The sequence below is a fragment of the Protomyctophum parallelum genome (genome assembly GCF_964188405.1).
Source record: "Protomyctophum parallelum genome assembly, chromosome: 1".
NCBI classification, from domain to species: domain Eukaryota; kingdom Metazoa; phylum Chordata; class Actinopteri; order Myctophiformes; family Myctophidae; genus Protomyctophum; species Protomyctophum parallelum.
Genome location: NC_139697.1, coordinates 77,334,840 through 77,406,928, shown reverse-complemented (window position 1 = coordinate 77,406,928; position 72,089 = coordinate 77,334,840). Strand labels below are relative to the sequence as shown.

At 42.5% G+C, this 72,089-nt stretch overlaps 3 protein-coding genes across 3 annotated transcripts in view; 2 read left to right on the top strand and 1 right to left on the bottom strand.

Annotated features, from left to right (window-relative positions):
* The window catches only part of apbb3 (amyloid beta (A4) precursor protein-binding, family B, member 3), a gene marked incomplete at both ends in the record, with an annotated part of 44,655 nt that extends 35,227 nt beyond the window's left edge, over nucleotides 1-9,428 (bottom strand). Inside the window, 3 exons of the mRNA XM_083759920.1 lie at nucleotides 907-980; nucleotides 1,200-1,369; nucleotides 9,380-9,428. Of these exons, the coding sequence (XP_083616046.1) occupies nucleotides 907-980; nucleotides 1,200-1,369; nucleotides 9,380-9,428 (293 nt within the window). The remainder of the gene's footprint in view (nucleotides 1-906; nucleotides 981-1,199; nucleotides 1,370-9,379) is intronic.
* Nucleotides 9,429-23,000: 13,572 nt separating this feature from the next.
* Nucleotides 23,001-34,447, top strand: sra1 (steroid receptor RNA activator 1). Its single transcript, XM_083783956.1, has 6 exons — nucleotides 23,001-23,142; nucleotides 24,870-24,989; nucleotides 25,795-25,881; nucleotides 29,962-30,116; nucleotides 31,164-31,272; nucleotides 32,763-34,447. Exons 1-6 carry the CDS (start codon nucleotides 23,115-23,117, stop codon nucleotides 33,008-33,010), a joined length of 747 nt encoding a protein of 248 aa, XP_083640082.1. The 5' UTR covers nucleotides 23,001-23,114; the 3' UTR covers nucleotides 33,011-34,447.
* A 10,386-nt stretch (nucleotides 34,448-44,833) lies between these two features.
* On the top strand, nucleotides 44,834-45,912 carry LOC310862563 (eukaryotic translation initiation factor 2 subunit 2-like). Its single transcript, XM_083770517.1, has one exon. The coding sequence runs from the start codon at nucleotides 44,859-44,861 to the stop codon at nucleotides 45,852-45,854; it is 996 nt and encodes a 331-aa protein (XP_083626643.1). The 5' UTR covers nucleotides 44,834-44,858; the 3' UTR covers nucleotides 45,855-45,912.
* The last annotated feature ends 26,177 nt before the right edge of the window (nucleotides 45,913-72,089 follow it).

Sequence of the window (72,089 nt, the reverse complement as noted above, 5' to 3'; positions counted from 1 at the left end):
CGCTACAGGTTTAATAGAAAGAAAAACGCTGCATTGCATGGATGAGTGCCAGACGCCTCCTTACTCTTCTTAATTGGAACAACACGGATGCCATTTCAGCAGAACTGTGTCCTAAAACATACTTAAATGCTAGGAAGAAATGGGGTGATGCGAAACGGGAGGGTATTAAAATAAAGCAGGCGCGTTCGATAAAACTAAATGCCAGCTTTTATTAATCCCATAATGCTCTAGACCAGGGAAGAGCCGCATGTGCCCTCTAACTGTGTGTGTGTGTGTGTGTGTGTGTGTGTGTGTGTGTGTGTGTGTGTGTGTGTGTGTGTGTGTGTGTGTGTGTGTGTGTGTGCGTGCGCGTGTGGATCGATGTTGTGGTTGATGAAGAGTCCAGGGAAATGTTTGTATTAGAGATTAGCCTAGAGGACGCCTATGGGCTATAGGTGCAGACTATTTGTTTAATTGTTTTTATATGTGACAGCCTGGCGCTTCAACAACTTGGGGTTCCAAAAAAGGCTGGAAAAGTATTGTGCTGTCTCTGCTATAATTGGCAGCCGTCACATATGACAGAGGCGCTGTTGCCTGTTACTTACTCTATATCCATACAGTACAGAGTGACATGCTTATTGTATCATGAAGACATATGCCATGATTTTGTGAATGTAATCTTACTGCACCTATATAATATTTGTGTCCCTTTTATGTTTCTTCTTTATGTGGTCATCATAAATAAGAAAGTTTTAATTTGCTCTATCTGTCCTGTCAATGCTGATGACACTCGACTGTTTCTCAAATCTCAATCTGGATTTTTCGTCACATCAAGCTCAAGGTAGCCTGCTGTGTGTGTGACTGTGTGTGTGTGTGTGTGTGTGTGTGTGTGTGTGTGTGTGTGTGTGTGTGTGTGTGTGTGGACACCTGTCTTCCGCAGATGACGGCGACCTCTCAGTTGGTCTCTCGGTCAGTCCGTTGGACCCCGCCTTCTCCTGGCTCTGACCGGAAAACACAGGAAAACATACATATAAAGGTTTAGGTTTAACACTAGTCATCAACTCTCTCCAGGTACAGTGTCCCAGTGGCATCTGCATTGCATTGTGCGTTGCAGAAATATTTACATTCAACATGTTTTTGGACGGGCTCAACTGCCTGGGTGAGGTTCCAAACGGGCTAGGTTTCCACCCGGCAGTGATGAGTGCCACTGTGTATCTCACCTCTGCATTGTGCTGCGTGTCCCGCTGCTCGGCCTGGATGCTGGGGTGCTGCCACTGGGTGGCGCCTGTGGGGATGTGCCAGTAGTAGGTGCCAGTAGCGTCTCTGATGGTCCGCCAGCCGGACGGCAGATCAGGGTCTACCGCTAAGTCCTGGTCGGCCCAAATATTATCTGGAAAGATATAGGGAGACAGACCAGTGTTAAAGATGGAGTGCCGTGATTTTTGTACTTTTTCTGTCTTGTGTCACAAGCATCATTGCATAACAATATGAATTATGATGTTTCTTACACTTTGAGACACAAGATGACAAGAGGAGTTAACATTACCCTAAAGGCCCAAATGAAGTGACATAGTGACATCACAGTATAATCCCTCCCCTAACCCCTCCCCTTTATCATACAACAACAGCTGTGGGTGCGGCTTCAGTTCAGGTGGATCACCACGTACAGTACCCACCTGAAACACCAGGCATACTTTAATGAACTGGTGGGTGTGGCCACATAAAAACATAATTTTAACACTTTCTGTACACTTAAAAAAAAATCTTTCTCCTAGTATAATCATAGTACCTGATGATCATGTTTTAGGGGGGAGAAAAATCACGGCAGTCCATCTTTAAACTTGTCGACTAAAACTATGACGAAAAAAGGTCGTCAACTACTTTTGTTCACTGACGAACTAAACTAAGTTATGATGACTAAGACTGAGACTAATTATATTTACAATTTCGTAAACAAATAAAAACTAAACTAAAATGTTAGGGATGATACTAGTGGAGAAGAGATCCAGTAGAACTAAAAGACTCAGGGTCGTGCTTTGAAAATAGCAGATCTACTGTACACCAAGCTCACAATGTTGTGACATCTGCCATTACAACGCCATCAAAGCAATACATTTATGCAGCCAAAATCAACTGTAGATTTAGTCGACTAAAATCGTATGATATTTTGACGACTAAAATCATATGATATTTAGTCGACTAAAATGTATGACTTAAACTAAATTTAATTTAATTCAAAAGACGTATGGGACTAAAACTAAATCAAAATGAGCAGTCAAACTTACGGTAACACTGAGACAGACAATAATGGTGTGAGATTTAAACAAAAGGCAGGGAAGAAGCAAACACATGTGCCTTATTGCAGAATTCTGGGTTTTACTGTAGCTGGGGACAGTTGGGGGACATTGAATATATATAAATATGAATATGAATATAATATATATATATATATATATATATAATATATATATAATATCTTTTTATTTTTAGCATCCCCATTAGCGAACACGGTAACATTAGCTGCTCTTTCTCGTGTCCAAAGACGTCTTCCAGAGTTCTAAATATCCTTGATATCTTAGATGCAGTCATGCTGTAAAACACAAATCACTAAGGTCATTGACCAGGAGGTTAGCATGAGTGTCATCTGCATTCAGTCAATAATCAGTTGAACACCTCGTGTATCATAGTTCTGGTGGATACAGCATTTTAGTTTAGTTAAAGGTATATTCAGTGATTTCACTTAATTCAAATATCACTTATTTTTTTGTTTTGTTGTGATAATCCTCCCTACTATAGAGTGTGCTGGCCATATAAGGAGTTCCTCCCTGTCCCCAGTTAACACCTGGGGGTCAAAAAACCTTAGGTTTCGTTTTTGACTCTCTATCCTGATTGGACGAAAGGCTGGGTCCCACAGCCAAAAACGAAACCTAAGGTTTTTTGAGTGAAATCACTGAATATACCTTTAAATTTGAAATTAGAAAATATTTTGAAAATGATTAGACATTTCTTTAAAATATTATGTTTTTGATCAGTTTTGAACATTTTAGCCTCACATACCCAAAATAGGCACACTATTAGGTTTAACCCATTAACACCGGGAAAGCATCTGTTTCATATTTTAGATTTTAGCTTAAAAGCTTTATTTTGGCTATTAAAAAATATTATTTTGGAAAAATCTTAAAAATGTGTGCATTTGCGTCTGTCTTTGAACAGATAGATATTTTTAAAGCGAACATTTTGAGTGAACTCAAGGTGGTTCCTGGAAAAAAATATTTTGAAATGGCAGTCAGCGACCAGCCGGCCAAATATCTAATTTTGGGGGTCCTTGACATGATAAAGTTTCTCTTTCAGAAAACTGTTTAGAAGACATTTGTTGTAGAATCGGCCTCAAGTGGTTAATTAAGGCCTGCTGCATCCCAGTTTGTTCTTGCCTCTACATGATCCTTATCTCTGGTGTGATTTCATCATCTTCTGCCCCATCCATTCCTCTCATGCCCTTGTTTTGCCTCCTCTCCTATTTCAGTCACGTGCGCGGGACAAACCATATATGAAGGTCAATGTGTGTGTGTGTGTGTGTGGGTGTGTGTGTGAAGGTCAATGTGTGTGTGTGTGTGTGTGTGTGTGTGTGTGTGTGGGTGGGTGGTTGGGTGTGTGCATGCGTGCGACAGCCATTTTAACATTCCACTGACCCGGGTGGATGTAGACAGATGGAGAAAGAGGGCGGGAGGGAGGAAGTGACAAGGCAGGGATCAAGGGATAGGATAGAGGATGTGAACTGAAACTATATGACGTTAGATGAGAGGGTCAGCTGGAAGAGGGAGGCAGAGACGAGAGAGGGAGAGAGAGAGAGAGAGAGAGAGAGAGAGAGAGAGAGAGAGAGAGAGAGAGAGAGAGAGAGAGAGAGAGAGAAACAGAAACAGGTCAATAGTGACGCGGGCTGCAGATGATGCACATGTATGCGTAGACTAGTGAGAGAGGGAGAGGAGAGAGAGAGAGGGAGTTAGCCGGCCAGCTCTTTTCTGTTCTATTCTACACAGCAAACACTGAATATTTTCATGTCTATTCAATTCTATTCTATTGTATTACTCATCCGCTCCTCTCCTCTCTATAACAGTCATACTGATCAGGTTTCAGATAGCACAGACCTTATAGTGTCTGACTGTCTGCTTAGAATGCTGTCCCTGATGTTATTTCAAACTAAAGTCAGGGGTAAACCTGTGTGAGCATCTCTAATCCTAGCTGTTCAGACTGAAAGCTTTTATTGCACACTTGCACAGCTTTCTCAAAGACTCTCGGGGTGAGACTTCGCCAACGATGTAAATGTGATTCGGATCCCCAAACGATATGAGGTACTGACGTGTTTTAATGAGCCTGCTGCTGCATCCAAGAATTATATCATTGCATTTATTCAGGTGCCCGGAAAACACGATACTGGCATGGTCTCGGATCGGAGAGGAGAGGAGAGGAGAGGAGAGGAGAGGAGAGGAGAGGAGAGGAGAGGAGAGGAGAGGAGAGGAGAGGAGAGGAGAGGAGAGGAGAGGAGAGGAGAGGAGAGGAGAGGAGAGGAGAGGAGAGGAGAGGAGAGGAGAGGGATCACATTGCATAATTTATTAAGCTGATTCAGCTGACACAATCGACACTGTATAGAGTCACGCTCTGTGGTCATGCTGTAGAAGACAGCATGACCACAGAGCGTGTGAAAGAGAAAGTACAGTATGTGTGTGTGTGTGAGTGTGTGTCATACTAACTCTAAGGTTACAATCCCCGTTGATGGATCTGTTCTGTCCGACACCCAGGCCCCTAGTCACAGCCAGACATACACACAATGCATTATGATGTGTTAGTATAGTGAATATCACAATGCACTGCGCAGTGTTTAGGAATAGTGGAGATTGTTTTATAATAGAAATGCTTTTGTTTTAGTCTGTTTACACCAGATATTAGCCTGTGGTTAATCAGACTAATGGATTTAGTCAATTATAAAATAAATCATTAACATTTCCGATTTGTTGTTGATAAATGTAAATGTATTATTAGGCCTATATATAATTTTTTGTTACAGTTTTTCGATTAGTTGCTTAGCCTACAGTATACCTGAGCAAGTTGGTTATGGTTCTAATTAATATCAGATATATAATTTTATTTTAATTGCCTAAGCTTGTTCTTAGAACAGTGAATTGAGCATTGTCAAAGACATTAAAAGAAACTATGTGTGTGCGAACATCCACGTTTGTGCGTACATGCGTGTGTGCGCACGCATGTGCTCTAGCTGTGCCATGAGGTTTCATCTGATTCCATTCAATAAACCCTGTGTGGTCATTAAGGCTCACTAACTGGTTGGTTGACTGTTCTTATCTCTTCAAGCTATGCTTTTGTCTTTTCTTCTCTAGCTCTATTGCTCCTTATCTTTTTTACACAAATGTTACTTTACTTTACTTGGCAAGATATCTGTTGATGGCTTTTATAGAATAAACTGTATTTTAAACTTCTGCTCCTCCACATTTTTTGAGTGCTTGGATCTCTTTTTCTTTTCTTTTTTCATGTCTCTTGATGTATTTAGTTTTTAAAGGTGGAGTGCCGTGATTTTTGTAAATTTTCTGTTTTCTATTTGTCTATGGAGTTAATATAATAGACCCCCATGCAGGTCAGCACTCCATCGCTAAAGTTTTAATGTATTGTAGATTAGATTGGTTTTGGTTTTGGGGCAGAGAAATCCAAAGTGCTATTGACCTATATATACGTTTGTTCTTGCTGATGGGAGTAGCAGCTCCAGCTCCTCTAGTGCTGTATGTTTGGCTGTAACTGGTGAGCCAAACTGCACAGGTTATTAGTGTAGGCCTACTGCTTCTGTTCAACCATCAGCGATGACAGATGTATATTTTTGAGCAACTGATTTTTCAAATCAGATTTTGTAGCTGGTGACCAGATTACAGGGCTGTGTGTTGTAAATGTCATCTGTGTATCAATATCTTTGTTTCTTTATCTCTCTCTGTCTCTGTCTTTTGCTATTTGTTACTTTCTGTGTACTTTGTTTAGGGCTGGGCAGTTAACCGAAAATACCTTGAAACCAACATTTAGAAGGTACCGCAATGACTGACTCTTGCTCATGTACTGTAGGTTAATTGAATAATCAAGATACAGGTTTTTATATAGATTATTATCTATATAAAAACCTGCATCTCAATGGTATACTAGATGGTCTACATACATGCTACGAGCTGGAATATTTTCAACATTAAAAAACAAATTTGTTCATGAATCGTAAATTAATTGAGGCAAACGTTTGAAATAATCGTGATATTATTGATTTGAGGTCATATTACCCAGCACTAAAGTTGTTGTCTTTGTCTCGGTAGATGCGTTTGTCTCTGAGGACAGTGTCATTTATAGACCAGTGATATGTCCATACTGTATATCAGCCCAATGCTCACGAGAGGATAAGGTTACATTTACAATATTTCTATTCTGTTCTAGCTCATATAATCACACGTTACTACTACTAGAAAGCACTATTGGAGCACAAACCTCTGCGAACAATGCAGCACCGGTTCTGATGGCTGATAGGCTTTGCCTATTAGCGTTCAAAAGTACAGTAATATAGATAAACAGTGATCAATAATATTCTAATATGAATTGCAAGAAACTACCGAAGACAGTGGTCAAAAGATTAACAGTGACTGCCACTTTCTCTGGGAGCTCAGAATACTGTGTTCATTTCAATGACAAATCCATCCAGGCTATCTATTTGTATCATGACTTTTTAGAAATGTACAGGAGAGGAATACACATTCATTTGAAATCTGAGATGAAGTCTGTGGAAAAAGTCTGATTTCTGAGAAGTGCATGGGAAAGAATCGTGATAATATTTCCCTGCCTGAAGTTTTAACACCTACAGGTGGCCTGCCTTGCCTGCCTGCCTGCCTGCCTGCCTGCCTGCCTGCCTGCCTGCCTGCCTGCCTGCATGCCTGCCTGCCTGCCTGCCTGCCTGCCTGCTTGCTTGCTTGCTTGCTTGTGTCCCTCACTGAAGGAGAACAAACGCAATTGCTACCATGACAACACAGTATGTTCTATGGCAATCCCCCACGTCAACAAAAACATCACTTCCTGCACAAGAACATGTTAGGTCAGCATGGGCCTTGAGATGCTGAAGGACAAAATGCTTAGACAGTTCCCTTTTCCTCATAATTATCTGTCATTCAAGTAAAAGTCTGGAATTCAAAATGTACTTGAGTAAAAGTACAAACGAATTAGCAACAAAATGTACTTAAAGTAGCTATACCAATTAAGTAAAAGTACTTGTTATGCAGAATGTCTCATTTTAAGATTTCAAATGTAAAAAAATAATTTGAATCTACAAACTCTGAGTGTACAATGAGCAATATACCGGTATATTTATTATGGTTTGGCGATGAATTGGATCTGCTTTTTAGGTACTCTGATCACTACTCACTAGCAACATCAGTCCCCACCATAGGGACTCCGAACCGCCCGTACCTAAACAGCAGATCCAAAAAGGTGGTAGCTGGGGTGGAGGAGGGTGAGCAGCAAAGGTTTAAGCAGACAGCAGCGCATGCAGCAGTATCAGTGTGCAGCAGCAAGCAAGCAGGATAAGCAGTGCAAACTACCAGTTTAAATAGCCGGTATGAAGATGGAAGGAATGTGTGATTGGATGTGTGAATCATGTGAACGAGAACGTGATGCTGAGGTGGCCCAATGGATGATATGCACACGACTGCCATCTTGCCAGCAAGGTGAAGCTTGAAGCTTGAATTATCGTCTTGAACTGAGATGGGGCCTGCTTGTTCAGTCCTATACTTATGGGAACAAACGATCTTGAAGCCCTAGCCTGCAGAGAAGGTACCATGTACCGTCGCCCTGATGGTAAAAGATGCTATTGGCTGTGTAACGTCTAACATTGCAGATAGAAAGAGGATAATTCAAGCTTTCCGTACAGCTGCAATGTTGGTAAGTTTGATGTTCTTTAATACAATTAGATAGATGTTCTGTTTGGATGAATGGGCTGTCTATGGGAAGTTGCACCTAGGTAGCAACCTTGCTGGCAAGATGGCAGCCATGTGCATATCAATGAACGGCCGCTGGCAACTGCACTGAGTTTCCTGACTGAACTTGCTCTGTGCATGTCTGTGACAGGCGTGACACTCATTCGTGTAAAAAGTAACACTTGTGATCTATTGTGAGCTCATAGATCTGCTATTCTGCGGTGATAAATGATAAAGCTTTAGCTTTGTCAGTCCACTTGTTGTCCACTTACATGTCTGTCTGTCTGTCTTGTCTTGTCTTGTCTTGTCTTGTCTTGTCTTGTCTTGTCTTGTCAGTCAGTCAGTCAGTCAGTCAGTCATCTAAGTTAGATCAGTGTCATTGGATCGGTAGGTCAAGGACAAAGACCTTTCCATTGTCCTTCATTGTCAGTCTAACCACCTCACCACACATTCTGTCTCGACAAACCTCAGATTTTTCACTATAACAAAGGCGGCAGACACAATAGTTTAATTTTATTTTCTGCTCTCTATCTATTCTGCGCAAAATCATAGTTAACTATTCTGGCCAGCAGTGGCCACTCCCACATTCCAACCACCTGACCTAGCTCAGTTCCATCTACAAACCTGTTCCCTCTTCCTCATCACCAACACTGTTCCCACTCCCTGTTTCTTGCTCTTCCCTGCTAATCTACACACCTGTTTCCATGCACTCCCTCATGATCACCTGTTCCCTCCCCTGCCTCATCAGCCCTGCTCTTCCCTGCTCCTCTACACACCTGTTCCCCCTCCCTCATGATCACCCGTTCCCTCCCCTGCCTCATCAGCCCTGCTCTTCCCTGCTTCTCTACACATCTGTTCCCCCTCCCTCATCATCACCTGTTCATCAGCCCTGCTATTCCCCGCTTGTATTATACTCCCTCATCACATCAGCTTGCTACCTATAAAGACATGGACCCATATGACTCACTCTCTGCCAGATTGTCAAGTGTTTGTTGTTACTGTGTGCTACAGTCTTGGCTCTTTACTCTCAGTCTCTTGTAAGTAATTTCTATCGTTTATGAGTCGTGTCCGTCTCCAGATGTTGATTTATGTTTTTGACCTTCTGCCCATCTTTGGATTTCTGGATTATTGCCTGCTCCTGCCTCCCTTTGGTATTTGTTTGCCTGTATGGACTGCCTACATGTGTTTGACCACTGTCTGATTCACCACATCATAAGCCTTGACACTTAATTCAGCTGTTGATTTAATGAATCCATATAGTTTGACTTTGAACTTGCTCTGCCTCCGGTGATGTTCTGCTCTTGGGTTCGACTCGACTGTATAGTTTCATAGTGCAAGTCGTATCTATAATCGACCATCATAGTTAACTATAATATGATAATGTTAGAAGTCATACTCACCATCATAGTTGACTATAATAATGGCCAGCATATAATCCTTCCCCAGCATGACTCTGTCCAGCCGTGCGTGTGCACGTGTGTGCGTGCGTGTGTTCCGATCCTCTGTCCTCTGCTAGCTCTTACACATCACTCACACTGTCTCCCCACACTACTCTATCTCTCTCTCTCTCTCTCTGTTGCTCTCGCTCTCACACACAAACTCTGTCTGTCACAGCAGCAAATGGCTAGAGGCCTGTTCACATGCCGAAAGGTTTAGATGTTCTTAATTCCACTCTGTCTATATTAATCTACTGTAAGTGTGTCTCTATCTATCCATCTTGAAACCTGTCCCTACATCCCTCCCTCGGTTCTCTTCTCTCTGTCTCTCTGTTACAGAGGATGAACAATGCAACAATCACCAGCAAACCTCTGCTGCCAATACCGGCGCTTTCTTTCTCTCCCTTTCTCTTCCCCAGGCTGTTCCCCTCCTCTCTCTCTCTCTCTCCCTCTCTCCGTCCCGTTCACCCTGTGTTGCGTGCAGCACCACTCCCTCCCTCCCTCACTCTCTGCTCCTTCCCTTCTCTCCTCCTCCCTGTGACGTAGTTCCCCAGCACCCCAACCCCCACCTCGGTGACACACAGCAACACAACACAATCTTTAACCTTTAATATTCCTAATTCATTTTCAAGCTATTTATGATTGTGATGAAAGACCAATGTCGCCAGAGATCTAGTAGTAGGCTAGATTGTTTTATAAGGGGCACAATATATTTTTTACAGTTGCTTTACTGATGGGATGTTAGTCATTAGCAAGCAAAACTAGTTTTATCTATGTTAAAGACATATGTTATGATCCCTCGCCCAACTGTGGGGGGTGGCGGGCTATTTAGATGAGGAAAAAACTGACTATATAGACAATGATACGGATATTATTGTTATCACCATCATATATTAATTACAGTATAATAACACTGAGGATTAATAAGAGGATAGAGATATTTCAGTGCTGGGGTGGGCCAGTGAGGGGCGCTGTGTACCGGTTGCCAGGCAACAGAGTGGAGGAGAGGAGAGAGTAGAGGTGATGAGGAGTGATGATGCATGAATCCATCGTCATGGTAACATGTGTACTTAAAGGGAAGGTTGTGGAACAGCCCTTGTAGGTGTTACAGGTCCCAGGTTTGGGTACCCGAGGTGCAGTTTATAGATTATCCTGGAATACAGGACACAAGAATGAACAACAGAAACGTGTCGTCTCTTTGGCAAGATCATCAGATAATTTATTTACTCAAACTGTTTTCTGTCTTTCTTTCATTTATTTTTTTCCATTGTATATTCAATGTTCATATTTTGTCTTTAACAATAATCATACAATATAACATTCATGTTGTCATTACAATAAATTCACATTCCATAACACCATTCTTATTCTACAGCATAACCCATGTTTTCTCTTCACATCTCTTTTTACTTTACAGTATAATACCATATATCCTTTCAACATGTCTTCTTACTTTACAGTAATAGGCTACTATACTCTTAAATACCATTCCGTATAAACATCATTGCAGTCACTGCATTGTTTTGGCAAGGCACATATGTGTGGCTAGCTGCACTGCTAAAGTGCTAGCAGAAAGTAGACAGTACTAGGCTTAGAGCTCATACACTACTGGACCATATCTGAACACATATTCATAGTAGCTAATTCAAATACAAAAACGAGATCATTGAACACACATTCTGACTCTTTTCTGTTGACAAAACTTACAAAGCTGTTTCGAAAATAATAATAATAATAATAATAATAAACTGTGCAGGAACCCACATTGCATTACTTCACAAAGTCATTAAATCAACACCAAACGTCATCATCTTTACATCAAACTGAAGCTAAGTGAATTCTCTTCCTCACGGCATTATTTGTGTTGCATATACAGTGGTTTTGAGGTCATAACTAACCTGGAATACAGGACACAATAATGAACAACAGAAGTGTCGTCTCTTTGGCAAGATCATCAGATAATGACGTCTTGCAGGAAATCACGTCAGTACACTGTGGTTCCCCCAGCATGTAACAGACGGACACTGCCCCCTACTGTCCATAGTGGCTGTTTGCGAACGCAGTGAGCCACTTACTATGACAGCAGGGGCTGAGTGTCTGTGTGTGTGTGTGTGTGTCACGCTGTGTGGTGTCACGCTGTTACACCACCGGCCCGCCACCAGAGGGCGCAGCTGTGGCACGCACGCACGCACACACACACACACACACACACACAGGGCGCAGCTGTAGCACACACACACACAACCACACACACACGAGCTGCGTTCGCTTCACGCGTTTGCGCGTCTTACTTGTATCCAAAACATGTATGTCACAGTATCTTGTTCACATGAATCATTGCGAACGCAGTGAGCCACTTACTATGACAGCCTGCAGATCGTGTCTGTGTGTGTGTGTGTCACGCTGTGAGTGTGTGTCACGCTGTGACACCACCCGCCCGCCACCAGAGGGCGCAGCTGTAGCACACACACACACACACACAGGGCGCAGCTGTAGCACACACACACACACACACACACACACACACACGCACACGCACACGCACACGCACACGCGCACACGCACACGCGCACACACACACACGCACACACAACCACACACACACAAGCTGCGTTCGCTTCACGCGTTTGCGTGTCTTACTTGTCAATACAGGTGTATATATATAAAATATATTTACAAATAGAAAAATAATTACACATATAAACAATAGCTTTTTGTGGGTGCCACATGTTCCCAGACAAATCAAAATGGCTCCTGACATTTAAAGACCTTTTATTTTCCAAACGTCTCAAAACAAAACTTCAAAACTCAGTAGAATGTTGGTGTGATGTATGGGTAGGGTGTATGGGGGTAAGGAAAGAAAGGTGGGAACAGGAATGGTGGTGGAATATGGTAAGGTGTGTATGGTGTGGTGTATGGTGTGGGGTATGTATGGACTGTGTTGACTGTTGGCTGGCCAAGTGTATCATATGTAAACATCTGTTTTGGTCTCCTCTCTCTAGCCGATCGTCTGACATCAGTGTTCTGTGGTAAGTCTTCATTGTCATGTGTTGCTTCTGTGTGTCTTTGTTCTTCTCTTGCAGGTGATGGAACTCGATCAGGTAAGTATCTTTCTTCATCATTTTGTTCTTGTGGTTGTCCTTGATTTTTCCTTGCAGGTACTCTTACTGGATAAGGTAAGTATTCTTCTTCCACTGCAGATTCTTGGACTCTTTCAGGTAAGGATTCTTCTTCACTTTGTATTTCCTCCCTTCTAGGTGCTTTAGCTGGTTCTCTCTGACTTGAAGTCGGTTCTTGGACTGAACCTCTCCGTTCTGTCCTGTTCAAGGGCATTCTTAGCCAATAGCCTCCAGTGCTCTGTTCATCATCTGAATCCTCCGAGTTGTCACTCTTATCCGTCTGTTGCTCTGAGTCACGAGCTCTTGAATCCGTTTTCCTCTGTCGTTTCCTAGGCGCTGAGCTGACTGGATCAGGAGGAGTTTCGACAGGTAAGTCGCTCACAGGTAACAACAGATTACGATGCAGGGTTCTTGTTTTCAGCTTATCTCCACTTTCTTGATAGACAATGTACACAGGGTTGTCTGACACTTGTTCTTTGACTAGGTATATTGCCTATTGCCCAGTACGATCTTAGCTTGCCAGGCCCTCCTCGCTCATTGAGGTTCCTCACAAGCACTCGGTCTCCAAGCTGCAAGATAGCTCCTTTCATCTTTTGGTCATAATATGACTTGTCTCTGGCACTTGACTGCTTGCTGTTCTCACTTGCAATGTGATAAGCCTCGGACATTCTCTTTGCCCACTTCTGTGCATACCCTTTGGGTGTGACTGGATCTGTTTCTTCCATCAACCCAAATAACAGATCGATTGGCAGGTGTGGATGATGGCCATAAAGTAGATAGTACGGCGAGTAGCCAGTGGCCTCATGCCGGGTACAGTTGTATGCATGAATCAATTGTGGTAGATGGTCCTTCCAACGCTCTTTCTCTCGGTCTGCCAGCGTTCTCAACATTTGCAGTAAGGTATGCTTAAACCTTTCAGCTGGGTTGCCTTGCGGGTGATATGGCGTTGTTCTGGAATGGCCAACCCCTGAGAGCTGCCGTAATGTCCGAAACAGTTCATTCTCGAACTCACCACCCCTGTCGTGGTGTAATTTCGCCGGATAACCGAATCTTGGGATGAAGTCGTTATATATGCGCTCTGCTGCGGTCTGTCCTGATTTGTTCTTCGTAGCGTATGCTTGCGCAAATCGTGTGAAGTGGTCAATTACCACCAGGATGTATTGGTAACCTCCTTTGCTGGTCTCAAGGTGTAAGTAGTCAATACAGACGAGTTCTAGAGGAAAGCTGGTTGTTATACTGCCCATAAGAGCACGCATGTGGGCGACAGGTTTCTTCTGTTTGATGCATGGGCACTTCCTGGTGACATAGTCCTCGATCTCTCTCTTCATATAGGGCCAGTAAAACCGCTCTCTAGCCAGGTTGAGCACCCTCTCTGTGCCAACATGTCCCATTTCATCATGAAGATGTTTCAACGCCACAGGTCTGTATTTTGCTGGTAGTACAAGCTGCCCCCTACTGTCCATAGTGGCTGTTATCCAAAACATGTATGTCACAGTATCTTGTTCACATGAATCATTGCGAACGCAGTGAGCCACTTACTATGACAGCCTGCAGATCGTGTCTGTGTGTGTGTGTGTCACGCTGTGAGTGTGTGTCACGCTGTGACACCACCCGCCCGCCACCAGAGGGCGCAGCTGTAGCACACACACACACACACACAGGGCGCAGCTGTAGCACACACACACACACACACACACACACACACACGCACACGCACACGCACACGCACACGCGCACACGCACACGCGCACACACACACACGCACACACAACCACACACACACAAGCTGCGTTCGCTTCACGCGTTTGCGTGTCTTACTTGTCAATACAGGTGTATATATATAAAATATATTTACAAATAGAAAAATAATTACACATATAAACAATAGCTTTTTGTGGGTGCCACATGTTCCCAGACAAATCAAAATGGCTCCTGACATTTAAAGACCTTTTATTTTCCAAACGTCTCAAAACAAAACTTCAAAACTCAGTAGAATGTTGGTGTGATGTATGGGTAGGGTGTATGGGGGTAAGGAAAGAAAGGTGGGAACAGGAATGGTGGTGGAATATGGTAAGGTGTGTATGGTGTGGTGTATGGTGTGGGGTATGTATGGACTGTGTTGACTGTTGGCTGGCCAAGTGTATCATATGTAAACATCTGTTTTGGTCTCCTCTCTCTAGCCGATCGTCTGACATCAGTGTTCTGTGGTAAGTCTTCATTGTCATGTGTTGCTTCTGTGTGTCTTTGTTCTTCTCTTGCAGGTGATGGAACTCGATCAGGTAAGTATCTTTCTTCATCATTTTGTTCTTGTGGTTGTCCTTGATTTTTCCTTGCAGGTACTCTTACTGGATAAGGTAAGTATTCTTCTTCCACTGCAGATTCTTGGACTCTTTCAGGTAAGGATTCTTCTTCACTTTGTATTTCCTCCCTTCTAGGTGCTTTAGCTGGTTCTCTCTGACTTGAAGTCGGTTCTTGGACTGAACCTCTCCGTTCTGTCCTGTTCAAGGGCATTCTTAGCCAATAGCCTCCAGTGCTCTGTTCATCATCTGAATCCTCCGAGTTGTCACTCTTATCCGTCTGTTGCTCTGAGTCACGAGCTCTTGAATCCGTTTTCCTCTGTCGTTTCCTAGGCGCTGAGCTGACTGGATCAGGAGGAGTTTCGACAGGTAAGTCGCTCACAGGTAACAACAGATTACGATGCAGGGTTCTTGTTTTCAGCTTATCTCCACTTTCTTGATAGACAATGTACACAGGGTTGTCTGACACTTGTTCTTTGACTAGGTATATTGCCTATTGCCCAGTACGATCTTAGCTTGCCAGGCCCTCCTCGCTCATTGAGGTTCCTCACAAGCACTCGGTCTCCAAGCTGCAAGATAGCTCCTTTCATCTTTTGGTCATAATATGACTTGCCTCTGGCACTTGACTGCTTGCTGTTCTCACTTGCAATGTGATAAGCCTCGGACATTCTCTTTGCCCACTTCTGTGCATACCCTTTGGGTGTGACTGGATCTGTTTCTTCCATCAACCCAAATAACAGATCGATTGGCAGGTGTGGATGATGGCCATAAAGTAGATAGTACGGCGAGTAGCCAGTGGCCTCATGCCGGGTACAGTTGTATGCATGAATCAATTGTGGTAGATGGTCCTTCCAACGCTCTTTCTCTCGGTCTGCCAGCGTTCTCAACATTTGCAGTAAGGTATGCTTAAACCTTTCAGCTGGGTTGCCTTGCGGGTGATATGGCGTTGTTCTGGAATGGCCAACCCCTGAGAGCTGCCGTAATGTCCGAAACAGTTCATTCTCGAACTCACCACCCCTGTCGTGGTGTAATTTCGCCGGATAACCGAATCTTGGGATGAAGTCGTTATATATGCGCTCTGCTGCGGTCTGTCCTGATTTGTTCTTCGTAGCGTATGCTTGCGCAAATCGTGTGAAGTGGTCAATTACCACCAGGATGTATTGGTAACCTCCTTTGCTGGTCTCAAGGTGTAAGTAGTCAATACAGACGAGTTCTAGAGGAAAGCTGGTTGTTATACTGCCCATAAGAGCACGCATGTGGGCGACAGGTTTCTTCTGTTTGATGCATGGGCACTTCCTGGTGACATAGTCCTCGATCTCTCTCTTCATATAGGGCCAGTAAAACCGCTCTCTAGCCAGGTTGAGCACCCTCTCTGTGCCAACATGTCCCATTTCATCATGAAGATGTTTCAACGCCACAGGTCTGTATTTTGCTGGTAGTACAAGCTGCTGTCTGGAATCGGTCCGTCTGTACAGGAGATCATTTTCCAAGTGTAGTTTGCTCCACTCATGTAAGATCTTCCTGGTGAGTCCATTTGCTGCTTTCCGCATCTCATCGGTAAGTGTTGTACTTGTCTTCTTGAACCTCACAATCTCACCAATAGCAGGATCTTCTTGCTGCGCTCTCACAAGCTCATCGTGACTTATTGTTGGTAGAAGTGCAGGTGGTTGTTGTCTGTTGTCGAGAGAAGAGATGTGTAGGGCATCGATCCAAGCCACATCCTTCCTCAGGGCTGCTTGGTTTCCATCCCACGTTGCACACACCACATCCTGAGTTAGCTCCTCAGTGCAGGCGTTCATGAATCCGTCAATGTCTAGAGGAATCCTCGACAGCGTATCTGCATCGATGTTTATCTTCCCAGGCCGATACTTAACATCAAATCGGAAATCAGACAGTTCCCCTACCCATCGATGCCCCACAGCATTTAACTTGGCAGTGCTCATGATGTACGTAGGTGAGCGGGTTATTGTCTGTGTAAATTGTGAAGTGAGGGGCGTAATACAGGTAATCCCTGAACTTCTCGCACACTGCCCATTTCAAGGCGAGAAACTCCAACTTTCCACTGTGTAGATTGTAGTTCCTCTCTGCAGGTGTTAAAGTTCTCGAACTGTAAGCAATGGCCCTCAACTTCCCCTCTTGCTGCTGGTACAGGATCGCTCCGAGGCCCTTCTCGGATGCATCGGTATGCAGAACGAACGGTAGGTTGAAGTCTGGATATGCCAACACGGGTGGGTTCGTGAGCATGTCCACAATTCGCTCAAGTGTCATTTGGTGTTCTCTTGTCCATTCAATAGGTGTTCTGGAGGACAGTTGCGGTCCTTTGGACTTTCCTCTGCGTGTTACAGGCTCTTGCATACCAGGCTTTACTTGCAGCAGCTCATAGAGGCCTTTGCGATCCGCGAGAAATCCTGGATGTAGGACCTATAGTAGCTTAGAAATCCAAGAAGCCGTCTCATGTCCCCCACTGTCTGTGGTGTCTTAAGGTCATTACACACTGGCGAATTAGCGACGTGATGCGAATAAGCGATCTGAAAATGCGAAATATTGCATGTTGCAGTTCGCCTGCGAATCTCTGCAAAATACGACACCAGAGCGAACAAATAAAAGCGAAAACGGTCGCATTTTCGCACATTCGCCACTGATGTGGAAGCTTGCATGGACTTCAATTGTTTTTTTTTAAATGCGAATTATTCGCACGAATATATCGCGTCGCCAATTCGCCAGTGTGTAATGACCTTAAGTCTTCAAGGACATCACTGCCTCCAGATCCTTTGGGTCAATTCTGACTCCTTCAGCAGACACAAGTCTTCCCACATATCGGACCTAACGTCGAAAGAGTTCACATTTCTCCGGTTTGAGTTTGACCCCATGTTGTTGGAGAGCTTGGAGGACTTTGCGCACTCCTGCAACGTGTTCTTCAAAAGACTTTGCATAACACAGGACATCATCAAGGTAGGGTAGGCAGTACTTGTCCCTCAGTGCGCCGAGCATCTCCTCCATACTCCGCTGGAAGGCTGCGGGTGCGTTTGTAAGGCCGAATGGGATGCGAACCCACTCGTACAACCCCCAGGGCGTGACGAAGGCTGTGAGATGTCTGGACTTCTGCTCAACGAAACCCTGATGGTAGGCTTTTCCCTGGTCTAAGATGCTGAACCAGGAATAACCACCAAGGGAATCTGTCAGGTCTTGGATTCTGGGTAGTGGATGTCGATCAGGAACGGTCTTTTGGTTCAACAGGCGATAGTCTATGCAGAGGCGAAGTGTTCCATCCTTCTTCCGAACGCACACCATTGGGGCCGAGTAAGAAGACTTGGATTTTACTACCCACCCCTTTGCCAAGAGGTCCTGGATGTACTCCTTAACTTCTCTGAGCAATGGCTTTGGGATGGCGGAGTATGCTCTCTGAACAGGAATATCGTCCTTTAGATTGATCAACATTTCCAGGCTTGGAATGCAGCCAATATCGTTGCTGTCTCGTGCAAAAGCTGACGATTCTTCATATAGCATCTTTTTTACTGTCTCTTGCTGCTCCTCTTCCAGGTGCGAGATATCAACTGAGGGATGCCACAAGGACGGACTTTCATCGGCCGATGAAGTGGTGACACTGTTGATTTTCACGTCAACCTCCAAGTGGTCAGTTGTGTCAGGTGAGTATGTTTCAACCACTCTTGCTATGGTCTGAACATTTCCCAGGGCAGTCTTTCGAGGCAGGGTAATGTCATGCTTGGTATTGTTCCCAACTGGCACGGTTACATATGGTTGCTTCTGGTTCTGTATTTCGAGCAAGCCTTCTCCCACATCATGTTGTTCCAATGGCATGCTGTCTTCATCTGGCTCAAACAAGACAGGGCTGGCGGAAGTACTCATGTTAGGTGGGACTCTGCACTTTATCCATGCAACCTGGCCAGCGGGGATGACCATGTCATGTTGGCCTAGCCTCAGGCGTCCGTGTTTCATGCTGGGCTTTGTGGTGGATACACAGCTCACTATGGCATCCGCCTTGTCACTTGTGATTGAGATGGCCCCACAGAGCAGGGTAATCAGTGTTGGGATTAGTTTCTCTGGTTGTCCCAGGATCAGCTCTTCCACGACGTTGAAACCAAGCAAGGGTCTCTCCAGGGGCAGGCTGCTTACTAAGAATGGGACACTTATCAATAGGTTGGGGTCTTCGTTCCCAGGTAAGTTCACTGTTACTGCCACCCAACCTACAAATGGGATGAGGTCTCCATTCACTGCATACACTCCCAGCTCATCCTCTCCCATCATCAGTTCAGTGATTGGCTGGGCCTCAAGATGAGGTAAGTTTTTGTCTTTCCATGCCCGGTCGATCATACTCACTTGGGCTCCGGTATCCAGCAAGGCTTTTACGGCTAGCCCATTCAGGTAACATTGTATTAGAGCTTTTCTCCCAATTAGTCTTGCAACTAGTTCGTTTTTGGCATTCAGTCAAGTCTGGTGACGGCAACTCTGTGAGAGTCTTTCTCTGGCCATGTCTCTGTTTTGCACAGGCTACTACTGGAGAGATACATGGTGATGTGTTAGTTTTAGTTGCTGTCTGGTTGCCTTGGACATCACTGGGCTGAGGCGGTTGAGGTCCGATCACTGGTTGCCCCCTTGCAGCGACCGGTTCCAGTTTCCCTGGTTCTTCTGCCTTTTGAGACAACCGACGGCCTTGTGACCTTCTTCACCGCAGACGAAGCAATGGCGACAGTTTGACAGGCCCTGCTCCACACATTTAGGACAGCCACTAGTCCTCTCCCTTACAGCTGTCGCTGGTTTCCTCTGGGAACATTGGCACGCCTGTTCTGGCGGTCGTACTTGTGTAGGTTGTTTCAGTGAGTCAACTACTTTGGTAAGTGCCTCAATTTTAGCAGACAGTTGCTGTATTGCGTCCATTCCAACTGCTTGTTCGGCCATCTGTGGCTTAGCACCATAGGCTTGTGCTGCATTTACCTCAAGTTGTGCACTGTGGGCTTGTGCTGCACTTGTCTCGAGCTGTGCACTGTGGGCTTTGGTTTGGCTTTGGCGGGGTGCTGGGCCTAACCTCCGTTGCCTCTCGCTCTCTTCACTCGTTATTCTCATCACGTGAGTATTAGCTCATCTTTTACATTGCTGTCAGCAAGGAGTGGTTTTAATTCCATGCGGATATCATTGTGTTTGTGTCTGAGCCCCTGATACACTGTGTGTAAGAAAATGTCTTGGACTGTCGCTCTGCTGTACTTAATGTTTGCATCAGGAAGGCTGGATGTAAACAATGTCTTCTGTTTGAGGCCAATTACTCTGTAGAGGAATTGTTGGGGCGTTTCATTCTCATTCTGTTTCGCACACATCAACTCCTGAAACAGTTGAGTGCTATCCTTCTCTCTGAAGTGAGACTGCAAAAACCCTTTAAGTTCCTCCACAGTTACATCATCTTTATTCATCAGCATATCTTTGAAATTGCCTGGTTTAATTATCCTGAGCACAGACCTGACAATTTCTGATTCACTGAAGCCCCCTTGGATCCCTTCATCGATCTGTCGGCACACGTTACTGTATGTGATGTCTGATGCGGTGTCGCCGATTTGACCCCCATGGATTTTGAATTCTCTTCGGTTGAGATAAGAGAGTTCTCTGATGGAGACCATCTTCTCACCTGGCTGGTACATATTGTGTTCAGATTGGTTGCGATTGTGTAGTGTGTGTGGGTCTCTGTTCTGTACAGCCGGTTGTGTCAGTGAGTGTGCGTGTGTGGTAGGCAATGAGTGTGGTGTGGGAAGTGACTGTACGTGTGGTGTAGGTAATGAGTGTGGTGTGGAAAGTGACTGTGTGAGAGTTGTAGGTGTGTCAATACACTGTTTACGTTTTTTACCAAGCTCCTCATAGCTCAACAACATTTGCAGTAGTTCAACATTTTGTGTGGCACCAACTGAATCAGTCATAGCAGTACTAGGTCTGCATTTACTGTAGTAGTGTTGACGGTGTCACTTGACTGGATAAGTTTGGCTTCACTAGTTACAACTGCCTGAGTAGAATCAGTTGGCCCCACAGAATCACTGGCATCAACAACAGTATTACCATCAACAATTTTAGCAATTTTCTTCATTTCCTGAAACTGCAATGCATTGTCAACAACATCTTTCAGAACCAAAAAATATGTCATACCATCATCCTCTGACTCAAGGTGATGCTTGCTGTTTAGGTACTCACAGATATGATCAAAGCAACCCTCGTGATCATCTTCCTCCAGTGTAGACTTGTCTGCTCCTGGCACTGGGCTTACGTTCTTGGCCAATTCAAAGAGGTTGCTTGGTGACAGGGAGAACAGGCTCTTCCTAATGTCCCACATTAGTTTCTTCCTTTCTTTGTCCGCCATTTTACCTCTTCTCCTTTTCCTCACGTCAGACACAAACAGTCCAGCAAGTTGACACAGTCTCTACTTTGGTCGATCGATCACCGCTCACACCTGTCCTCCCTCTTTCACAGCGTTCATTGATGGCGGTGGATCTCTAGATGTCATCAGATGTCATCGGTTACTCTCCACGTCAGTTGCACAGTTCAAGGAGATGACAGTCTCTACTTGAGTTAACCGTTCTTCACTGACAGTATTCTTCCTCACAGGTCTCATGGACTGCAGCCGCAGCTCCGCTCTGGTCGTAGATCTCAGCCGTTACTGCATCAGCTCACAGCTACGCAGCTCAGCTCCGGTCCCAGAAGTCATTTATATATGGATCAGCTTCCAGCCTTGGTCTGTAGGTGGCGCCGATCCCGGACGAGCCCCCAAGAAACTGTTACAGGTCCCAGGTTTGGGTACCCGAGGTGAAGTTTATAGATTATCCTGGAATACAGGACACAAGAATGAACAACAGAAACGTGTCGTCTCTTTGGCAAGATCATCAGATAATTTATTTACTCAAACTGTTTTCTGTATTTCTTTCATTTATTTTTTTCCATTGTATATTCAATGTTCATATTTTGTCTTTAACAATAATCATACAATATAACATTCATGTTGTCATTGCAATAAATTCACATTCCATAACACCATTCTTATTCTACAGCATAACCTAGCCCAAACATTTAGATTCTCATAGAGGGTTTTTTTTCGATTCTGACGAATCTCTCTACGAGAGTCTAAAAGATATCCCCGCCCCTAACGTCGAAAAGGAACGTTTGTGCTTCAGAGTCACTCTTACCTTGTACAAATGCAAAGTCTAAGCTGCTTTAAATGTTGCCCCACTTGTTTGTGATCTGTGCGCACCCATATTAAACACCGCACATGCTTATTTTTCAATAAAAAGGGTATTTTAATCCACTCTGTCTCGGAATCTGGCATTGTAGATGCGCAAGAGAACCCTGGCCGCTAGGGGCGCGGGCAATGTTCTGTTGCGCATTTACAATGGAGGATTCCGAAACAGAGTGGATTAAAATACCCTTTTTATTGAAAAATAAGCATGTGCGGTGTCTTGTTCACATGAATCATCAATACAGGTGTATATATATAAAATATATTTACAAATAAAAAACGAATTACACATATAAACAATAGCTTTTTGTGGGTGCCACATAGGCATGCCTAGTACACACTCATGCAGGGCGCGTTCGGCTATGCGCACCGGGAATGTGGTCAGTTTGTTGAGTGTGGTGGGCGGTGACGTCACAGAGTGCGTTCAGTGTGCCTTATTTACGAACGACCAGTTACAACACACCATTCACACTAAGCTCAGTGCGTGCACTCGGCACACCCGGTGCGCAGCGCACTGGATTTTCGAACGACAACGCACTGAGTGCACTGAATAAACGAACGACAAGAGAGCACACCAGTGCGTTCAGGGCGCATTTCCGAACGCGCCCATTGTTACACTTACACACCCATACGATAGGGCCAAAAACATATTTAATGATATAGTATTATCACAATATAATGCTGCATATGACTTCTGGTGACAAATATATTGTTTTAGGAAAAAAAATGTAAACGATTTTTTTAATAAAAACGAAGCTACCACTGGGAAAGCCATTCATCCATCCAACAATGATTTTAATGTAGACATCAGTAGACATTGAGGCAACAGTCAACGGTAGTCACTAGATGGCGACATCGTCACTATCAACTTGCTGACTACGTCACAGGAAATACGACACACCATCCACGTGTCCCGGAAAAAAACAGTCGTTTGTTGTTTTTTCTTCAGTCCGATGAAAGTAAAGGCAAGCGGTTGTTTAACAGTTTACTTTACACCTCGAAGGCTCGAACGATTGGAAGAAAAGTTAGATTCTGACTCTGCGCCTTACGTGTAAACAATGGAAGACAACATGTACATCAAACCAGGTATGACTATGAGTGAATCTTCCACAGGACAATAACATTTTAACTGTTCTCGTGAGGTTAAAAACAACAAAATTGACAAAGATGTAATTTCTTACCTTGGCCAGTTTGACTGACTGGCTGTGAGTGTGTGTGCTAAACTAAACACATTTTAAAGGCGGTGTGTGTGTGTGTGTGTGTGTGTGTGTGTGTGTGTGTGTGTGTGTGTGTGTGTGTGTGAGACGTGTGCGTGTTTATTCACAGTGGGTACATTTAAAAAGGAAAGCACAAGTCAATACAAAAACTACTGCTACGAGGATAAAACCAGGAAAAGACTGTAATTGAAAATGGTGGACCCTATTGTAAACAAGTGTGCAATTTGTGCTTGAAATGTACTACTGTTAGTGTGTGTGTGTGTGTGTGTGTGTGTGTGTGTGTGTGTGTGTGTAAAAAAACAAACAAAGAGAAGAGGCTATATTGTCACAAGGAGGTCCTGATTCTGGAGGCGGGCTGTGTCTTTGATTTCATTCCAAGATAAACATTCTAAGTGCCAACCATTACTTGGAATCATAACAAACCTTGGGTATCGATGTAGATTCGCCATATTGATATTCGGAAGCCTGGACCATGTACTGTACATAAACTGACCACGAGTGGCCACAATAGATGGCATGACAAAGAGCAAAGCCAAATACTACTCTGTTTCAGCTAGGCAATCTGTCTGTGTGGAGGAGAAGGTACCATGTGTGTCCTTAGGTGCCCATGAACTGTCAACCCAATATATTTGCTTCCCTGTCAAATGAATTGTAATTTGTGGATTCAAAAAACTAAAAAAGTGTGTGTTGTGTAGTGTGTGTGTGCATTTCTGTCCGGGAACAATCTGAGAACCCATCGTCAAAAAATAAGTGCCCTCTTTTCCTGGAATCAACAGTCTGTCTCGAGAGACTAGCCTTGGGCTAGTTGCACTGAACTGATCAGTGCCAGCCCAGTAGGTCCAAGGAAGCATTGTATTTTATAAGATTTTTATAACTTTATTTTCATGACGCTGCCGCATTGTGAGCTTGTAGATCGGCTACTTTTGCTGAAGAGACTTGGTGTAGCCTACTGTAGACTGAAAAAGAACGCAGTAACGCACCAAGTACAGTTTAACTCTGGCCCGTTTTGAATTATTCGGAGGCACCACTGGACTGGACGCCACGGCACCTAAACTCTGGTTTAGAGGCCGTCTCACTAGAACACTGGTTGTACTGGGAAATGGGAACCGTGTGTGTGTGTGTGTGTGTGTGTGTGTGTGTGTGTGTGTGTGTGTGTGTTTTTTATATACATCTTTTTATCCCACGATTTTGTAACCCATTTATTCAACCGGTGCCAATTGCCTAAACTGTAATCCTGGGCACTACTTTCCCACTGCCAACCTGGGGTGAGCCCTGAACTGAGCTCCTGCTTTCTTCAATGCATGAGGAGTGAGCAGGCCGCTTCTTATCACCTGACAGGGGGGAGTTTCCCCGGTAGGACGTGGCGCGTGGAAGGAACACGTTATTCCATTTCCAACCGGTTCCTTTCCCCTCCATCAGGTGCCCCGGCTGACCAGGGGTAGGCAGTATAGAGAACAGGATTACTGCATGTTTTTTTTTAGGGTACCTATACACTAGGGGACATGGGGAGAACATGCAAACTACTTTTTCTTTGTTTCAATAAAATACAATAAATCAACACTTACTTAAATTTTTTCTTTAATCTGTTTTACCAAGGCAACCAGGAGCGTGGATGGAATGACCCTCCACAGTTCTCCTACGGCCTCCAGACAGCCCAGGGACCCAAGAGGAACCTCCTAAACAAGAGAGTCCCACCTCCACAGCTCACCGGTCAAAGTACAAACACCTTCTTTTATTTATTTGTTTATTTATATAAATGTACCTACAGTAGGGTTCGGCGATATATCATAACGTGATGAGACTATATATCACAGCAATGAAGAACATAAGACAGCACGTTAAATAGTAACAAACATGATACATATTATTCATTTAAATGAAAGTGATGTTACATTTGTTGTAATAGCTCAATATTCATTGTTATTCAGTAACAGAGGTCTCCCTGTCTCTCCAGCTCTGTAGTAATCAGAAAATGCATTTTCAGGTCAAGATAACAATTTGATCCAATCAGAAGAAGCGAGAACTCATGCACTCATACAGTATTCAGGATATTGACTTTGAGGATAAATAAGTGAAATTGCTGACAAAGTAATGAGAAGACAAAATTGAAACAGGAACACTATAAAAATGAAAGTGTGTGTGTGTGTGTGTGTGTGTGTGTGTGTGTGTCAAACTCTCCCCACACCACTGACATTGTACTCCTACTACAACAATCTATACTTCTGCCACTATACTAATAATAATATACTGCAGTGGAGTGAGTACCGTAGAATCGCCAGCTGATTAGGCAATTTACCAGCTGGAGTGGTATCCGTGTTAATCTCTTCAATAAAACCCCTCCGCTTACAGTCATTACTTTTACCATATACGATAGTTCACATTATAGAAAACCCTCACTTAAAGTGATTTATTTATTTTGTATTGTGAATTGTCAGTCCAGCAGGGTCACCAAGACAGATTCCTGTGTAGTCACTAAGCCTGCGTACTGTGATGATGATGTCATTTTAATTCCGGTTTCCAGGTCCAGGAGTATCACCGCCTGCCCCTCCCGTCTCAAACCCACTGGCCCCTCCTCCGTGTGGGGCAACTCCGCCTCGTCCGCTTCAAGGTACCAAATACAAGGCGTTGTCCATTGCAAGGGTCAATTTAGTTCCATTTGTACACTCTCAGAGTTATGGGGGTCCTTGAAATTAAAACAAGTTTGAGAACCACTGCACACTAAATGGAACAGAGCTTTAATTAGTATCATCGGCAACACCAGTTGGAAGAGGCCCGGAAGTAAGAAGATGTTTCCAAAATGGCATTATGTGCATAGAGACTATTTCTGTTGATGTGCAGGTCATGTGTACAGAATCAAAGTTAATAGTTTTTCTGCCATCTACGAACATATTCGGACCCCCTAGGCTAGGGTACTACGGCAGGTGCCAACTACGAACATGTTCGTAGACCCCCGTATACTCCATATATGAAAGCGGCGACCGTCAATTTACTTTTTAGCATTGCTCCGGTTGCTATGCAACTCCTCCGTCCCCACCAGCTATGGGACTTTTACACCCAGGCTCCATTTATCTCCATTAAAAGCAGGATTTTCCATGCCCTGTATCTCTAAAGCTTCATCCATGGGTTGTCCATGGTGAGCCGTCGTGCATCCGATGATCGGATTTCATTTGTAACTTTGTCTCGCATCGCTCCGGACATTTAACCGTTTCTGACGAGAGTTAAACAGTGTGCGCTAATGCTAACGATCACTCCTCATAACAACAGCCACCACCTCACTGATAACCCGGAAATGAAAACGGAGGCTCGTAGAATGGGAGTCAATGGCTGGCAAGGCTTAGCTGTGCTTATGCTACCACCTAGCGGGCAATAAAAGAGTTAATGGGTGCCAATGTGGGTGACGGTGTCAACATCTGGACCATCTGCGCCCTTTCGTATTATGGAAGCCGTATCGGCCCGTGTTGAACGCACACACATATGGCATACGACGTTCCTGAATATTTTAGCATTGTGGGAGTGTCCATATGTTAATTATTTTCGCTTTGCGCAATTTGCTATTAAGCCCCTTGACCTAAAAACACTCAGCGCATAACGATAAGACGTGGGTCTGACCACCTCTTAAATGCAAAAAGCACCATTTGATTTTACACTTGAGCGGCTCTGAACTCTGCTGGAGTGTTGCCATGTCTGTTTATTATAAGCGGCTTCTTTTTCTGTAAAGTTGCTTGTAAATATTGGTAGTTGTACTAGTTGTGGTTGCTTTTCTTGTTTCTAAAGTGGTTATTTGGGCTTTTCTCCTAATGTTGTTTAAACCAGTGATCCTCACACAGCACATTCCCATGTCAAGGACCCCCAGATGAATGCATTTGCCCAACTAAGGACGGCTAATCCAAAAATTAAATTACATTTTTCCAAGATTACTTTTGAAAATAGCAGATCTACCAGCTCACAATGCATCACATTCATTCATTAAAACTATGAACTCTGACTGCAGGGGGATATATAATGATCATTATAACAATGTGCAAGAAAATATTTAAAAAGATGGAAGAACTTTATATTTGTGGACAATCAAAATATGTTTTTTATTTGAATGTGGTGTCATTAAAATTAATCTGGATATGGCAGACTCACTATCTAGAAAATAAAAGCATGGCACTTCATTTAAAATAGGTTACAGACCCCTGTTATATGCGCTTCTTTCGGGATTATTTTTATAGACCTATTTACTTGTTTCTATGAGACATGTCAACAGCGCTCTTTGCTGCGTCTTTAGTTGGTAAAATGTTGAGATTAGAAACGTCCATAATTCTTTCATTTCTCAACCTTTAAAATAAATAAAAACATCTCCATAATCCTTGGGAAGTTTGCTTTAATACGCTGTATCACACCCGATTCAAGTCTTCTTCAATAAAATTCTACGAGCGAAGACCATATACCATCGGGGCCACAGCATTACGCAGCACGCATTCAATTAACTCATTCCTTCATCGTGACTTGAATGAAATAAAATATTATAAACGTTATTTTACTGGTGTTTTTCAATAGAAACAAATAATTTTGAGGCATAAAGGTGACAGCATGCAGTGCAATAGGAATAATTAACCCAAATGTGACAAAGTCATGTCATGTCTTCTATGGTGCCAGCCTGAAGAAATGTAATACCACAATCCCCAAAGTGCGCATTCCGTATGTGACATCAGCTGACTGGTAAAGAGAATAGTACGGACATGTTGATTGGGTACGTCTCAAACACTCCTTAAACACTCCCATGACTAATTCAAGGCCGTTTTGCACAATCCACAGGGTGTCGAAAGCGCTTCTACCATGCCCAAAATTGCTATATGACATTCCACAAGCCCCCACCTCTTAAAACTGTAATATTATATGGAATTTCATTGGATCTGCTTAATCGAGGCCATAGCCTCAAATAGAGTGCCTCCAAGAAACTAGGATACCAGGTAAACAATGAACCTGTTTACTCTAAACAACATGACATTTAAATGACCTTCCTATAACATTTATGGTCAAGAAAAACAAAACCAAGTAACAAAAACAAATCAAGTGATATATCTGCACAGTAAACTATAACCTATATAAAAAAATACAAGATACAAAGAGGAGTGCTAGGGCTGAGGTCGACTGAAGAGTTTTCAGTGGAAAAGTGTGTGTGAGTCTGCGATGGGGAGTTCTTTCCACAGTTTGGGAGCATGGAGGAAGAAGAATCTAGGTCAGATTGTGTAGAGTTGTCCAGGGTGCTTTAGGCCTAGGAGGCTCAAACAGCATTCCTGTGCTAGCTGATCTAATTATTGTAGGTTTAGATTAGGGGTTCCCAACCTTTTTTATTGTCACGGACCGGCTGACGGTTCATAAAATGTTATATCATTGACCTAAATGGCGTTACATTAACAATGATAGCATGATTTAAGGTTAGGCTTATGACTTTTTCATAAATTACTTGTGGAAAACGTTAAACATGAGTTTAACGTGTGACGCATTAGCCTACTTTACCTGGGTAACATCAACTTCTGATACTTGAAATGAAATAATAAGCCTGTACCGTGTTTTTGTTTCATTAGCGCGATCGTGATAAAATAGGCTGCAGCTGTTGTTCCGCGGCTGAGCACACATATGAAGGATGACGATACCAAGGAGGAGAAGAGTCAACTTTTTACCGCTGATTTTCCAAACAGTTCCCTGACCTTGTGAAGGAAGGTCGGGAAACGGTTTCTAGGAATTACATTTTGGGCAGGCTAGATGTGTCTTCACATGCATTTTGGGCTCGCACAGTAAGCACAAAAGGTTTTCAAAGAGATATACCTGCCAGACGAGTATGATACAAAGGCTGCCTGAAAGGCATGCATTTGCATTCCAATGGGTGATTGAGGGTCATGCTCTCCGCGCAACGGCCAATCCGCTGCCTGTGTTTGTCCTCTCTTTTTTTCTCGTGTTTTCAAATGGATTTGAAAATACGACGGGAAAACTTGAGATTCCCTTTTCGCGTACCAGTGGTACGCGAGAAGGGAATCTCAAGGTTCGGAACCTTTGGTTTAGATCATGTCTTGAAGGTATTACATTATATATAATGTAGCGGTTAGTGCATACTGTATGCCTTTCATACGGAAGGTTGTGGGTTCAAACCCTGCCTGGGGTCGACCTCAGCAAGGGCATGTGGGTTCCTAACGCCAAAACAAATGCGTTCAGATCTGAGCCAAGTGTCCTGAGGAGGCGTGTCTGAAGCCTGGCTTGGACGGGAGACTCCGGATGTAAAAGCAAAAACAAAAAAATACATTTTGCTTCTGTTCAGCTGAAACTAAACACACCTGGTTGCATCCACTTTGATATCTGATTTAAAAACTGTTGGTTTGTACTTTCCATATGAGTGCCATTGGTCGTTATTTTTTTTAGCTGTTACAAGTGTAATGCCACCACACACACAACCTGCTCTTATCAGTCTGACAGCTTGTTTGAACAGTTTGACCATTCATAGTTCATACACAGTTACAGTATGACATGGTGTTTTATCCATTTGTAACTCTAGAGAGTGTATAAATGGAACCAAGGGTCCATTTGGTTCCATTTACACTCTCAGAGTTCAATTAACATTGAGGGGCATGTGTACATGCCCCCAAAGGTTTGCCAAAAGTGTGGCCAAAAGTGTGACTAGTTACTCTGTATTTTCTGCTCCTAGCTCACCCCCCCTGCCCGATGGCAGGGTCCTCTCCTCCAATGGGTCAGGTGGTGAAGTTGCAGGCGGACGACAGCCAATCGGACACGGAACCTGACGTTGAGGAAGTGGTCTCTGTGTTGAACTGGGCACTCGCCGCCTGTCGACACTCCGTCAAAGTGAGCCATGCTTTTGCTTTGTTTTAGTTGAACCCATTAAGACCGGGAAGGCATCTGTGTAATTTTTAGGGCCGGGACTAATTGCGATTAATTTAGATTAATTAACTACAGAAAATTTAATCGGGATTAACTACAGATAAATTAATCGCACCTTTTCTTTCACCGCGGAACGTTTCTCACTGGGCGCTTTTCTATAGTACTGTTGTGTTGCTGTTACTGTTTGTGTTGCCTAGAACTGGAGGTCTGACAAAAAACAGTAACAATATGAAGTACAGCTTTGTGATGTCACTGAGATGTACTTGTTACTGTTACAATTTTGTTTTCAGACCTCCAGTTCTAGGCAACACAGAATGGGGTGACTTTTTATTATTATTTCCACAACAGGTATATTAATGACAGTAAAATGTTGAAAATGAGTGGTATCCTGTAGTCACTATTCATTGATTCACTGGGATACCAAAAAACATTAAAAAAAAAAAGGTTTCTCGCTGTTCTCAGGTTGAATATTGATATGCGATTAAAATGCGATTAATCTAGATTAATTAACTACAAAGCCTCTGATTAATTAGATTAATGTTTTTAATCGAGTCCCAGCTCTAGTAATTTTATATTGTAACTGCTTTGACCATTATTTTGCTATTCAAAAATATCAGATATACAAACTAATGTGTCACTAACGTGTCACTTTGTGCTGCGCTACCGCTACGAGCGTGTAGAACTGCTAATTATTTTTATTGTGAAAATGTGTGCTCTTGTCAGCTTTGAATACATACAAGTGAACATTATTAAGTGAAATTCTTGCCTCTGAGCTGAGGTCCCTGTAACAAAATATTTTGAGATGGGGGGGGGTTCCACGGCCAAATGCATATAATTTTGGGTGGTCCTTACCATGAAATAGTTTGAGCACCACTGACATAGAAACACGTTTTTCAGAAAACTTTTAGAACACATTTGTGGAATCGTCCTCAGGTCTTAATGAGTTAAACAAAGTTGGGGCAAAGGGGGTTGGTTGTTGATTTGACCAGGCCTGTGTGACTCCTCTGTCAGGGTCACGTGTGTGATGAGGTGGTGAAGAGGGTCCGCGTCCTAGAAGACAGCTGGAGGTCCGGACGACTCTCTCTGCCAGTCAGAAGACGAATGAGCACTCTGGCCCAGGGTAATCTTATTTTGTTTTATCCAACCAAATTCCCACTTATCATAACACACCCCCAGGCCATCAGTGACACACATGCCATTGGTCGATCAGTCGGACGGTGTCCAAGTTATGCCCAGAACAGTTGCACACACACACAAGAGATTTTGTGAATTTATAGATGATAGCGAAAATTGCAGATCAACAAGCTCACATCACGTTGTGATACGACCTGCCCTTGCCTGACAAAAGAGAAATACGCAACTTGAGAGAGTTTTGTGATGATGTAGAGTTAGTGTGGGGTCAGACTGTAGCAGAACAGTATTAAAATGTTATTCTGATGTCAGTTCACAGCAATAACTGTTCGTAATAATATTGTAGGGAACAGCCAGTACCATCACAGACCCCAGTGCTGCTCTACCAGTGTCAATACCAGAAAGTAAAAGAACATTTTCTGGTATTCACAGTCGAACAACAGGCTGAAGGCTAGGCTAGGACTGTAACTACTAAGTAGCAGTGGTGTAAAGTAACTAAGTATTTCCAATTTCCATAAATTTTACTCCACTACATTTATTTGAAAACATACATACTTTCTAGATTTTGATTATTATTACAAAACATACAGTATGATGAGTAATTTTTCCACCAAGTACTTACCTGTACAGTCTTACAGTCAACAAACCTTGTCTGTTGTCAGTACTCCACTGCAGTCGCCATGTCTCTACCCATTGTTTTTGTCTTTCTGTTAGTACCTGGTACTACTTTTTTGTGTGTCAAGTTCCACGCAGGCTGAACAAGGCTCTGGCAATATCAAATGTTGACTTGTAACCAGGCTCGCACATCGCAGTTGTTATGGCCAACCATATTTGCTTTTATTTTGCTCGCGTATGTAGCCCAGTATGGAAAGACACCACATTAACAGTTTGAGGGCCCGGGGCGGAGGTCTCCACCTTATTAATTAATTATGTCGGATGCAAGGAACGGAGATTAATCAAAAGACGGAACATGAATCATTCCATAACCGAGTGCACCGCTCCACAGACTGTTGGGCAACATTCTATGTCATTTACGGTTGGGACGTCATCCAAAGTGGTCCCCCTCCATTTTAATGGATGAGATCGAAAATCTTAAAACATGAATAACTCTTGATTCTAAATCAATGCTTCCAACTCCAACCAAAGATTGTGTTTTTGACAGCCCATCGCGCTCCTGTCGCTTGTCGCGTTAGAAGTAATCAGAGCTTCCGGTTGCTGTCGATCCTCCAAAGGGTATTTTGGCTACTTCTAGCTACTTCCAATATGGCGTGGAGTAACCTTGAAATGGGCTCTGAAGCTGCAAATCGCTGGGCGCGCTGATTTACTGGTTCCAACTACATCTGGGAATTCTAGGTGTTATCTATAAGCTTGGGTGTCACTGTCTATTCTACAGTATATTCCTACACTCCCAAAATGTAAGTGTGCTGCTGGAACATGGAATAGTCCTACTATGTCCACCTCCTTTTCTTGTCTGTCCAGAGTTGCGGTCGGGTCACTGGGACGCGGCCGATGAGATCCACCGCTCTCTGATGGTGGATCACGTGACAGAGGTCAGCCAATGGCTGGTGGGCATCAAACGACTCATCGCCGAGACCCGGAAGCTCAATCCCGAGCTGCTAGAACTAGGCCAGAAACCTGAAGAACAGGAGCAGAACCCCGGAGAAATGAGCCAGAGCCCAGAGCAAGCGGCTGAAGGGTCCCCTCGTGAGATCACCCCTTCCCACTGACTGCCTCTGCCCTTTCTAAAAGGGACACTTGTTCTCATAGACATGCCTGTATGGTTTACAGTGACCGGGACAGCCTGTTAAGAAGTCTACACAATCTCTGCAAGCAAAAGCAACGGTTCTGAAAAGCAGCAGTTGTAAAAACAGAGCAATGAAACCTAAAATATTTCCAAATATTAGTTTGAGTACATACCAGGGCTCCAAAGCGGTTTGAGGAACAGAAACGAGCGATATTGGACTGAATGAAAATGAAATGGATACATTATCAGGATACGGAAATGTAAATTTGAAATCTCCACTATGTTATTTCTCCGTGAATGAATTATCTTTGGCCCGCGGGATGATATTTAATTAAGTATTAGAACTGGCCCTCTGGTATATTGCACGGACCACCATAATACTACAAGTCCCACAATGCACTGCGAGTGCATTGTCACGTATTGAGGGCCCGCAAGCGCAAGCATGCGTCTTCTCTTCACTATTGATCAGCAGTGAAAGTATATCACTTGTGGTCAACTTTCAGCTACCCCTCTCCCCAAAAATGGCCCGTGTGTTGAAACACAGTCCAGCCCTCGACTTGTACCAATTTCTTTATTTTGGCCCACTGTGTATTTGAGTTTGACATCCCTGCTTTAGATCTACATGTGTGCCTTCGTTATATCAATGGCATTTCCTGCTATAGGACAGACTTGCAGTGTTTTTGCCCTACTTTTTAAAGGGTATTTGTGAAAAACCTTTTTTTTATTCAGTTTGAAAAACAAAAAGTAAAGGCTGTTTCTGCTCGGGGCAAACCGATTGAAAGGGAATTTTGCTTTTAAGCCCTGGTCCATACATTTGGACATACTGTAAATACTGTATTATGTACTAGGGTTGTGCCGAAGGATGATGTCATTGCACATCAACAATGTACTGTACCGATATTACCTTAATTTCCTAGTGATTCCTTCACAACCACCCACTCCATACATGCGTGACATGTACACATCATTTAGCTATTCTTTTTGTTTGCTTCTAAACCAAAATAATCGACAAACTACCAAAGTTGTCTTCTTTTTATGTACATCATGGCTATCTTTCATCACTGGCTCTGGCATGTGACCAAACACCCTGTTTACACATGTAAATGATGAACCTTTTTCTTTAAACATCCTGGAGTGAACACACACTGTACACGGAGTGTCCTCGCTTGAGTTTCAGAGAAAACTCCATATGCAAGGAAACTATACTGTAGATATATTCACTTGATGGTGTACTGTCACAGTATATTGACTACAGAAGTGAGTTTTCAGAAGAACTATTACAATGCAGATGGTGACATTGCATGTCATGACATCCACGTTTATTTACAATGGATCATGTCAGAGAGGGGAGTGACCTGCTCCCCCCTCCCGGGAAAAGTGACCCATGTAAAGTTCAATTGAAAACGTATTTAAAGTTTTAACATATCGTTAGCCTCATAGGATAAATGCATAAGTCATTTTTTATGATTTTCGGATAATAAGGAAAAACACATTTTCTCGCAAGTATGTAAGAGTTTTTAATGCAGATTTTTACAATGGTTTCCTGAGGGGTTAACAAAATGTTTTTTACAAAAAGATAAACATGAGAGTCATTCCATAACAAAAAAAAGTGACTTAGGCCATTTTCAAGAAAATAATCTGTGACTTAGGCATTTTTTAATACATGTCTACTAAACACCTGGGGGTCTATTAGAGTGATGTTAACTCCATACTAAACACCTGGGGGTCTATTAGAGTAATGTTAACTCCATACTAAACACCTGGGGGTCTATTAGAGTGATGTTAACTCCATACTAAACACCTGGGGGTCTATTAGAGTGATGTTAACTCCATACTAAACACCTGGGGGTCTATTAGAGTGATGTTACCATACTAAACACCTGGGGGTCTATTAGAGTAATGTTAACTCCATACTAAACACCTGGGGGTCTATTAGAGTAATGTTAACTCCATACTAAACACCTGGGGGTCTATTAGAGTGATGTTAACTCCATACTAAACACCTGGGGGTCTATTAGAGTAATGTTAACTCCATACTAAACACCTGGGGGTCTGTTAGAGTAATGTTAACTCCATACTAAACACCTGGGGGTCTATTAGAGTAATGTTAACTCCATACTAAACACCTGGGGGTCTATTAGAGTAATGTTAACTCCATACTAAACACCTGGGGGTCTATTAGAGTGATGTTAACTCCATACTAAACACCTGGGGGTCTATTAGAGTGATGTTAACTCCATACTAAACACCTGGGGGTCTATTAGAGTGATGTTAACTCCATACTAAACACCTGGGGGTCTATTAGAGTAATGTTAACTCCATACTAAACACCTGGGGGTCTGTTAGAGTAATGTTAACTCCATACTAAACACCTGGGGGTCTGTTAGAGTAATGTTAACTCCATACAGAACACCTGGGGGTCTATTAGAGTAATGTTAACTCCATACTAAACACCTGGGGGTCTATTAGAGTAATGTTAACTCCATACTAAACACCTGGGGGTCTATTAGAGTGATGTTAACTCCATACTAAACACCTGGGGGTCTATTAGAGTGATGTTAACTCCATACTAAACACCTGGGGGTCTATTAGAGTGATGTTAACTCCATACTAAACACCTGGGGGTCTATTAGAGTAATGTTAACTCCATACTAAACACCTGGGGGTCTGTTAGAGTAATGTTAACTCCATACAGAACACCTGGGGGTCTATTAGAGTGATGTTAACTCCATACTAAACACCTGGGGGTCTATTAGAGTAATGTTAACTCCATACTAAACACCTGGGGGTCTGTTAGAGTAATGTTAACTCCATACAGAACACCTGGGGGTCTATTAGAGTGATGTTAACTCCATACTAAACACCTGGGGGTCTATTAGAGTAATGTTAACTCCATACTAAACACCTGGGGGTCTATTAGAGTAATGTTAACTCCATACTAAACACCTGGGGGTCTGTTAGAGTAATGTTAACTCCATACAGAACACCTGGGGGTCTATTAGAGTGATGTTAACTCCATACTAAACACCTGGGGGTCTATTAGAGTAATGTTAACTCCATACTAAACACCTGGGGGTCTGTTAGAGTAATGTTAACTCCATACAGAACACCTGGGGGTCTATTAGAGTGATGTTAACTCCATACTAAACACCTTGGGGTCTGTTAGAGTAATGTTAACTCCATACAGAACACCTGGGGGTCTATTAGAGTAATGTTAACTCCATACAGAACACCTGGGGGTCTATTAGAGTGATGTTAACTCCATACTAAACACCTGGGGGTCTATTAGAGTAATGTTAACTCCATACTAAACACCTTGGGGTCTGTTAGAGTAATGTTAACTCCATACAGAACACCTGGGGGTCTATTAGAGTGATGTTAACTCCATACTAAACACCTGGGGGTCTGTTAGAGTAATGTTAACTCCATACTAAACACCTGGGGGTCTGTTAGAGTAATGTTAACTCCATACAGAACACCTGGGGGTCTATTAGAGTGATGTTAACTCCATACTAAACACCTGGGGGTCTATTAGAGTGATGTTAACTCCATACTAAACACCTGGGGGTCTGTTAGAGTAATGTTAACTCCATACAGAACACCTGGGGGTCTATTAGAGTAATGTTAACTCCATACTAAACACCTGGGGGTCTGTTAGAGTAATGTTAACTCCATACTAAACACCTGGGGGTCTGTTAGAGTAATGTTAACTCCATACAGAACACCTGGGGGTCTATTAGAGTGATGTTAACTCCATACTAAACACCTGGGGGTCTATTAGAGTAATGCTAACTCCATACTAAACACCTGGGGGTCTGTTAGAGTAATGTTAACTCCATACTAAACACCTGGGGGTCTATTAGAGTGATGTTAACTCCATACTAAACACCTGGGGTCTATTAGAGTAATGTTAACTCCATACAGAACACCTGGGGGTCTATTAGAGTAATGTTAACTCCATACTAAACACCTGGGGGTCTATTAGAGTAATGTTAACTCCATACTAAACACCTGGGGGTCTGTTAGAGTAATGTTAACTCCATACTAAACACCTGGGGGTCTATTAGAGTAACTGTTGTTTGCTGCAGTGTATGCAATGTAAAAATGCCCAAGTCACACAAAGTGAGTTAGGCGGCAACGTAAAAATGCTCAAATCACACAAGTGACTTAGGCAGATCATCATTTTTGAAGATTGTGAGCTTTGTGATTGGCTGAGGACATAGGCGATGATCCAGAACGATGCAGCAGCCCCAGGAGATCACCTGTATGCAGAAATCTCAATTTCGCCAAAAAATGACTTAGGCATTTATCCTATGAGGCTAACGATATTTAGAAAAGGCTTTCGGGGGTGAGATTCATGGAGTGGGTGTTGTGAAACTTTTGCCAGTCAATAAATATATCAGATTGAACTTTTGTTTTATTGAAAAGGTTACACAGGTTAAACTTGATGATTTTCTGATATTAATTTGAAACAGAAGTGGGATATTTCCAAAGCAGTATGTCTGCACTATCGCATGCCGTGCAGTACATCTTGGCCATTGCATTGGCCACGTGAAATGTGTTGCCATCAAACAAGACCCAATGTATCCACATGTCACATGCACGTCCTAATGTACTGTATTGGAGAGAACATGGATAACAGAATATTATCCTAATAGAATATATTTGAGTGGACATGTTTCCTCTCCAGGAGGAAAATAACGGATGACAAACAAAATAAATAATAATACCGGTACATTTTATTTGTATATCACCTGTTGTACAAAACAAGAAAAACTAAGTGCAACAAGACAAACTGATGAAATTCCTAAAGCATAATAAGAAAGTTAAATAAAATGGCTTAGAATTGCGGTATTGATATGAAAATATGAAATGGGAAAAGGAGTACTCGATTTTTCTTTTCTCTGTGACTGCAGTGAATGGCTAATGTTTCCTGAAATCTTACAAACTGCATCTTTTGTTTTGGATCTTCTTGGGAGAAAGAACAGCCTTCTTTTTTTGTGAATGTTAAGTTTGGATGCAGTTGAACCCTAGTGCCGCTTATTCTGGGGGACCTTTCACCAGAAATAATCGATCTACAAGCTCCCAACGTGTTGCGAGCTTGTGGATCTGTTATTCCTGGCGAAGAGATTTGGTTTATATTAAGGAAATGAGAAAAGTGCAGAGCCAACTCGGCTCCCTATCACTATAGACTGGGTTTGAGTGGTTAAATGTCCCTCAATGTCTGCTCAGAGTTTGAATGTTTTTCAATGCTGTTCTATGAGAGCACTATAACTATATGCATCAACAGTTAACCTCATTTTAATGATTTGTTTGTTAACGGACTGCCTTGTGGGATGTATCCTAATGCAAACAAATCATTTTAATTCACTCTGTGAAAGTCGCTTGGCCTTACTGTTTAACACAACTCAACACAGTATTTCTTTTGAATATTCATGATGAGCCTGCATTTCAAAGAGAGATGATCTCATTTTCTGAATGTCTTAGTTCCATATGTAGTGGGTTGGGATACCATAGCAGAAATCACTTGGAATGTCTTAACATCTTTCTTTGTGTGCCCAAAAAAGCTTAAAGCGCAGCACAAGTTCAAGTTTCTCTGAAGCCATTTTGAACCTAGCCTTATTACGTGAGAGTGAGTGCAGTAGTATGTGAGATCTGTACTACTTCTGATCTGTCTGTTAGGAAATCCAGGATCCAATGGTACTGGGTTGCGTTGAATCCTAGGTCTCTGAGCTTGGTGACGAGCTTGGAGGGCACAGTGGTGTTGAACATGTAACTGTTGTCAATGAACAGCATTCTCAATTCCAGGTGCAGCAGAGGGCAGTGTGGAGGGTAAGGTCCATAACATTGTCTTGTTGACCTGTTTTGTCTGTAGACAAACTGTATTATTTTGACACAAGGAATCCACTGTTGTCTATGCTGAAGAGAGGAGAGTAATATTAGAGTAATGACTTTTAAGACCACATGAGGGAGCTGTGATGTTATGAATCTTCTTCTCATCATAATACATGGTGAACTGTCATAGTGACACCAGCCTGTTGTCTGTCTCGGTTTATAGTAAGAACACAGTTGATGAGAAGTCATTGAGCAACAACGTTTCATTAATATGGGTTTGTGGAGAGGGAAACAGCGAGACCCAACCCAAGTTGCGTTGAGAAGTTTACTGTAGATTCCACATAACACAATACAGACTCTTTGTAGTGAGAATAACAACAACAACCGTAACCCGGAACCGGAAGCACTAAGTCCTCCATCTTTCCCCCGTGCTCTTAAAGGCACCATACCCCTCGGGTGAATGTCTCTCATAGTCTCTAGATGTGGGTCACCACACACAATTCACCCACATAAAGGTGCACAGACAGCATAAAGCCACACCCAAAAAAAACAATCGCATTCCCAAAGGGAACTGTCAACGCAGTGGGGGACGGATTAACCGTCCAAAACGGCTGCGCTTCGCGGGAGGGGGATCAAGTACAGGAGGAGTGGGCGTTGCCGGTTTTGGGGGCAAAATCGGGGGACGCGGCGGCACGGCCACCCGAACCGGCACATCAGCCTCCAAGTGGGCAGGTTTAAGACGGTCTATAGAAACCAGCTCCGGCCTGCCTCCCATGTCCACCACAAAGTTCTTCGCACCATGCTCCAGAACCCGGTAGTGCCCGTCGTAGGGGGGCTGCAGCGGAGTCCGATGTGCATCGTGCCTAATAAATACGTATTTGGCCACTGGTAGGTCCTTAGGGACATAGGACTGTGGGAGGCAGTGGTGAGACGTCGGGATTGGAATAAGGGCGTCGGCCACGCCCTTGGACACAGCCCGATGAGCGGCCGCCGACCAGGGGGCTGTGGGCTCTGGAAGATACTCCCCCGGGACCCGCAGCGGCTGGCCGTAGACCAGCTCGGCGGATGAGGCCTGGAGGTCCTCCTTGGGGGCGGAGCGAAGACCCAGCATGACCCAGGGGAGGCGATCGGCCTAGCTGCTGTCCGTCAGGCTGGCCCGAAGAGAGGCCTTCATGCAATTGCATGCATGCCTTCAAGCAATTGAAATCCATGAGAAGATGAAACATTTCACCCTCATGCCTTTTTACAAATTTACTTGGACATTGAGGCTTGGAGTGATCGTTTCATTGTAACTAACAAACAAAGCTTGATAATCCTGTCGTTCATCTGCAGCTTAAATATGCAAGAAAAGGCCTACGTTCAAGGCTTTTAACATACACTCCAGGCCAGGAGTCATGCTTTCAAGTCATCTTACATGACTTGACAACATAATTTTCTTATGACATTGACGAGGATGGCTCGGGGAGGATGCCAATCGTATGCACATAATGCGACTCAAATGCTGCAGAGTCAGTGGAAGTGTACATCACACCACTCTGCGCAAGCAGTTTTGATGGAATGTATTTTCAGTTTATTTAGGCTAAATGTACATTCACATCATGATTCATGGACTACTCTGAACGTTGATGTCACAGGGGTAGGCGGCCTACCCATGTGCGTTGCCCTGTGGCTGTGGCGCAAGGGTCAGACTATATGTAAGGCCAGATTTGAGATCCAGAAAACAAAAAGTGCCCTGGTGTATTGTAGATTTGCTCCAATTCACCAGCTTTTCTGCCAGGGTCCATTTAGCTACTGGACAAAATATAGAAATAATATAGCAGCTGCTGAACCGGCAGTATCATGACCATGATGCATTGCGTGAACAGCCAGAGGCAAGTGGTGCCAATCAAATGCAGGTATGAATTCATAATGGAAATCTTAAAGCATGACACTACATAGGTTAAGTATAGGTATATGTTTCAAATGGTTGTGCTTAGGCATTAGGTTGGAGATGATCTTGAACTGATTCATGCAACATCATGAGCCCTATATTAAAGGCGGAAGAGTCTTAACTTGTGCCCTGGGGTTGCAGAATATAGATGCATGCATAAATGTGCAACCAAGGTCGTTACAGAATATAATTAATGAATTGCATTTTTATAGCGCCTTTCCAAGTGCTCAAAGCGCTTTACAATTCATTCATTCATACATTGGGTGATGAAGCGGCGAACAGTCAACGACAGCGTCCTCACTTCCCACATTCACACACCCAATGGTGGAAAGCTCACACCGACCAACTCATTGGAGGCAATGTAGGGTTCAGTGTCTTGCCCAAGGACACTTCGACACGAGGAGCCGGGATCATTGGACGACCTGCTCTACCTCCTGAGCCACAGCCACAATATACATTAATGCAGCAGATGGATGACCATATTGTAAATGCAAATAACAGTAAATATTATGTGGAAAACTATAGCAATTCTGAGCAATCAGAACTACAGAATCACTCCCAATCTTCTGCTATAGTCTGAAAACCAACCTCTTCAGAATCTTATCCCGTAACACTTGCCCTAGCCACGATGACCTTACTGTAAGGTCAGCCTGGCTGCAGCCTGTAAGGCTTACAGGCTGCAGCCTATTGCAAAGGCTCAACTTATGTCATTTAGATGTAGACATGGCACTCTATAGTTAGCCTCGGTCCCAGCCTTACTCATCTGCGAAGAGAACCTAAGGCAGAGAGTGTATCGGCGGAAGTGTCAGGCCGAACATCCGTCAGATTTATTTCCCCGGGATACGATATTTTCAACCAATTACAACACTTGTTTCATTCACAGAGAATGTAAACAGATTTGTAAAGCGGCAATGTAATTTCCTTGAGCGGTACTTCGACAAAATGCCGTTACTTCTACCGATACACTTGCGTGCTCTATAGTCGGTGTGTATACTCATAGTTTCATTGTACGTTATTCTACTGCTAGATGGATGTTAGGTTCTTAGCTTACTGTTTATTATGTATTTGATGTATTACCATGTGTTGTTCTTTCTTACTGTCTTTCTTACTGGTCATATCATATTCTATGTGCAGTCATGTTACTCTATAGAAACAACATCGAACCAGCAAAAAAGAGAATAGTGTAGTGGAAATAGGCCTAAAGAACAGCTGTTCCCAATGACCCTAATGACAGCAACAGGGGCCTGTGATAAGACCCCCTGCTGTGACGTTAAGCAGAACATGATTTTGAACAGATAAACAAATTCCAACATTGCCCCGTGTGTGTGTGTGTGTGTGTGTGTGCGTGTGTGCGTGCACAGACTTGTAATCAGACAAGAACAGATTGGAGCTTCCCAGATTGACAGACATGAGAAGCAAATCATTGGGTTAATCAAACAAAAAGGGGGTACTTGCAAGTTAATTACCACTGAACAAAATGTGGGCTGTCATGCTCATTTCAGCACGGCTGGATAGCCTATTTCAACCAATTGCTTGGTCAGAAGAACTGTACCTGTAGTAATTTAAATTCCACTTTTGTCTTGTTCTCCTTTTCTGGGTGACTCCTCTGTGTACCACCAGAGGGGGATTCAAGTACCACCACTGGTACTAGTACCACTGGTAAACCTATGCACTAAATGACTGGGTAAACGATTGTTGAATATTTTTCATAGTCTTCTACATAATACCACATAGACTTCTACATAATACCACAACATTTGAGAGAAGAAATATTTTATTGATTTATCACTAAGGGGGATCCTTATTGCCTAGTACCACTACCAAATAACATGAACTGTAGGCTACAGACCTGTCTAAATCATGAAAGTTGCAGATGGCCGTATTGAGCTGTAGGTGATTTTCAGGACAGTAATGACTTTTTGGTCAGTATTCAATGTATCCAAATGAGTCTTTGAGACACACATACGGGTATTTTGGGGCGTGGCCCGGTGTGGCCAAATCCGCCATTGTTGTGAAGAAGACAAGATCTGAGTGAGCGGAAAGGTGGCACAGCTGTGAGAATGTGTTTGTATAAGGAAAGGATTCCAAGGGGATCTACCTAGTTCAGGATCATCTCATTGATATGTATTTTATAGCCACAGACCCAATTCTGAAAATAGTTGTTGCTACCATAAGCCCTCTGTTGGCAAGGGACGGACATGTCAAGGGAGATGCATGCTGGGACATAAGCCCATGTTTTCCATTCTGAAAATACTTATTGCCCCTCTTGGGTGTGTGTGTGTGTGTGTGGGGGGGGGGGGGGGGGGGCATGGAGGGGTGGCATGGCATGGACCCCTGTGAGACGTGGTATAGGAGTTGGATTCAAATTCGGATCTCCATGACTCACAAGAAGGAGCATACTGTTACTTCTAGCCAGTGCACTAAATGGCTAACTGACTCACAGTTTTTGAGTGGTGCTAGCCGCTCCAATGCACAGCTTTGTGTGTATGTGTGTATGTATGAGCACGGAATGTGCTCAGCTGATTGGCTGAGCACGGAATGTGATGCCTGATGATAAGAGCGCTGCTCACTTCCCACAAGTGTGATTTTTGTTTTATTTAGGCCCAAAAAGTTAATGCAAGATATCTTGAAAACTACTGGCTGTATTATTTCCATATTTCCATTATATGTAGTGTATTATTTATGCATCTTGATGCTCTGCAGTGGATGGGTTTTGGTGTTGGTGATGTAATGGATGTCCTTTAGCACCACCCTCAGGCCTAAAGTGTCAACGTTGCACAGAAGGAATCAGGATGGACCCTACTGTGGTGGGATGACCTTTTACGCAGCCTGGTAGTCGATTGTCACTGAGGGGGGGCGCTTGTTTTACAGGCCACCGGATTAAGGTTGGTGAGAGGTCCGTTAATACGAACTTACACCCTCCAATGCCTGGCTTTTGAAATTACGTCATATGGCAGCCAAGTCTATGGACTTTTAATGGTTGTTTGGCACACTAAACGTGACATCATGTGGCAGCCAAGTCTATGAACTTTTAATGTTCTCCAATGTTCTGAATGTGACTCCAGCCATATATATGCAGGCTTCTGAAGACATGGCAGCCACAGTGGTCACCCCTCACTTCACAAGAGTGTGATTTTTATAGTCAGACAGACGACAAAGAATCCATTCATCCTACAAAAAATGCACAAAATATCTGCGTGCGTGTTTGCGCGAGCATCTGATTGTAGTTTATGTATCTCGAGAACCATCCGACCAATCAACTTCAAATTCGGATAGAATAGGCGGTTGTACAGAATGCTGACCTGGCCGATATGACCGGTCCATATATAGGCATATGGAGATCCAGTTGTCCAGAACTGCTGATGCATCCAATATGCCCATATGGGCATGCATGCCCATATGGGTATATACTGATGACTGATGATCAGGGCTCTCCATTATAGAGCGTCGCAGTCCCGCCCCCTACCAGGGCCCAGGAAATGATTCTCCGTTCATTTTCCTCATAGACATTTCAAAAAGTATTTATTTAAAGACGTTTATGCCACGGACAAAGCCAACTCTTGTCGTGACAAACAAACATTTTTTGGGCCAAACAAATAATTAGAAAGAAGAAAATAAACGGCAGGTTACAACACTTTTTTGTTGTTTTTCTTCTTTGTAATTATTTGTTTGGTCCAAAATATTGTGTTTGTTGTCATGAGTTGTCACGACTCGAGTTGGCTTTGTCCGCGGCGTAACCGTCTTTAAATAAATACCTTTTGAAATGTCTATGGGAAAAATGCATTGGGAATCATTTCCTGGGCCTGGTGTCGTCATGAAAGGGGGCGGGACTGCGACGCTCTATAGGCATAAAAGCAGCACAGACAGACGGGCTGATACAAGTGATTTGCACATGGCATGCCCAATGCCCATATATAGATGTACTGATTCCACATATGGGCATGCCCATATATACATGTACTGATTCCACATATGGGCATAAAAGGACTGCGAGTCCAACGCTAACAAGACATTTTTCAGAGCAGTGAGAGAGAGACAGATTCCAGGCTAATTCTAATCCGCAAACATGTCAGGAGACGAGATGACTTTCGACCCCAACATGACCAAGAAAAAGAAGAAGAAGAAGAAGCCCTTCATACTGGATGAGGAAGGAGAGGGGGTAGGAGGAGAGTCCAAGGAGATGGAGGCGAAGGAAGTGGAACCAGAGGGAGAAGACAAGGAGCTGGATCTAGATGAGGATGAAGGAAAGAAGAAAGAACAATCTGACGATCTGGATGACCTGAACTTCTTCAACCAGAAGAAAAAAAAGAAGAAACCGAAGAAATTGGTTGATAATGAATTTGAGGGAATTAAGGAGCTGAAGATTGATGGTGAGCAGATAGAGGCTATAGAGGAGGACCACCTTGATCTCCTGCTTCCAGCCAAGAAGAATCCCCAAAAAGTGGACTTTGAGGAGGGAGAGTTGGAGGGAGAGTTGCTGGAAAAGGATGACCCTCTTGAGGATGACGAGGGGGAAAACAATGATGGTATCTCATTTAGCTCTCCCACAGGACCAGCCTGGGCTGGTTCAGAGAGAGACTACTCGTATGACGAGCTGCTCAACCGAGTCTTCAACATCATGAAGGAGAAGAACCCAGACATGGTGGCTGGAGAGAAGAGGAAGTTTGTGATGAAGCCTCCTCAGGTGGTGCGAGTGGGTACCAAGAAAACGTCCTTTGTAAACTTCACAGACATCTGCAAACTGTTGCATCGTCAGCCAAAGCATCTCCTGGCTTTCCTCTTGGCTGAGTTGGGTACAAGTGGTTCCATTGATGGAAATAACCAGCTTGTGATTAAAGGCCGATTTCAGCAGAACCAGATAGAAAATATATTGAGAAGATATATCAAGGAATATGTGACGTGTCACACTTGCCGCTCTCCAGACACCATCCTCCAAAAGGACACTCGTCTCTACTTCCTACAATGTGAGACCTGCCGCTCCCGCTGCTCGGTCGCTAGCATCAAGACCGGATTCCAGGCTGTCACGGGCAAGAGGGCACAGCTCCGCGCCAAAGACAACTAAGAGGTCACCTACCCGGGGCTGCCCTCCCTCTCTGGCTCCCCCCTCCCTCTGCTTGGGCGGGATGGCTAGACACCCCGTTGTGATTTAAAACTGGACTCTAAATATGGGGACTAGGTTGGCGGAGGGTGTGTAGAGCCCAGGATCACATTAGATGATTGACACAGGGGTGGAAAATGGGTTACAAAATCGTGGGATAAAATTAAAAAAAAAATGACTTTCTGTATTGGACAGGTGTAATTTTGGCTTTTGATAGGCTATGATTCAGCCCAACCATGCAAAGGAGTTGTGAGAGAGGCTAAAGTTGAGTGGTTTGTACAATATAATATGGGTTAGTGGTGTTCACAGGCATGGCCACAGATGATGCCAGCTCTCTCTCCCAGTCACCTTTTTTCCCATTTGCTTTTTGATCCTTGATTCCTTTATTTACACCCCCCCCCTCCTGTTATGCAAGCACCACATTGATCCAGTTAGATGTGTTTTGATGTAAGTTTTCTGTCATCCCAACAAATAAATGCAATTGCAATTTGAAAATGCCTGGGATTTGAATTGGTTAAAATAACAACCACTGCAGATGTGCTATATTTATATTGTATGCTATACCATATAGATTGGTTATGATTATATTTTGTTCATCAAAATAATTTGTGGATTTTAGCTTTAAAAACGTCTCCTCTTGCTAGGTGAACTACAACCAGAGCGCTAATTTGCTCCACTAAAATTGTTGCACAGCTACGGCTCGCTCCAGTCTAGGAAAAAGATAATAGTGAAATAATGACATAACTAGAAATGCACTCTGTCGAGCTGCCAACTTTCGCTTTGCACACAAGTTGGTCATGAATGGCCTACTTAATTTTGTGCAACCTACTGCTGACTGACTGTGTTGTCCCTCGGCCAATCAGGGACCACCGTTCTTACCCCATCATACATACTTACATACATACATGCATACATACATACATAACCAGCCGATCAGGTCCCAGCCAATGACCAAACGTATCTTAGTTACGTCATCTGCCTATCCCTGATTGGCCAAGCGACGCCACCGACATACACAGCCGATTTGCAGTACTTGCACGCTCTGCTCGCGGAAGTAATTCCATTTGGGAGTCCCGTTATTATTACTTGCGTGAGCAGAGTGCAAGTACTGTTTTCGGCTGCGTATGTCGGTGACTCCTTCGGCCAATCAGCGATTGTGATTTTTTTTTCGGCATCCCTGGCCAATCAGGGTTTGTGTATTGTCTTTGGTGGCGTCGCTCTGCAAAATCGGAGCGCAAGTTGTTAGCTTGCTGCGTATGTCGTGGCCTCTCCGATTGTATTGGCTCCGTATGTTGGTGGCGTCGCTCGGCCAATTAGGGATTGGCTGATGACGTACTATGTATGTTTATCTAAAAACTGACATATGTGGATGACGTAACCAATTGAGTTTCAAAGTTATACATGGGGAACTTAATGTATAGCTTGACTGGTGATTATGTTTACTTGTGTATTGGAGATTATGTAATGGGTATTGTAATTTTGCTGTACATATTATTAGAATGTATAATAATATTTTGTATTTGAGTGGGTGTTTTTTAAACTATAGTGTCACTGTACAAGAGTCAGAGATAAGTTGCACGCTCTACTCGCGCACAAGTAGACCATTCATGGCCGACTTTTGTACATAGCGCAGGTTTGCAGCTCGACAGAGTGCATTTCTAGTTTGCTGCTGTTTTTGCAGTTCCCAACACTACAATACTTGACCATAGTATTGTTGTAGTACGAGGACATTAAATGTAACAACACATAGGTTCCGTAATGCAACTCCAATGATCTTTGGTCCCTAAACAACATGCTGTACCTCTAGAAAATAATACAGGTATATTTGGAATTCCTTTTGAAAGAGCACTTTTATCATGGGATCCCTTTTGAAAGAACACTTTTATCACGGGATCACTTTTGAATTATCACTTTTATCATGGGATCACTTTTGAATTGTCACTTTTATTGATGGGATGGATCACTTTTGGTCCCCAGCCTATACTCATACTGTAGGGCAGGCCAAACAGGAGAGGAAACTAAGGGAAATACCACAGTCTAAGTGGTATCGACTTTAAATAAATAAGTTCTGTCTCTTGCTGACTGTTAATTAGGATAATTAGGATTTAGAGCAGCGTACATGGAATAGAATACAGGGTGAACGATACCTTTGTTTACAAGTTTACACAAAGTTAGATTTATTCAGTAAAATGCAGTATAGATCACCTAGACTTTTGTGGATTTTACCAATCCAATCCCATTTTAAAACTTGCAGATTTTACCAATCCCATTTTAAAACAACAATATATATTACACAAATCAGTAATTTCTGTACAAAACACTGCTTTCTAGAAATGAGGGGGCCCCTGCCCCTGCCTCATATTGATTCAGGGTAATGTTTTGCCTGGGAGCCTACACTGTCGGATTTGTTTAAACATAGCCTCCTGTAGAGATCACAACATTCTACAGTATATTCTGTTTTAATGAATTGTTGTATATGTAGCATAAAATAGCCTATACTTCATTGCATTCCATAAAGAGATTAAACATGGGATAATTGACCACAAGACGAGATGTGCTGTTATTGAAATGATGCATTTTTCCTCTGCAGTCATCGACTGTGCATCATTTGTTTGAAAAGTACACGGCACAACTTTATCCTGCTTACACCATGGGCACTTGCCAACAATTCAACAATATAAGTAGTGTTTATTCGTAATTTGGGACAACGCTCTGAATAGAAACTATGTGAGCACTATAGCATCTTCAACCAAGAAATGAGTTTGCTTGCCTTGGCATAAGTTATCTCTAATATTAGCATGGGGTTTTGTTTTTGGTAAGTGTGAAATATGTGTTGTTTGCTCAGTAAAAAGGGTCTCCTCATCTCAGAATTTGCACAACACTGATGACAGTCAAATATGTTTATGAAGCCATCTATGGAAAAGTTTAATCTGCAACACAAGTTTATACAATATGTAGTGGGGGTCCCTACTTAATCTTTCATCTCAGCTAAAACAAAAGACAGAGAAAAACTAGTTTGAACATTGCTATTAGTGGCAGAGTCTTTGTGCTGCACTAAAGCAGGAGCAAGACGAGAGGTCACAGGTTCACCAAAATCAGTAGAGCCCACCCTGCGATCTGCCAATTAGATTATAAATTAGCTCCTGCAGGCAAAGTTGACATTTGGGCCTGGTGGTGGTGCTAAATGCAAGAACATTGATCATTAAATCACTCAATAGTTTAGAGTTCATCCTCCAGGGGGAATGAATGTGCTGAGAAGGTTTCATGGTAATTCAATGATTGTTTGGTTTGGTTCCTTCAGGCTGTCCCTGCGTCGTGACGTTTTGAGAAGGCGCCGATCTGCGAGCTCGGAGAATTTAGTTTAGATACCGGTAGTTTGTTGATTACTTTTGATGCAGTAATGCAGGGCTTAAAGTTCTCAGTCCTGGGGACTGATTTCAGTCCTGAAGATCTCATAGGGGTCATTTAATGAGATCAGTGCAGATTTGCAAAAAAACATTTTCAGTCTTGGGATTGTTTTTGGCTTTAAGCCCTGGGTAATGGTATTTTTAAAAAAAAAGGCCTTTTCTTTCTTTTTTATGGTATTTAAAGGCTTTGCAGTGACTGGGGACCCCCTCAAAATCATTTGGAGACCACCTGAGGGTGCCGAGTCCGACCCACAGGTTGAGAACCACTAGCATAGCGCAATGACCAAGACATCTCCCTGAATACAAGGCTACATGGGTGTGTATTTTTTGGGGGTGAAATATACTCCTTTAAGTTCCTCTTTATCTAAAACTGAAAGCGAAACCTACAGAAGCACCGATAGGAATACCAGAACAAGCTTCACCGAGAATTGGAATCTATCTTACAGCAAGAATTACAGCACAAGCACAAAAATAAAACAGTTGTTGAAGACAAAGAAAAAGAAAAAGGCACATGTTAAAGTCGCATGTGGTCCTCCAGAAAAACCTAAACCAAAGCCCTGGTCTTATGCCCAAAATAACTAAGGCAGCAACTAAAGAAATGTATGTTTCAAAAGATGCTGCCTGATCCAATACCTCAAGATAATAAGATTTAATAAATAAATAAAAAGTATGAATATAATTTATTTTATAACAGCATCTTTGGAGATTATTATAAATGGTTTATCATACTGTAGTATTCGTTCTCAGAAATCTTGGCGGCAAACAAAAGGGGATTGTTGTCTAATAGATGATTATCAATAAATTACATCCACATACTGTACTTCACCATGTGGCAACATTCCTGCGCCCTAGAATGAGTCAACTAAGACTCACAAACTCTGTTTTCTTGCCTTCAAGAAACTGCATTAAAATACAAATATGTCTTTAATGCCTTTATTCATCCGGAGAAAGCTTACTGGCCGGGCTTGATGCCCAATCCAGGGATTGGGCCTCAAAAGCCTGGGCGTGAACCTTTTTTTAATGACTAGTGCAAAGTCATAAACAAAAGAATTGAGAAAATGATGCAGGGCTTTAAGATTCATGTTTTGAATTTGCGTTTCAGTATTTGAATAACTAGACCTGTGCGTGCCCTTTTGTGCCCATACTGTATATGGAGATATCTGTAGTATGCAATACCTGTTGTCATAGCACCCATTTTAACTGTCTGTCTGTGTCCCACTCTCTGTAGCTGTCTGTCTGCCTGTGCCTCTGTCTGCCCCCCACCTCCCCCCCCCCCTTTTCCCCTCACTGTATATGTTACTTTTCCCTTTTTGCTTCCTTTATGATGAATTCCTGTTCTGTTCTTTAACTATATAGAAGTGCCTATTTGTACGTCTCTAAATGTTTTGATGAATTGAACATGTTGGACCCTGTGTAATGTGTAATGCTTAATTGGGTCGTCCACTCACAGTTAACAGTCTTTTTATTGAGTTTGTGCTTGAAATGTACTGTAATTCTGCAAACTGTTAAATATTTCAATCAATGAATCAATGTGTGAAGAGTGCAAACTGACTGTGAAAAGTGGACTGGTTAAGTAATCAATTGGCAGGTGTGGGGTTGCCATGGCAATCAATTGGCTGGGGCAGAGGCTGGAAATTGCACAGGTGAGGGGATTTAGACTATATAGGCACTACACTCCCTGCGGGGGTGTGGAACGCGTGTCGAATTTGAAGTCGGTGGGGCAAACGGTTTTCGAGTTACGTGCATTACAACCGTACACACATGCAGACAGACACACACACACACACACACACACACAGAGACGTGGCGCATTTTTAGTAGGATATATTAAATGTCTGTATGGTAGAGAAATTTAGACCCTATTGTCGGGTAGGACACTGATTGATGTAGTACTGTCAAAACCCTGTTATTTGAGTCACTCTATACTAGTGACCATTCTGTTTTCGGTGAAATATCTTTGCTGAAAATAGCCAATCTACAAGCTCACAATGTGTCGCGAAGATCTCCCCACAATACAGATGCTGCAGGCAGGGTTTCACTTTCAAAGCATGTTTGGGTCATTTCATCGTCTACTCAGGCTTACGTGAACACCCCGGACAGTTTTTTAGTTGCTTGATTCAGAATTGAGATATTTGATATTTATTTTAGCTGCCCTGCCCCCTTCCTATAGGCCTACAAACTCATTGTAACTTCAAACAAGGATACATAACAAAATTAAAAATAAATAAATCAGCTCCCTCACGTATTAGGATGACAAAATGGACAATCAGTCACCAGACTCAAGGTCAGGTGTTTTTGACGAATCTAAATCCAGTTACAATGGATTTGTATAGTAAGGGGGCATGTCTTATATTCTAAATACTGAATCAAGCAATTTAAAAACTGTCTAAATAAGTAGTTAAAAAGACTTGGTCAAAACCTATTATGGCTGCAGTGTTCACTGTTGCCAGATCAGAAGAAAAGTTCTGATATTCCAGAGGAAAAAGGCAGTACAAAAACTCAAACTCAATGAAGATGATGGTAGAGGAGGCTGTGAATGTTTATGAAGACAGTGAGAGAGAGGGGGGGGGGGGGGGAGTAATGGAAAGAGGCAGAAAGCAAGACTGATTTAGTCTTTTGAACAACACACCAAAGAGTTTTAGTCCTATTTTGGTCATCTGGAATTCTTTTGTCTATAGTCTTAGTAGACTAAATACCCAAATCTTAGTATTTTAGTCTTTTAGTGTTAGTCAACAAAATTGACACTGGCAGAAAGCGAGAAATTGTGAGAGAGAAGGGAGGCGATGGGGAGTGTCTGTATGCCTGCAACAGAAAAGAAGAAACAGAAAACTGTGTGTGTGTGTGTGTGTGTGTGTGTGTGTGTGTGTGTGTGTGTGTGTGTGTGTGTGTGTGTGTGTGTGTGTGTGTGTGTGTGTGTGTGCGTGTGCGTGCGTGCGTGCGTGCGTGCGTGCGTGTCTGTGCACACAGAAAATTAAAATGGCTTTGGATGTCTCTCCTATAGTATGTTCAATAGATTTGTCAGAGCGGTGACTTTACATGTGCTCCCACGTGCTGAGATAAAGATGACAGAATCAGAATCACAGCGTGGAAGATGGGAGTGTGAGAGAAACAACAGAGACACGAGAACTATTAGAGAGGGACTGAGGGGAGGATGGAGAGAGAGAGAGAGAGAGAGATCAGAGAAGTGAGAAAGAAAGGGGAGAGATATGGAGAGAGAGAAAGGGAGAGGGATGACGGTAAAAGATTAGGCTACATTTATAGATTTCACATTAAGGATAGTGTGTGTGTGTGTGTGTGTGTGTGTGTGTGTGTGTGTGTGTGTGTGTGTGTGTGTGTGTGTGTGTGTGTGTGTGGTCCAGTATGAGTGTTTGAGTTGACATCAGCAGACAACTGGGCTCCATAGGAAATTACTGCTGGGGTTCTTAATCTACGGCTTGGGAACCAGAATGGACACTTGATGCCACACATGATGAACCTTTCACTGCATCTTTCTATCAATGGCACAGCAGAGATGTCAGCGGAGGAAACAAACAAGGAGGGGGAGGGGCAATCAGAATTTTGTATGAAATGAAAGCAGGAAATGATTGTGATGCATGCTGGGGATGTGAGATTGGATGCACACATTCACGCCACGTACACACATGGACGCACACACCGACACAGGCGGTGATGTTAACATTTAGTAGTACAATTCTGAGGTATTTGTACTTTATACTTGAGTATTTCCAATTTCCAGTGCTTTTACTAGCCCAGTATGAGTAAAGCAAAGACGCTTTTAAAAAAAGCACAGTGAGGTAGCCTACAGTACATGATCAAACAGAAGTGGAGCATTCTTCAAAGTGATCCATAGCTCCAGCCATTGTTCACATATCAGCTTGTGTTCTCATTTAAACAAACTCCCACTCCGAGAGACCTCCCTCCACTCCCACAGGAGTCGTCTGCCTGACATAAATCCCAGAGGAAGAGTTGTGTGGAAATTTGCAGCCACTGTGAAAACGTTGTCCAAACCAACCTCTTACAAGATGTATCATTTGTAACTGCGTACATATGAAAAGAAACATTTAGTTAACTGTAATACCACATCCAGGACAGAACAAAAATGATCAATATCAGTCAATAGTGTCTGTCCCTGGCCCAGGCCGTAGCGTAACGGTCTGGGCACCGGACTGGTGATCCAGTCGCAGTGTGCCGCGGGTTCGACTCCCGGACCCGACACGGCCTTTACTGCATGTCATCCCCCCATCTCTCTCCCGTTTCCTGTCAGCCTACTGTCTGTCCCTTCAAAAAAATCAATAAAAGGCGTAAGCCGCAAAAAAAAAAAAAAAAAAAAAAAAAAAATAGTGTCTGTCCCTTTTATATATCCTATCACTGCTACGCCGATGACACACAACTGTTCCTATCCTTCCCCCCCTCTGCCACTCAGGTGGAAGAGCGCATCACTGCATGCCTGGCTGACATATCACAGTGGATGTCCTCCAACCACCTCAAGCTGAACCCAGACAAGACTGAGCTTCTCTTCTTCCCAGCTAAGTCCTGCCCTATGCAGGAGCTAACTATTTCCGTAGACAACGCCCTGGTAACGTCTGTCCCAACAGCCAGGAATCTTGGTGTTGTCCTGGACAGTCAGCTCTCGTTCAAAGCTCACATCACAGCTGTCACTCGATCATGTAGGTTCACACTCTATAACATACGACGAATTAGACCGTTCCTCACCCAGGAATCAGCCCAGCTCCTAATCCAGACAACAGTCTTGTCAAAACTCGACTATTGTAACTCCCTCCTTACTGGTCTACCAGCATGTGCACTTAAGCCTCTCCAGCTGATCCAAAATGCAGCAGCTCGCTTGGTCTTCAACCAGCCAAAATTCTCACATGTCTCCCCCCTGCTCCGCTCCCTCCACTGGCTCCCGGTCGCTGCCCGCACAGAATACAAAACTCTGATGCTGGCATTCAAAGCAACCAAAGGTATGGCTCCCCCATATCTTACAAGTATGATTGAACCCTACAAACCCTCCCGCGCACTCAGATCAGCCAACGCAGGGAAACTGGAAGTACCCTCACTAAAAACGCCGGGACAACGCTCCACACGTCCCAAACTCTTCTCCCTTCTGGCTCCAAAACTGTGGAATGCACTTCCCATTGCAGTCAGAACTGCAGCATCACTCCCAATCTTCCGCCGTAGCCTGAAAACCCACCTTTTCAGACTCCATCATGGCCCATAGCACTTACCCTAACCCCTTAGATAGAATTTCTGTTGGCTTAGATAGCATTTGACTTAGACTTATAGCATGTTATGTAGACAGCACTATAATTGTATTGTATATAGTCATAGCACGCCATAGTACATATGTATAGCATAGTAGTGAATATGTATAGTTTATTATGTATAGTGTATGTATAGTTTCATCATATAGATATTCCACTGTTACCTTCTTAGCTTACGCATGTTTCATGATAAATGCTTTTATGTGATGTATTCCCATGCTTTTGTTCTTGCCTAAATGTAAGTCGCTCTGGATTAAGAGCGTCTGCTAAATGCCTAAATTGTAAATTGTAAATTGTAATGAAAATGTGTACATTTTGCCTGTGCATATACAGTAGGTTATGTTATGTTTATGTCTTTCAGCAGCTGTCTCACAGATTCTCCTAGGGAAACTGAATTTCAATCTTTGTGAGATGTGTTACTAGACACCTTAACAAACACATTGGTGAAGAAATGTATTGATAAGGAATTTATTCCAAGATTGGATTTTTTTTCATAATAATCCTGTGCCACTTTCTGTCACGATGACAATTTGTCTGTCTGTTTGTCTATGCCCAGTCGCGCATTACTGTACACTAGAGCTGACCTTGATTAGTCGAATAATCGATCGGAATGAGTCTTAGTTTTTTGCATGATTCGACTTAGATATTGGCCTAATGGTATCATGATTTATCTGGAGAAACCAAGCAATTATATGTTAAATCAGACATTGAGCACCCCCACAGCCCAAATGAAATGATTCTCTGTTGCAGGGTTCCCCAATTAGTTTTCCCCATGGGCCAAATTATGTCTAGGGTGAGTGCCACGAAAATGTTATTTTTTAGAATACAGAATATTTGACAATTGCCTTCCTTGACGCATTAACGAATGTCAACGAGCTGGACACAGACACACCTGCAGTAAAGTAACTGGAGTTTCATTTCTCTCCAAAAGCCCTTGAATATGATGAAATATGATTACGGATCTCTGTGATTATGGTAAACTAAGCTCACATTTAATATCACACACACCGCACCTGTAACTTTCACCAGCCCCCACAAAAAAAAAAGTTAATATAATATACATAAATAAAGCCTACTAATGACAATAGTCGAATCCTAGTCGACCCCACAGTCAGTCAGTCTCCGATAGGGGAGGCCAGTCAGCACATTCTTTTCTACAGAGCTGGTTGATCTCAGATTTACTGTTGATATGTCGGCTGAATAGATTTACGGAGAGTTGTAATATTTGCATACAGGGCGATTTGCATAAGGCTGATTTGCATGTGTTCTCTAGTCTGCACCGTGAGCTTTGTATCACTGAAGAGCGAAGAGAGAGAGAGAATGTGTGTGTGTGTGTGTGTGTGTGTGTGTGTGTGTGTGTGTGTGTGTGTGTGTGTGTGTGTGTGTGTGTGTGTGTGAGTGTGTGATGGGGGGATTAAAGGGCTGCCACCCTTACATTGACAGTGACAGCTGCATAGTTATTTTCCTGAAAGGAATAATTAACGTTTCGTTCTTTTTCTTGACCTGACACTAATATTCTCATTAGTATTCACTTTTTGGATTGGTGGGATATATCGATTAAGGTCCTCTCTATCTCTAGGCTGTTGTGTAAAGTGTGAGATGGATTGTTTCTAGAATTGGCCTAGTTTGGCATAGAGCATATCATTTTTTGTATTCTATTCTGTTCAGTTCTATTCATGTCTTCAGCTTGCAGCTAATCAAACCTTTTAATTGTGTCTTGTTTGGACTTGTTGACTTCTTTAACATTTTGGGTGTTACTTGTGGATTGTATTGGGATGTGATTGTGAAAGAGATGAGAGAGGCAGAACTATCGAGTGACAGAGTGATGGAGAACAACGGTCGGACTTGGTTTGTTATCGCAATTCCCTGCATTCATCGGTAGGGGCCGCATGTTGCACAATGGAGCTTTTAAGTCGCCACACAGATTTCCATGGCTAGGTTCAGGGAGTCCATGATTGCCCACGTCTCATCCATTGCCATCTGACTTTTTTTTTAATCCTTCATTTACCCAGGGTAGTAGCTGAGCACAAGTGCTCATTTTCAGCAACGCCCTGCACATAGAAACACACACACACACACACACACACACACACACACACACACACACACACACACACACACACACACACACAAAAACCTGGGAGCTGACCAGTACAACCACAGTCTTATACTGTTGGCCACTAAGCAGCTCATGAAATGCAGCTAAAAAGTGCTTTACAGATCAACAAAGAAAAAAGAAAAGCATGAAACAACATTAAAACTAGAAAAAGTGCCCTTCCGGGCACAGGTCTCCACCAGGTTATCCACAGATCCGTGCAGTTAGAGGTAAAAACACTTTTGGGCCAGTTATAGCGCCACCTTGAGGCTGAGTTGAAATTGTTCATGTGGCATTTTGTCCTCGGCCTAGTGGGAATGTGGGTGCACAATTTCACGGAAATCACGCGATGTGTTCATGATTTGCAGCATTTTGTTTGAAACTGAGCACTCCTGTGAACTTTGGAAGCCAATCTTAACCAATCAGGATGGAGTCTGATAAATCTGAAAGACCCGTTTCGTTGAATGGCTCTAGAGAGACTGTGTACCAATTTGCGTGATGTTTGGACAAAATCTGTAGGTGTACTGTGCAAAAACTTGTTTTGCACAAAGCGGTCTCCTGGTGGCGCTATAACAGGCCGTTGTGGAAAGTTTGGGGCAGAGGTTCATGGTTGGCATCCAGGGAGTGTGTGTGCAAAATATGGCATCGAAAAACTTGTTTTGCACAAAGCGGCCTCCTGGTGGCGCTATAACAGGCCGTTCTGGAAAGTTTGGGGCAGAGGTTCATGGTTGCCATCCAGGGAGTGTGTGTGCAAAATTTGGCATCGACCGGGTTAACGGTGGCTGAGATTAGCTGTTCACGGACACACGGACGGACGGACGGACGGACGGAGTGCAAAACATACTCTCCCCATGCCTTCGGCTGGTGGAGACAATTATAGCAAAAAAGGCAGTGAATCAGGCAGTCGAGGACAGTCACAGCAACACAGAGATTAACTACAGCTAATTACAACTAAAAGCAAGTGTGAATAAATAGGTCTTCCAAGCCGTCGGGCCGTAGATGCAGAATGCTGCTTTACCGTGTTTTTTATACTACGCCATTATAGGCACTTGGAGCAGGTAAGCACTAGAAGATCTGACTGAGGGGGCTGTTTGGGACATATCTAGCTTTATAAACAAGTAAAAGACAGACAGTAAGCCTTTACTCTGACCTTGTGTCAGACCTATGAATTGATTAACTCGATCCCTAACACTGGCACCCGCATAGTAGATGTGGCATTTCTTTAGCGCCATTATCCAAACTCCAAAGCACATTCATACACTGATGGCAGCCGCAACCATGCAGGGCACCAACCTTCTCAAGGACACTGACACACAAGCGGTTGCTGTACCTCCTGACTGCCACCTATTATCTTGAAATTCATTGCAATATGCTGAACCGCTGAATTCTGTTCAATAGTTGATTTCAATGTTTGAATGGTGCTTTATTCTCTGAACCAACATGTTTGTCCTTGACCATGTTATGAACACTTTATGAACATCCACATAGTTTTGTTTAATTGATAATTATCTTTTCAAGGATGGTATTTTGTAAGGGGTTACAATTTTTAAGATGTCATCTACATCTATCATCTACTCAAGGTTTCCTATAACGTTTCTTAACATTTCAATGTAAAACTATGTGGTAGGATGTACACACTTTCTAAATAATTGAAAAAATAATGTGTCCAAGGCTCTTACTTCTTGAACAATGGTTCATTCTGCTTCTCTTGTCATACTGTTCAAAAACACCTGTACTGCACTGTGGAATCATCAGTGTTCATTGAAGTCTGTGGATTTTACTGTGTGTACTGTGTATAATAACTGAGTACTGTTCTGAGTAACTGAGTTACTTAAGTTCAGTTTGACGTGTTTTTACTTTACTTGAGTACTTCCAATTTACAGTACTTTTACGTCCAATCCACTACATCCCAGAGGCAAATATTGTATACTTTTACTCCACTACAATTATTTGAAAACTTTTGTTACTTTGTAGATTTTGCTTGTAGATCTGCTATTTTCAAAATATTTGAAAACTTGAAATACAGGATCAATCTGCACAATGAGTACTTTCACATTTTGTACTTTAAGTACATTTTGATGCCAATGCTGTTTTACTTTTACGCAAGTGCATTTGGAATTCTGGACTTTTACTTGTAACAGAGTATTTCTATATTGCAGTAGGCCTATTACTACTTTTCCTTAAGTAAAACATTTGAGTAGCCTACATTTTCCACCACTGGTGTGTACTGAAGTCCTAATGAACACACAAGCATGCACGCACAAACATATAACTTAGAAGAACTTCTGGCAGGCCATCAGACAGTTATTCATTAAGTCAGTCAGCCAGGAAATCAGACAGGCAGTCAACTAGTCAGTCAAATGAATCGCTCTTTAATTAACCTCCTTATCAAATTAAGGTTAAAAAAACTCATTAGCGTATGTCAGTCAACCAATTTAATAAAACCTTTAATAGCGTCCTGAACTCGTTAACAAATTCAAATAGAAGCTTTGCTGCTTGTGAAGTGCTTGTGTTTGTGCATCTAGACTTTGATGCATGCGTGCGCGTGCATGCTCTAGTACAGATTTCCATGCTATAGTGAGAGTGAGAGATCAAAGTTATTTAAACAAATATAAATGTTTTCGTTAGATCGATTTGATTTCATTCCATAACTATAATTTGTATTTTATTTTGCTTCAAGAGACTGGATAAATGATTGACTCATACAGATCAAGTGTTTACAGCTCATCTCAGGTGAGAGGATTGGAATTAGTTTAAGAGAAGCTGTTTTAAAGAGCCAACTCAAGAGACAACATAAAGACATGGAAACAAGACCCAGTAGTGCAGAGCTATGGTGAGATATGGCATACACTTTGTGAAAGATACAGACAGAACTAGAAAAAAGTGCCCTTCTGGGCACAGGTCTCCACCAGGAGGATAGGAGTGTGTGTGTGATGTGCAAAATGTTTAGGAGCAATATAAACGTGTGTGTGTGTGTGTGTGTGTGTGTGTGTGTGTGTGTGTGTGTGTGTGTGTGTGACGCGGCTTGGCCTGTTGTAGCGCCACCATGAGGCTGATTTGTAAACTGTCAAGTGGCATTTCTTCCAAAGCCTATTGGGAATATGCATGCACAGTTTCACCACAATCGGACGCTGCGTTGAGTAGTTGTGGCGATTTGTACAAAACGGGTGCAAAGCGGTCTACTCCTGAAAAGTTTAGAAGCCAATCGTGGGTGGATTATGGGAAATCAAACAACCGGTCTTGATCACATGACTATGGAGAGCATGTGAACCGATTTGCGTGAAATTTGTATAAAATCTGAAGGAGTAATATTAGAAAATGTGTTTTACATATGTCGGCCTCCTGGTGGCGCTATAAAGAGCAGATGTGAAAAATTCCAGGCAAAGGTTTTTCCTTGGCCTCTAGGCCAGGGAGTTGGCATACAAAGTTATCCACAGATCCGTGCAGTTAGAGGTAAAAACACTTTTCGGCCAGTTATAGCGCCACCATGAGGCTGAGTTGAAAATGTTCACGTGGCATTTCTTCCTCGGTCTAGTGGGAATGTGCGTACACAATTTCACGGAAATCGCACGATGCGTTCATGATTTGCAGCATTTTGTTTGAAACTGAGCATTCCTGCGAACTTTGGAAGCCAATCTTAGCCAATCAGGATGGAGTCTGAGAAATCTGAAAGACCCGTTTCGTTGAATGGCTCTAGAGAGACTGTGTACCAATTTGCGTGATGTTTGGACAACATCTGTAGGTGTACTGTCCAAAAACTTGTTTTGCACAAAGCAGCCTCCTGGTGGCGCTATAACAGGCCATTCTGGGCAGAGGTTCATCGTTGGCATGGAGTGTGTGTGCAAAATTTGGCATCGACCGGGTTAACGGTGCCGGAGACTAGCTGTTCACAGACGGACGGACAGACACACGGACAAACGGACAGACGGACGGAGTGCAGAACATACTCTCTCCCCATGCCTTCGGCCTGGTGGAGACAGAGAGACAGAAGACAGAGACAGTGTTGATTTTGACAAGAGATTTAGTCAGTCTTTTGAATACAATTCTGTTTAGGTTTAGTCATTTAGTCATCTGAAATGTTTTAGTGTTCAGTTTTAGTTGACTAAATATGAGATTTTAGTAAACTAAATCTACACTTGATGTTCCAAAATGTATTTTGGAAGGTCTTGGTGTCATAAAGACTGATTTTACACTTAGTTGCATGCTGAAATTAGCCAATCTACAAGCTCACAACGTGTCGCAGCGCAAGCTGTAGATCTCCATCTCTTCTCCACTAGTCTATCCCTATAACATTTTAGTCTAGTTTGACAAAAGTAGGCCTATGTGTTGATGAAATTGTCAATACATTTTAAATGTATTTTTTTTGTGGCTTTCGCCTTTATTTTATATTTTTCATAGAGGGACAGACAGTAGGCTGACAGGAAAGAAATGGGGAGAGAGATGGGGGGCGACATGCAGTAAAGGCCGTCGGGATCGGGAGTAAAACCGCGGCAAACTGCCAGGCTTGGGCTGCCGGCCAAGGTGTCTGGACCGCTGAGCCACGGCCCAGGCCTTGTCAATACATTTTGTCTTAGTTTTAGTCATCCTATAGCTTAGTTTGTATTCAGTTCTTATTTAGTCAGTGATAAAACATAAAACATTTTTCGTCATAGTTTTTGTCGACAAAATCAACACTTGAAGCTTCAGACTTCTAGACAGACAGAGCAATATAGAGCAAACTCTATAGACAGACTATGTTATTCCTGTAACAGCTCTAATAGAATAAATATAGATTTTATGTCAAGACTGATAGATGATCGACTCGTGTGTGTGTGTGTGTGTGTGTGTGTGTGTGTGTGTGTGTGTGTGTGTGTGTGCGTGCGTGCGTGCGTGCGTGCGTGCGTGCGTGCGCGAGGTGCCGTGCATATGTGTAGATAGAAGAGAGAGTGCAGGTTTCACAAGCAGACAGACGGAGTGAAACCCACCCAGATCATTTCGATTTGTCATTGTCACCAATTCATGTCATTATTGACACTCTGTTGCTTGATCTCTGCCCAGTGCACGCCCCGGTACCCACAAAGTACGCCTCTTCTAATTGGCAGCACGATGCTTGTGGAGAATGCCGGCCCATGGTGCGTTATGCTTTGGGTAAACATTCAGTATTTTCAAATCTCCAGGGCTACTTTCTTTCTCAATATCCAAATAACAAATATTGATAAACTTGGACAATTTGGGACAATTTAGAAATGTGCTTAAAATAGGGATGCCGGGGTTAATGTGGTTAAAATTCATTTTAAATTAGATTGTTCAATTATGACATTATCAAACATATCAGACAATATAAACTTTATTACAGGCTCGTGGCCCACAAGGTAAGACAGTACGTCACATATACGAGAATACAAATAAAAATAAAAAATACAGTACATTTACCCAGCCCCACAGGTTACTACTCTAGGCGAGGCACTCATGCCAGTGTCCTCTGATGGTAAGTGTAGCCTACCTTACAGAACTACGGCCAGGGTCTGTCATCTGTCCAATGAGTCTATTCAGTGAGCGATCCAGTCTGCTCATGAATTTGAATGTCAAGTTCCTCAACAGAGCCATGAATGTGGTGAGACCCAATGAACAGAAAAGCCCACTGGCTCTAGTGCTCCTGGGCTTTTTTAACAGAATACGAAGACAGTCATTATAGGCTACTTGCAGTTTGCGTAAGCTCTCCTTCTTGTACTTCACCCACAGTGGAGCTGTGTAGAGAGGGGTGCAATAAGCTCTAAAGAGGTTTACCTTAACATCCGTAGTACAATGGTGAAATTTACGGAACATGTTGGCTTGTAGCATTCTCCTCTGTCTAAACATGTCCTCGTCATCCTCTAAGGTATCTGTTATAATATGCCCAAGATATTTTGTAATTTTGGACACACCCATAATTTGACCAGAGAGATGAAAGGCATGAAACTTAAGTTCCAGATCTTCTTTAGTTCTACATATGAGTATCATGCTCTTCTTGACATTATACTGAATATCAAAGTCAATACCGTAATTTGTACAAATATTGTAGTAACAATCTACATATGACTACCTGAAATTCAGAAAATACGACCAGAACAATTTATGACTAAAGAGGGGGATATCAAAAGCAATACCGGTGTATCCCCCAGCAAAATGAACCCAAAGCCAACATTGTTTTGAAAAACCAATACCATGGCCCCACCACCATGATTTTTACATCACTTGACAACAAGGCAGGTGTGCCGTGGAGTTGGCAAGGCGTGGTGGAAAGAATAGGTTCTAAGATTTTGCACATAATTAACTTGACAATGAAGTGCCCGTTAGGCTAGCTAACATTAGTTAGCATTAGCGTCACCAAACCTTCCACCTCGGAGGAAAGCCTGCTCTGTGTTTTTAAATTGCCCGGGCGATCCGGTCTAGACGTGGTATAGACTGGATGATAAAATCTAAAAAAATAAATAATAATAATAATAACCTGTTTTGGTCACGGGGAATTTGGGGTAGGCCTACTTCTGATTCCAGTTTTGGGTTTCCTGCCTGATGACTACAAACCAGTGACTACAACATGATGTAAGTTACCATTCGCTCCCGACCGGATCATAAACCCAAAAATTGTATGCCTCCCAGGCTATTAGTGGGCTAGCTTTCTAGCTACGTAATAGACTGGCTGCAAGCAGGTGCACCGCGCACGTCTCATGCAACCAGCTAAAGGTAGGACAGGGTAATAGCCCATGAAAACAATTGGGGAGTGTTTTGTCAGAGGGAATAGCATATACTGTATGCATGCAGGTGGTGCAGCAATGTATCACATTTAGCTTCTGGCTAGTATAAATCAAAGTATTCAAGGACTTATGTCACGCAGACTGTCAACCGGCTACAGAAAGGAGGACACTGTCCTTGAAGCCAACCAGTCTCCGTCTATAGATGCTCCTGCTTGTATGAACCACTACAGTTCTGTATCTTTTACTTTGTAAAACATCAGCCATCTGTAAATTGATAAAGTGAACAGATGACAAAGCATATTTGCACATTATGCTCATAAATCATATATAATGGGATAGCTTGCATACACATTTTGTTCTTTTACAATCTCGACAGCCCTCAAGCTTGTGGGAAACCATCTGTCTGTGCCACTTTGTCCAATGTGTCCAAAAGAAGGTGCTTTAAACAATAAATGCACCTCAACTATGCTCACTTCATGTTTGTAGTGTAGTGTTTGTATGTTTTATCAGGCTTAAGTATCAGTACGATTGATACTTGGTGTTATTATGAGTTATGACTCACAGTGGTAAAACGAATTTCTTTGAAAAAGACTGAGGTCTGTTTATTCACCAATTCACAAATAGTCACACTCAAAAATTTCAATAGATTTAAAGATATATAAAAGTGAAAATAGCATTGTGAGACCACTTTCGTACCACAAGTAAAGTATATAAGCCATAAGGCTTAAGTGCATGGTTAATGTTGTTCAGTTCAATCCATGAGCTATGCTTTGAGTATCTACATCACATGATGGTTCGGCCCAGAGGGATTCCCTTCATTCATCAGATTTCATGAAGGCCGAAAGCAACTTCCTAATGGTTGTGCTACATGAAATTGCAATTGCCACTAGGAGTAGGATTTTGTGGTGGCAAGAATTAATACAAATTCAATTCATTGCTTCCTTGCCCAATATTTTCCCAGCAATATTTTTGCATAAATAAGAATGCTGCCACACACAGCATTCTTCTCTCTCTCTCTCTCTCTCTCTCTCTCTCTCTCTCTCTCTCTCAATATGTGTGTGTGTTTTGCCTCTTACATAGCAAGTGGGAAGAGAGGCAGATGTGTGTAGAAAAGAGAGATACGGTGCAACCTTTATTTTTCACTTCTATTTTATGTGCACCGTTTATCAGCCTTGTGAAATGCTAAGCATATCTGTCCTGGGTATTCATAATCTCACACTGTGCTGCTCACTTTTCTATGATATCAATTCAAATCTGCTGCCAACACAATAATACAGAGACCTTTGGGTGTCTTTGTAATCATGGCATGAAGAGTCATACAAATTGTATGCATTTCTATAGAGCCTTTAAACCAAATTACTTTGCAATGTGCATTTACATTCACACATTCACACACCAACAGTGGAGGCAACCACATAAGGCAACATGGAGAGCTGTTAAGTGGTTCAGTGTCACTTCAGCACAAAGGAGACAGAGATCAAACTGGGAACCGTGTCTTTCCAGACAGCCACTACCTCCTACTCTATACTGTCAAGTGTCAAACAAATGTGGACTGAAGTGCACACACACAGAACAATAATTGCTAGAGTTTGGAATTTGTGCAATAGCCAAAATATTTAACCTTCAATAGTAAGAGTATGTTGGCATGCGGTCTGCCACCTTTCAGATATAGCAGTAACTAAGCTCATCCTAAGTGCCATTACTTTTCAGTTTCATGCACAATTGATGTTACTTCATCAAGCAAAGGACTCACAAAGTGAGTGTGGGAAAGCAAACTAGCAAAGGTAACACTTATAGGTTTTAAATGTCAACTTTTGATTGACACATATGCATTAACAATACAACTTTAAAGTGTACACAGAAAATATAGTGACAGCAAGATGGAGAGAGGGTGAAAGACAGTAGTGCAACAGTAAGTATACTGTCACACTATAGTACTTACACCAGGTTGTAATTACACTGCATGCAGCGCAATTATGTAGGGCATGCCTCCTGGTGGAGATTTGCGCTCTATAGATCGCACCTTTGTAGTTACAAATGAAATGTTTAAATCAGAAGAATGTACTGTGTGTGTGTGTGTGTGTGTGTGTGTGTGTGTGTACACTATGTAACTTTTTTAATGAATAAAATGTAATTTTGTCCAATCTGTAGGTTGGACAAAGGTACAGTTAATATAATATAACTTAAACAATTGGGGTTGTTGTATTTTGTCTCCCTACTCTTCTATTGCGACATTTAGATGTTTCAAAGGTTTTGTCTCCCAAGGATCTGACACAAATTTTGACCTAATGGTCATTTATCCCCTGAGCAAGCACGCAGGCTATATTAGCTCAATGGTAAAAATGTTATCACTTTGTTAGCACAGGAAAGCAGGTTCAAATCCGGCCGGGTAGAAGAGGAAAGTTATATAGTGCAGTTTAATTAACTTTACAGGGTTCATATCCAAGCTTAAAATCTCCATTTCTTGCAAGAACTAAAGCTATATCTCTACACTGGCTTCTTTGAGTCATATTTGATTGGTTGATTAAATTCGTGGTTCCCAAACTTTTTAACTCAAGACATGACCCAAAAGAGAAATTAGACATTTGCCTGGGACTCAAACTAGTGAAAATAGCAGATCTACAAGCTTGTATAGATCAGCTATTTTTTTCACATTTGTTTTCTAATTGATGGAATTTCTTAGAATGTTTTTATAATGTATGCATTTGTTTTGAATTCGTAAAAAAAAGAAGAAAAAAAAAGGTTTTCTGGGAATATTTTTTGAAAATGTTTTTGAATTAAAAACAAAATATAGGAAAAGAAAAAAGAAAGGGACCCATAAAAATGTGTCCACGACCCACAAATGGGTTTAAATCACTTTGTTTATAGGGCCAAAATAGCCTACGTCTCACGTCTCTCTCTACGATCAGGGGTAAAATGAAACATCTTGAGGTTTACTTATGCCATACATAGTTGCAGCTCTGACTATAAAACATTTATCTATATATTTCAGCCTATATACACACTGATTATGCCTGTCTGATTATTTTCAGTTCTATTCTATTCCTTCTGTTATGCGTTTAGATGCCCCTGTGCATTTTTGAATTGCCTTTGCATATTAAATTCAATAAACTTGCCTTGCTATTCTGTCTTATAGTGAACAGCAGTCCAGCATTGTGCTTTTTATATACCTGACTCAGTGCTCAGCTACACTAGCTACTGCAAAGCAGGAGGATTAGACACACCCAATTTCTCAGCACACATCATCCTTTTTAAAGTACAGTATATGGTAAAAATCTGTAAATTGTGAGCATTTGTAAGTCTCCCATAATCTAATAAGCAACAAAACACTGTATTAGCATTATGAAGACGTGGCCAACCCCCGTGGCCAACCCCCCCCACCCCCCATTCATCTTATACTGTATTATAGTAAATTGAAATATGTAACAGACCTACTTTACTGTACGTTTTATATTGGGTTTTCCACCGCAGCAATGACCCAGTTTGGACACAATATGGGATATTTGGGGGAAATGAAATGGCATTGTGGTATTCAAACCATAGTGACAATAACAACACATTTATAATGTATATTTAATATGTTTTCTTTAATTTCAGTTTATGGTGACTGCTGCTACAGTATAGCCTTTCTCTCTCTCTCTCTCTCTCTCTCTCTCTCTCTCTCTCTCTCTCTCTCTCTCTGTGTGTGTGTGTGTGTGTGTGTGTGTGTGTGTGTGTGTGTGTGTGGCTTTACCTTACACTACTTAGAGTGGAATTAATGTAATTAATTAAATTCAGCCTACGCATTTAACTAGGCTGTGATCAGTACATTGGCCTCACGTAACCTCAATTTAGGCTATAGCCTACACATTATTCAACATTGCAGAGACTTGAAAATCGATCATCTCTCCCTCTTTCTCTCAACTCTATCTCTCTGCACCCCATACCCGCACACGCGCGCGCGCGCGCACACACACACACACACACACACACACACACACACACACACACCTAATTCTCTGAGTCTCACAGTTTTGCCAGACTCCTGCAAGGCAGACTTGAATCTGCTCTTTCACAGACGGATAGATAGATCATGAACGTAGCCTATCGTTTTGACAGAAGAGAAAGGCTAGTGACTGTGGAAACACATGTTTACCAAATTAAACCCACATTGCCCATTTGCCTTGTGCGCGCGGTAGCGTGAAGCCAGCACTATATTAGCTATCCCTCGTGGCCAAACAAACAGTCGGAGAGAGAAGGGGCTCGCTTTTCAAGGTCGACACGCGCGCAAACACATCGCAACGGCGCAACCAGAACCATTCACACACACACTCCGTGGTCTGTCTGGGGAAGGATGCTGGCAGCGTCCATGTGCGTCGTTCTGTGGATTTGAGGACCGTCTCTTCATAGCTCACTATGGTCAAAAACAAAGGTAAGAGACGAATACTTTAATTGTTTCCTTATTCATTCGCTGCGTGTATCTGCCCATTCTGTGCCCCTTTCTCTCTTCTTTATGCCAGACTCTCCTCGCGTTCTCTGTCAGGTTCTGACTTGGCATAGCAAATATCGGAGGGAATGAATGAACCACGTTTCGCTTTGCCTTTCTCTCTATTCTAGTATTCTTTCCCCTCCCTGCTCTCTGCTGTCTGCCTGCCCTTCTTCCTGTCTTCCTGTCACCCCTTCTGAAATGTTGTGGAACCGAGTCGGTAGAAAGATGTTTTGGGGGCAAATCCAGACTACAGGGGGTCTGTCTTGGGCGTCTCTCACCCACTCTCTCTCACTCTTCCTTTCTTTACCCACCCGGACCCCCATTGTTCGACTCTCTTTTAAACTTCACCTTGTGCTCTTTCCTTTGGGAGTTTGGGAAGCTTTATTGCCTATAATTGTTGCTATTTTATAGTAGTTTGTTGTTAATCTGTGAGTTTTATCCCGCCAAAGTGCGCCCATGGTCATGGTGGGGCTATATATTGACTGCTAAATCCATATTTGGAAACTTGTGAATAAAGATCTTTCTCGAATTAATCTTCAAAAAACAACTGAGCCACCTAGGGTAGGATATAGACTAGTCAATGATATAGACAAAATATGATTCACATGGATTTACCAAGGCTCACAATTACTAATTCTTGTGTTTTTGAGATTTGTAAAGACTGTCCCATGGTATTTATTTTTATAGCATCAGTCTAACTTAATATACCAAATTGTGGGAACCCATGTGGATGGTGTCTGCATGGCTACTATAAGTCTTATTGTTAAGTACTGAAATAGTGAAATATTCTCCCTTCTTCCCTTAATTGTGCTGAAAATACTCCAATTCCCTCTGGGCAAAAGCCTGTTTCACTACCTTGCACTTCTGTGTCATATAGGGTTATTCTATTTAATTTTTTGAGGGGCCCTTCCTACAGCTTTTGTCCCCCCACACGTCTCAATATTTGCCATTGACAATGAAAAGAGAAATTAGGTCAAATGTCCGCCAAATATGACGTAAATCTTGTCCCCACACATCTCATATTTGCCGTTGACAATGAAAGGAGAAATTAGGTCAAATGTCCGCCAAATATGACATAAATTTGTGGCAACACAAAGCGCCCATCACTTCAACGAGTGTGATTTTTATTTTTACACCTGCTTTGGTTTTGCGCTCCTTATGTTGGTCATACAGGAATTCAAGCACATCACACAGTAAATGTATGTGCATCATGTGCATCATAAGCCAGGCTGATCAAAAAGTCTCAATGTTTGTTCTGTTAATTATACTATAACATTCATTGTTGTTTTTTATTTTAAGAATAGGTTATTATCTTTTGAAATCATTCCAGTCTCGTAGCACAGAATTGTGTTTGTAACATTAAGGCTTCATCTGGCATTGTGGGTGTATACAGTACAATGAGTACATGCTTGTGCCATCAGCCCTGCAGTGGGTTGAATGAATACCCAATGGGTTTGGGCTTTATCTCCCTCTCAGCCCCAAGCCTCGGTTTCCTTTTTTTATCAGAGGTATATATATATATATATATATATATATATATATACACACATATATATATTATAGGGTAGTCTTAAATAAAAGAACTGCATGGGATAAAATGTTGTGTTGCTTTTTAACCACTTTCATCCTGGACTCCCTTTTTGGTCATGACGTCATGAGACATTTCTTCTTTTCAAAGCATTTCTAATTCTTGACATGTTATCTGCTATTTTCAGTATTTGTTGTACAACAAAGTATATTGTGGTTGTGTGTGTGTGTGTGTGTGTGTGTGTGTATGTGTGTGTGTGTGTGTGTGTGTGTGTGTGTGTGTGTGTGTGTGTGTGTGTGTGTGTGTGTGTGTGTGTGTGTGCGCGCGTGTGTGCATGTGTGTGCATTCATGTGGATAAATGTGTCACAATAGACACAATAATAGACACATTGATGTTTAAACTTAACCTAGATGTGTACAGTATGATATTATTTATTTATATGTTCCACTTGGAAAAAGTATAGTCATCGGATGGTCTAGAAAAATGTATTTCTTTTCTTTTTTAAATCAAAATGCCTGCGGTTTCCGAGGCTACGTATATATTTTTTGACAGCTGTGTTATTTTTTGACACTGTCATAGTGTGTGTCTATGACATAGACAAACAACATTGTTTGGGTGTCAAATCCTGCAGTCGATGGATTTCTAATTGACAGGGTAGTGTGTCGTCTCTGTCTTTGTCTGTCTATAATTTTAACAAAACAACACAAAACAAAAGTCTTTCAAATTCAGCTTTGATGAATTTCTATCTCTTTTGTTAGCTAACAGTGAGAGACTGTAACATGTTGGGGTCTCAAACTGAAAATTGACACTGTGACATTAAGAATATAAAATTATATTTCACTCTACTTTATTTTCTTTGGGTCACAGAATATCTTCTCAAATCTAAAGTTATTCATTTTATGCAAATTTATTAAAATCAGTCGTACGCAAGTTGACCTATCGGCATCACTCGCGGGATGCACTGGAATGATTCTAAAATAGAACGCTAAGCTATCTCGTTTGCATATCATACTCCCCTAAGCAGTCATAAAAAACTGTCATCAAAATGTGCTCTTTAGCTGAGATGACGAATTGACTCTCTTTATAACCTTGATTTACCCAGGGAATGTTTGCTTAACATACGCACTCCTTTTCATCACTGCCCTAGCAGCCCTACTTCACATGTGTTGAGTTGCATACAGCACATGCAGCGACTCAAGTGCAGCAGTAAGTTCTGAATAGTTCTTCTGAATAGTAATTTGAATGGTGTAGTAAACGTTAACTGAGCTGGGATAAAGCTGGGTTGGAGCATTCAATTAAGAGTGCAGGTTCTATCTTACTATTATGTTTGTAAATTGTTATCTTTGTCTGTGCCCAACTGTAAACCACTTTGTTGACCGGGGTCCGCCAGGGATACTAGTTCCACTCCAACGCCTCACGTTATGGCACATTGTGAGCTTGTATAGGTTTGCTATTTTAGGGGAATTGAAATGCCTATTATAAAAGCAGCTTGTGTATCAGATCTCGAGGGCACTCGAATGATGATGATGATGATGATGGTGATGGTGATGAATGATGTTTGACTATTTATGCTGAATGTTGGTCTATTTTTACATCATGCCCAGAATAAGTTATTGGTGTGCTTGCTTCTTTTTGACACTAGCAGTTATCATCATAATGCCTTGCCCAAGGACATACATTTGAAATGAAACCAGTGATGGAAGAAGTACTCAAATTTTTTACATAAGTAAAAGTACAAATGCCCTATTGTAGAAATAGTCTGTTACCAATGCAAGTTAGCTTGAGTAAAAGTACACAAGTATCGGCATCAACCATACAGTACTCAGTACTCCAATATCAAAAATTGCACTTAAGTATAGTACTTGAGTAAATGTACTTCCACCACTGCTTCAGAATCAGTTCATTCACCAGGTCCAATATACTGTGCATGTACATTACCACATACCAAGGTACAGCACAGTACTCTAGGCATGGATTTTGTACCTATTATTGTGCCTAATATTGTATGGCAGTTATGTGAATATTGTATGGCAGGGATGTGTTTTAGATCAATCAGTGTAATGGCTGTGATCCCTGTGCCTTGGTACTGTCGATTGCTTGTGATGTTTGTGATCTCAGGTTTGAATATAATTAATTGTTACAATAATTTATAGATTACATACTATTTACAATATTACGGTTGTAAATTGTAAAACGATGCTTGATTATAGTGGATACTAGTTTGTGTACAGTCACAGTGTGGATTACACTGTACAAGATAGAAAAAGCGTTTGCTTATATGTCCAACTGAAGATATGATATGAAGTTTTACTCTATTCAGGGGTTGGACGATATTGCCACAATAAAGTGCCACGGTATTGTTAGTTTGACAGAAGGTCTTAGAAACCTGCATTTATTTTTGATTCAATGCACTTTTCAGCTACAACAGTATAATCAGTTCAGTTTTACTGTTATGCAGCCTTTAAGAGCAGGGAAATACAAGGTAGCCTATATTGTCCCAGAGGGAGATGTGCTTTCACAGCGGTATACAACATAGAAACACACAGACATGAACACGCCGGTATAGCATTCTAAACACAGCAACATTGCCCAGTGGTTCTCAACCTTTTCAGCCTGTTGGTCCCACAACAACCTCCCAAATTTTAAACTGGGGACCCCCTCAAAATAATCATATTTAAATTGCGGAACCCCCACCTTGACCAGCACTTGGAATTGTAGGAGTT

Coding starts and splice junctions, on each gene's coding strand:
- LOC310862563 (XM_083770517.1), top strand. CDS start 44,859: ATGTCAGGAGACGAGATGACTTTCGACCCCAACATGACCAAGAAAAAG.
- sra1 (XM_083783956.1), top strand. CDS start 23,115: ATGGAAGACAACATGTACATCAAACCAG. Junction 23,143..24,869: donor CAACATGTACATCAAACCAG/GTATGACTATGA, acceptor TGTTTTACCAAG/GCAACCAGGAGCGTGGATGG. Junction 31,273..32,762: donor AATGAGCACTCTGGCCCAGG/GTAATCTTATTT, acceptor TTGTCTGTCCAG/AGTTGCGGTCGGGTCACTGG.